The 68,682-nt window shown below is 40.1% G+C and overlaps 2 protein-coding genes and 2 long non-coding RNA genes across 11 annotated transcripts; 3 read left to right on the top strand and 1 right to left on the bottom strand.

Moving 5' to 3' along the window:
- The first annotated feature begins 10,637 nt into the window (after positions 1-10,637).
- LOC307032609 lies at positions 10,638-27,496 on the top strand. The gene is made up of 3 exons (XR_013806319.1): positions 10,638-10,835; positions 24,482-24,549; positions 25,677-27,496. It is a non-coding gene; the product is annotated as an uncharacterized lncRNA (long non-coding RNA).
- Positions 27,497-39,042: 11,546 nt separating this feature from the next.
- LOC307033583 lies at positions 39,043-40,641 on the top strand. The gene is made up of 2 exons (XR_013806566.1): positions 39,043-39,985; positions 40,387-40,641. It is a non-coding gene; the product is annotated as an uncharacterized lncRNA (long non-coding RNA).
- A 1,388-nt stretch (positions 40,642-42,029) lies between these two features.
- LOC307031957 (uncharacterized protein) lies at positions 42,030-49,233 on the bottom strand. Of its 3 annotated transcripts, none has more exons than XM_079669572.1 (12): positions 48,945-49,233; positions 48,468-48,569; positions 48,096-48,328; positions 47,802-47,980; positions 47,627-47,720; positions 47,155-47,499; positions 46,964-47,081; positions 46,789-46,880; positions 46,565-46,677; positions 43,057-43,332; positions 42,799-42,972; positions 42,030-42,702 (listed from the first exon to the last, which is right to left on the bottom strand). In XM_079669572.1, exons 4-8 carry the CDS (start codon positions 47,858-47,860, stop codon positions 46,792-46,794), a joined length of 705 nt encoding a protein of 234 aa, XP_079525698.1. In that variant the 5' UTR covers positions 47,861-47,980; positions 48,096-48,328; positions 48,468-48,569; positions 48,945-49,233; the 3' UTR covers positions 42,030-42,702; positions 42,799-42,972; positions 43,057-43,332; positions 46,565-46,677; positions 46,789-46,791. The 3 variants fall into 3 exon arrangements, with proteins under 3 accessions (XP_079525698.1, XP_079525700.1, XP_079525699.1); XM_079669574.1 differs by having other exon boundaries at positions 42,814-42,972; XM_079669573.1 differs by lacking the exon at positions 48,096-48,328.
- Positions 49,234-49,424: 191 nt separating this feature from the next.
- Positions 49,425-53,256, top strand: LOC307031955 (uncharacterized protein). Of its 6 annotated transcripts, none has more exons than XM_079669570.1 (5): positions 50,729-50,747; positions 51,651-51,760; positions 52,049-52,203; positions 52,340-52,518; positions 52,707-53,256. In XM_079669570.1, the coding sequence occupies exons 2-5, from the start codon at positions 51,739-51,741 to the stop codon at positions 52,939-52,941; spliced, it is 591 nt and encodes a 196-aa protein (XP_079525696.1). In that variant the 5' UTR covers positions 50,729-50,747; positions 51,651-51,738; the 3' UTR covers positions 52,942-53,256. The 6 variants fall into 6 exon arrangements, with proteins under 6 accessions (XP_079525692.1, XP_079525693.1, XP_079525696.1 ...); XM_079669569.1 differs by lacking the exon at positions 50,729-50,747 and adding an exon at positions 51,003-51,019; XM_079669566.1 differs by lacking the exon at positions 50,729-50,747 and adding an exon at positions 49,425-49,721 and having other exon boundaries at positions 51,619-52,203.
- The last annotated feature ends 15,426 nt before the right edge of the window (positions 53,257-68,682 follow it).

Below are 68,682 nucleotides of genomic sequence, written 5' to 3'. Positions count from 1 at the left end.
ATTCCCATCTGCGGCGGGATTTGACACTCATGGAAGCACGTTATTCGTTTGTGTCGGCTGCCCTTAAAGGCAATGTGAGCGTCCATTTCCATTGGATAACGGAGAATTGTACACCCGGAAGTAAGTATTCCACTTACTCTCGATTGATTTTACAGTGATATGTGCACTACTCATCGACTAAAAAACACCAGATTATCCTTGTTAAATACACAACATTGATTGGTTTAAATTGTGTGCAATGCTTTTGTATTTTTCCCCTTCGATTCGGAGAAACAAATATGTTTTCGGAGTAAAGGATGGCAGAAGAAACTACACTACCCAGGATCCCCAGCTATCGTTTAGTACTACACCTTGTGCTCTGTTTGACAAACCCCGTTTTTTTTCACCATTCATTCCAATGGCTGGCGTCTATGTCACGTGATCTTCAAATTTCTCCCTGCAGAAAAAAAACATGGCCGAACTTCTATTTATTCTCGGTGGAAAATGCCTATTTTAAAGTTAGTTTGGCCATTAAAATGCGTTTTGATGTAATTTGATGCGAGAAATATGAGTTGTTATTTCAGATTATGTGTGCAGTGGATGTACATGATCTTTAGTTTGCTAGTTATTACAAAGATTACTTCAGGAAATTGCGTCCATAGAACGTTTTCATTGTTTCCAAGGTGGTTGCTCGGGACGCTGCTATCGATATTATTTCTGTTATGTTGTGTAACTGTTTAATGGTGTTATCTTTATTGCTACCCCCTTCCCCGTCAATAGTGTTGGTCCACAGCGCAAACGTATTAGTTTAACAAAATCCGCATCTAAAGATACGTTATTTTTCCCCTGTGCGGTTCCAGTCTCACATCTCACATCACATCGTCATTAACAAATAGACCGAAAACATTTAAAAAAAAAAATAATACTTTATTCCGAGTGTGCTTGCTTTGCTCTTTGAAAGTCATCACATAACGGCATTGTAATACACGGTTCGGCTGCATTCAATATTACATATCTGCCGTAGTTCTCTATTTATAGAGCCCTGATGAGAAGACTTCTAGACAAATATGAGGAACTGCCGCCAACACTGAAAACGTGACGTGGATCATAAATATATCAGCAATTAAACAACATCTTACATTTCTTTTCACACAATACGTCTCTTTGCAGGATCAACACCAATTCGGCTGACTTTTATATTTGATCCAATTGGTAGATAGGCTGTATTTACACCATAAAGGTACACAGCTGATAGAAAGGGACACCTGGTGGTTAAAGCATGTTATTGAATTTCATTATCTTTATTATTAGATATTAATAGGATCCCTATAAAGTATATTCCTTACTCGTTATTCTCTACTAATAGTTCATTAAAGACTGTATATAATGACTATTTTGCACATCCCTTTCAAGATTTCAAGATTTTCTAAGGTTTATTCACAAACGGTGTAGTTATGCAATGAAGGAAAAACTTGGGTCGCAGGGTCCTCAATAGTGCATTACAAGACATCTATCAATATTTGTGCATACCTCCAGCAATGTTAACTTTGTTTTAGCACTTATTTTAACTGATATTATACATATGTATTATACTCTTATAGGATGTATAGATATTTCATCTCCGGCCTTGTCAGGTATTGAACAATCAATAAATAAAGAACACAGAATTATTAAATATAAAACACAGAATTTGTGTGATTATACTAGATGATTTACAAATAAACACCACTGCATATTTATAACTGTTACACATGCTGATGTAACGCAAATGTTTCCAACTTGGGATCAATATCTTATCTTAAGAAAAAGGCATTTTAAACAGTCATTAAAAAGCAACACAATCTACCTGCATTGCATTACTCTAAACGTGTAATAACGTGCTGTAACCAGTAGGTGGTTTGGGTTAAAAAGCTGTCAAGTTTACAGTGTTAAAAAAATAAAATATACTGCTGTTTCTGGTTTAGTTTACGACAGATATATTTAGTTATTGTTTTGATATTTGTAACACAAAAGCGATAGAAAAAAACCACAGCCACACAGAAAAGATGGTCTTAACATGACGCAGCGGTCTAGTAGTTAATAAAAAACAATAATATCAAAACAAAATATTACTACTAACTTTATTGTGAAATTCAAACTGAACGGTAAAACATAGTTTCCAGTCTATTCTGAGCCCGATCTCTGTAGATACATAAAAATAAAGAGCTACGACAGATGTGTAATATATTTAATGCAGCCGAACCATTTATTACAATGTATTAATGTGATGACTTTCAAAGAGTAAAGCAAGCACTGCTGAATAAAGTATGATTTTATCTTTTACGGAACGTTTTTTTTTCATATGGAATGCAGTTGGAGGTCAACCAATCACAGAGCTTGAGAACTAATCACGGGGTTTGTCAAACAGAGCACATGGTGTAGTCCTAAACGATAGCTGGGGATTCTGGGTAGTGTAGTGTCTTCTGCCATCCTTTACTCCGAAAAAATATTTGTTTCTCCGAATCGAAGGGGAAAAATACAAAAGCATTGCACACAATTTAAACCAATCAATGTTGTGTAATTAACAAGGATAATCTGGTGTTTTTTAGTCGATGAGTAGTGCACATATCACTGTAAAATCAATCGACAGTAGGGGGAATACTTACTTCCGGGTGTACAAATCCCGCCGCAGATGGGAATACATTGCAATCAGTTGAAAGCTATTTGCGTCCCTTTATGAAGCTGAAGGAGCCTAGGAGCGTCACAACTGCACGCCACGGGACCCTGACCAAACGTCGCTCCTGGACGATTATGGAGTGAGAGCGTGTTGTACACACACACACACACACACACACACACACACACACACACACACACACACACACACACACACACACACACACACACACACATATATGAGAAATGCTAATGTTTTTATGCAGTTAACAGAAAATCCACACATTATGTACTACACCAAACCTCTCCGACTTCAATAATCTGACCGCTATTAGTATTCCTTTGAGCTTTAAAAATAAATAAATGAATTGATTGTGTCTCTCTGATATAGATCATGTACCTTGGAGCATCAAATTACAACTGTTCTTCTACTACACTGCATTCTTCAGAGAGTCTGTCCAACAGTTTGGATACCCACTCAGGTACAAATATCTGTCTAAAGTGGAGGTGAGGTAACAGTAGCACCACCTGGTGGCAGAAGAACCCTACATTTAAAGTGACAGATGGTGAACCAAATGCCGTAATCACACAGAACAGGTTACTGATTGAGGTTATGGGGAACTGTATGTCGTATTGTCGAACATTCACCTAACCTGTTATCGTGATTAGTCAGCAATATTAATCTATACTTCCTCTAACAAAATCAAATGGGTGGTTTTTGTAATACCTGCTTTTTAGAATGCTTTTACATGAAATGCTAACTTGTACATGTACATTTCATGAAGATTACTTTTCTTTTGAGTGAGAGCAGACCATGGTGTGGAGAATGTTGGGGTGGTGGAGCTCATGTTGACTGTGCGTGGGCCTAACAGTGGCAGCTTCATTTCAGGCAAAAGTGTGCACAATCAACGGCAGGGCATGTCTTTTGATTTTTGTATACATTGAAATATTTTTATATTTTTGTTCCACATGCTGTGCTGAAAATGTTGAAATCTAAACCCCATTATTTAATTTTTTATACCACTAGTGTTTAACGGTTGTGGAGAGATATCTGGATGGCAGTCACCAGCATCCTCTACATTGTCCTGCACTCACTGGAGGATGAAGGGCATTTGGATCACAGCAACAGTACCCATTTATTCTGTTGCCACTATCAACAAGCCCTCCAACTCATACGACCAAATAGGCCGATTGTTCAGGCCCAATTATTACGACCAAATATGTCGTTTGTTCAAGCGCTTAATACGTCCTATAATTAAGTTTTAAAGTTTTCGCCCTCTAGTGCTCCCGTTGAATGCAAATGTTACCGATGGTCGTTTATTCACAAATAACCCTCTCTGTAAAATCTTAAATTGTAGGATAGTTTGGCCATTAAAAAGCTTTTTGATTAGATTTCTAGCGAGAAGTGTATATTGTACTTTTAGAATCCACGTCCAGTCGATATGTAAGATCTATAGTTTGATAAATATTACCAGTGGCGGCGCCAGAGTATTTTTGTTGGGTAATCTATGGTAGGGCTAACCCAGGGGTCGGCAACCCGCGGCCCACGGGCCGCATGCGGCCCTTTAAGCCCTCTGCTCTGGCTCCCTTGAGCTTAGACAAAAATAAGAAGGAAATAAAATAAAAGTACTTGTAGGACTATTTATATTTTGTTGCACGGTTGAAAATGTTTCGTGTCTTGTATTTTGAGGTGATACTGTGACACATAAATAAAAAACAAAACGGTTTTAATTAGGTCAACTAAAATATGCGTCACATCCTGCTACGGTCCTGCGCGAGCGCCTTTTCTTGGAGGCACTCGCGCGGGGACCCCCGGCTCGATGAGCAAACTATGGATAAATCAAAGAAAAGTACCGGAGGAACACAGGATTTAATTCTGTGTGGACAGAGTTATATGCTTTCACAGCAAACGATGCTGGTTTACCGGTATGTTTGATATGTAGAGAGAAGTTGTCAAAGGTGCTGCAGCCTTTACGTATCGAGGAACAACACGGGAGAGGAAGACAGCTGACGATCTTCAGTCATAATTCAATGGGGTATGTAATTTATTTCAGAAAACACTTTTTGTTATATTCCATGGAATGCTCTTAACGTCCCGATAGCAATGAATATATTAAATGCTTTGACAATAAATACATACAAAAAAATCATCTCTGGAAGCCGTAGCGCTGTAAAAAGCACGACCAATCATTTTAGCCGACCCGGCTAAAATAACTGGATGGCCTACCTGCCTGTCAGCCTTCCATCTCTGTTCCATCTGTGCACAAACTTATCTCGTGGCCTCATTGATGATGCGCGTTCGTATGTGTTGGAGGAGGGACTCTGTAAGAAAGTCTGAAGGAAGAGGCCTATTTTTTCCGGTTGTGTATTTTCAAATTCTAGCGCATTCTAGCTGGTTTCTCCATTCTTACCTACCCTACCTTTATGTCTTTTTAGGGTGCAGCTATATGTTTTATTTATTTCAAAGTGGGCCCATTTTAATAATATTTTTTTTCCCTTCAAATGTTCAGAGGACTCCCAAAGTGCTGTGTTTAATTTATTTTAAAGTAGGCCTGTGTATTATTTGTAATTCTCCTTATAGGAGTTCTTTGTTTCTTATTAGAGGTTAACAGTTGTATATAATGTAATAAATAGCCTAATAAATGCAAAAAAACTGTAGTTTTTGTCTGATATAACAATAAATACAACTTTATTAGCTATCAAGCTATGAAATTTGTTTTGCGGCTCCAGACAAAAACATTTGGGGGAAAAAGGAGCAAAATGGCTCTTTTGGTCAAAAAAGTTGCAGACCTCTGGGCTAACCCATACAGTGGTGGGGCTCAAGTCAGTATTTGTAATGTAATTACATACACGCAGGGCCGTTTCTTCCTATAGGCGGACTATGCGGGGGCATAGGGCCCCCGCGGCCACTAGGGGGCCCCCAAACTGAAAGTATTCTTCTTTTTCTTTTTCTTTTTATTCATCCGAAAAACAAAAAAAGTTTAATTCATACACACAAAGATGAACAAAATTAGTAGAAGCGGGAGGGCTGAAGCATAGCTTGTGGAAAGTAGCCCTCCCGTGCATCATCCTGATACAGCGGCATTATTGCGTCAAAAACGTATAGAAAGGAAGGAGTACAAAGAAATAAAGAAAACAGGAGAAAAAATTAAATAAAAGTTAAGGCAGGAAAACAATAAATGCATATATATATATATATATATATGCATTTATTGTTTTATATATATATATATATATATATAAAAAACTTGGCAAATGAATAATAATAATAATAATAATTAGGGCCGGGACTTTAACGCGTTAATTAAGATGAATTAATTACACAAAAATTAACGCATTTTAATCGCACTTATTTTTGCACCGCGGAACGTTTCTCACTGGATGAGTTTCAGGGGTACCGATTATACTGTAGCACCAACTAACGTTCGTGACTTCAGACAACAACAAACCACAGTGAACAATAGTCAAACATGAACGAAGAAGCTGATGAGACCGCTTTGGTTGGCCCCGTGGATGGGACATTTTGTTTTAAAAAACAGACAGATGGAAGCGTCGATAAGATCACGGTTGTTTGCAAATTATGCAAAAAGCAATTTGCATATCACCGCGGCACATCAAGCCTCAAGTATCACCTCAATGCAAAACATATAGCAGCTAGCGTGGAAGCTAGCGTGGACGTTAGCCCGACTCGGAGTACAAGGACCCACACCCAATTCACGTTGATCAAACAGTGGCTTATGCAACAGAGAGATTTTATTTTTCATCAGGATATTGGAAGAATAGGAGGGATTGAGGTCAATCACTGGCACTTTTTTATTTTATTTTAAATGGTAGACTTTATGTTGAACTATTTATTATGTTGTTGGTGCAACTGGCACTTTATGTTGAACTGTTTATTGTTTTGGCCAAGGTTATTGAGAGAGTTGGACTGAAATGTATTAGATTTTTTAAATCAACTGTTGGTAAATCAACAAAGTCTGTTATGGCCTCTGAAGCAACAAAGAGATGTTTTCTAATAGTCAGGGTTTCCAATGTTCTGAATGTACTTGAAAGTATTGTGTTTTACTTAAAAAACAAAGTGTTATAGTTTACAGAAGGTCTACCTACCTATAGGCTACCTGAATCTCTGAAATGTACTATATTCCTAAATATGCTATTGCTACACTTTATGGCAAAAATTGCACTTTTCTGTTGGTCTTGGTTAAGTACCACCTTGAAAAAAATAAACAATGTTTTGTTGCTTAAGCTTATGTATTCAGTCATTATTCAATGGTAGACTAAAATCCATGTGAAAAAAATTGCTTCTCACTGTTCTCAGGTCAAATATTTATATGTGATTAAAAATGCGATTAATTTCGATTAATTAATTACAAAGCCTCTGATTAATTAGATTATTTTTTTTAATCGAGTCCCGGCCCTAATAATAATATATGCATAATTGCATATACAAATTGTGAACACTTATTTTCAAGTGACTTTTTTTTGCATTCATATGTTCACGCTGTGGTTTGGAACTGCTTTTGAAGGTTATTAGGCATTTTGTTATGGAAAATCTTGTGCATAATCAGTACTGTTTTAAGCTGTACTATCTCAACACATTTGAATAGATTGAAAGTATTAGACTATTCGTAATACTTTTTTTTGGGATGTTATTATTTTTTGTAGATTTGTTGAGTAGGCTACGTGTTACCCCATATTTCGGAGCAGTAGTAAAGGTAAGGGAGAAATAGACTGTTATAAAGAGTATCTTTTCTTCAAGAATGTTCTTAGTACGATACAAAATACCTGTTGTTTTTGACAGTTTAGTCTGTACATAATTGATATGGTGCTTCCAATTGAGTTTTTCATCAACAAGCAGTCCTAAAAATGTACATGAACCAACTTTTTCTATCTCTGTATTGCAAATCCGTATAATGCAGTCATTTCTACTCTCAGACATTGTATTGAATAACATGTAATTTGTTTTGGCCACATTAAGGGATAATTTATTAACTGCAAACCAGTTACATAGTATTTTTTATTCTGTATTCACAATTTGCCACAATCGCCAAGATTATGATGGGAGCACAGAATTCAAAGTTCAGGTTCAGCCTCAATATATTTGGGGAGAATTAAAATGAGCCGTCTTTATTTGTAGACAGCCAAGCCCCCTCCTGTGTTCGCAGTGGCGTTATTATATGTACAAAAGTGGTGGGGCACAAAAAACGTATGTCTATATATAAGCTTCTGCAGTGAGGTTCATGGCTGCTGAGGCACTGACTCTTCAGGTTTACAAATATTACATTTTGACCTAAATCAAAATATAATATTATTTTCAAAAGCTTTTTTTTTTTCTGATGCTTCGATTTATTTCAAACAGACAGTTCAACAGAAGGATACCCAAACAATTTAATTTGATCATTTAAATATTGAATTGTTCTCTCTTAGTAAGATCCCATTTTCAATAAAATGGTGGTCTTACCTTGACTTGAAGATGAAGTCCATTTGCCTATCCTTCTGGACAAAAATCTCTATTACTTTTTTGTAAAAGTCGTCCTTATCTTCTTGTAGTTTCAAAAGTCTATCATCAATCTAATCGATAGATTTATGATTCGAAAATTATAAAAGTAGGGTAGACATGTGGATATTATCCTGCTGAACAAAACGTGCATTTATCTAACAGCTACGTTTCCCACAGATCTTATTTCCAGCTATTTTCTAAAATCCCATGGAGAAATCTCATTGCTTTTTTGTGGAGGGAACCCATGCGCAGCTTACTTCCAGGTTTTAGGACGCGTCTCTCTCCTCCTCTTCACACACCATACTTTTCGCGGCACACGTACTTACAGCCAATCAGCTCTGAATGATGTGAGATGACGTATGGTGGGGATGGCAGCTCACTGCCCCTATGGGCATTATTTGTTTGCCACACACATTAAATAGGACAATACTCTGAGAATGCGCAGTGTAGTTTTTATAGTCACCGTTCACTTAGACAGGGAGAGGGACGGCATGATCAGGTTTTGTCCCACATGGCTCTAAACAGCTCAATAGGCACACACTGTAGACACTAATTAGAAGAACACAGACTAAAACAGCAATGTACAGACGAATCAGATGATTAAACATGATGTTAAAATATATTTTATATATTTTGTTATTTATTTTTTGCATTTTTTTGTAATCATTATTTGTAATACTTTCTGCTGACACTAGGTGGGGCTGTGCCTAATGACCAGTCGCCACTGCCCCTAATGACCAGTCGCCACTGTGGGTTCGGTGAAGCATTAAATGCTTACAAATCCAATGTAGGATATAAACACGACTAAACTGCAATGATAGCAAAGCTGTGGCTTGGGTTTTTGGGGTAATAAAGTCCAAATCATCGTTGGGCTGACATCATTTAATGACATAGAGGAGCCTTATTGTTTACCTTTTAAATATTATTTTTTGTAATTTTCAATTGCTTGGTTTTCGTGAAATTAGCCTGTTTTCCTATTACATTACATTACATTACATTGCATTTAGGTGACGCTTTTATCCAAAGCGACTTACAATAAGTGCATTCGACCAGGAAGATACAACCTTAAAGAAAACAGAATCATATAAGTACATCAGGTTTCATAGAGCCAAACATTTCAAGTGCTACTCAACTGGCTTTAGATAAGCCGTTATTAGTATATAAGTGCTTTGTTAATAATTATATCGCTCGAAGTGGAGTCGAAAGAGATGAGTTTTCAGTCTGCGCCGGAAGATGTGCAAGCTATCTGCTGTCCTGATTTCAATGGGGAGCTCATTCCACCATTTTGGAGCCAGGATAGCAAACCCATGAGTTTTTGCTAATGGGAACTTTGGTCCCCCTCGCAGTGCGGGTGCAGCGAGCTGTTTGGCCGATGCAGAGCGGAGTGCACGTGCTGGGGTGTACGGTTTAACCATGTCCTGGATGTAGGAAGGGCCAGATCCATTCGCAGCATGGTACGCAAGTACCAGTGTCTTGAAGTGGATTCTAGCAGTTACCGGAAGCCAGTGAAGGGAGCGGAGGAGCGGCGTGGTGTGGGAGAATTTTGGAAGGTTGAAGACCAGACGAGCCGCTGCTTTCTGGATGAGCTGCAGAGGTCGGATGGCACATGCAGGTAGACCAGCCAGGAGGGAGTTGCAGTAGTCTAGGCGTGAGATGACGAGAGCCTGGACCAGAACCTGCGCTGATTTCTGGGTCAGCTGGGGACGTATACCCTCCTGATGTTGTAAAGTGTAACAGATTGATGCATCTCCACAGATCATCTTAAAGGCTTCGCAATCCCCCCCATTGTAGTTAAAAAAACAGTCAAAACTAGGGCCCCCAAACAGCATCTTGCAGAGGGCCCCCAAAAAGCTAGAAACGGCCCTGCATACATGCTATATCGCACCCCTTGACAGTGAAACGCCACGCGTGAGGCTTTTATTAGCTTTTATTAGTATCCTTTTATCAGCTAAATTACATCGAGAGCAACAGGTGTGAGTTAAACAATACAATAGCCTATTCTGCTAATTCAACGTTAGACGCTTACGTTCTATTGTTACAACATGCTACGCAGCGGCAGAAACAAGAAAAGTTGGCGTATAGAATTGACACGGAGAGGGAGAGAGAGAGGGAGAGAGACAGAGAGAGAGAGACACAGACACAGGTAAACAGAGAGAGACAGACAAAGCACACAACAGGTGCCTGTGTCTCTATTGTCATACAAAACACTTTTTCAAATGACCAATTTTTACAAAATATATTCAAAACTCACTATTCACTCTTCAGGTGGGTCGAGTGACTCTGGCACCTGTTCGACTTGTACCTCAATGCGAGGGCGTTTAAGAACAAATATATCCATCCGAAATATTCAATTAATCCCAGATGTTCTGCTGTCTGTCCGCTTTGAAGCGGCAACGCACGCCGCTGTGTGTAGGAGCCGTTAGTGTATAAAACTCCCCCACTACTTAGACTATTCCTTGCACCCCTCTAGCATAAGCCCGAATGGTCACAACCATATTGCGTCAGTAACGTGCACTTGTTGTTACAGCAGGATCAGTTTGTGTGTTGTGTCCACGACCGGTAGATTTTCGCAATCCGTGTTCTCAACATGCTTACTTTAACATACTTTTTCATGGTCGGGATAAGGTAGGGCTAAGCCATTTCTTGGTATGGCTGTAGCCTACCCCAGCGCCGCCACTGGATATTACAAAGATGATTTGAGGTATGCGGCAGCCTCCATGTAAAGCTACGGGTTGAAAACAGTATTTCCGGTCTCTACGTTTTCATAATAAAACCAATCGAGTGGTGAGAACCAGAGGGGCGTAAGTGACATTTGACCAACTTTACAGGAGAGCCAAAACAAAAAATGACCATACTTTGTCCTGACTTTGTTTATTAAATTCAATCTTTAATATGAAAACTTCATAAACATGTGGATGACAATATAGTTAATGAACAATATTTTGACTTTCATTGAAAAAAATATTCTTCTTTTTTCTTTTTTCAGAATAAAGTCACATGCGCCTTTTTGGAACTAAAAGTTTATCTCATATGAGGGCGTATCTGATAAAAATAGGAAAAAGGCTTTACATTAATGAGTTCAAAAGTAACAGTAATCAATTGTTATAATAACTCTATTGTATGAAAATATCCTTATATCATATTAGTTAATTGAATGTAATTATTTAAAAAAAACTAAAAACATTAATAACCATTTTGCCAAATAGTTAATTATTTAGCCATTTCCCCAAATAACCAATTGAAAATAGGCTACAGAGTCCATTGTGATCATATAAAATATCAATATCACATTAGTTCACTGAATAACAATAAATTACATTAACCTCTTAACCCCGAGGGTCCCCCCAGTGGACCCCCCCCCACCGTTTTTTTACGAGACTATGTCTCAGGGCTTCTTAACATTTATGAAACTATTAATGTTCCATACCCTTTTAACGATAAGAAACTCAGCTAACTAACAATATGAACATTTTTTTAGCTAAAAGAAACACAAGAGTAATACCAAGCCTTTGAATTAGCATGGAGCGAAGAAATGCTAACTAATGCTAACGGACTTTTGCACAGCACTCACGGTAGCAATGCGCTTATTACTTATCGTCACTGCACAAACAAGATATCCGATTAAAGCTGAGACTCCACAGATTCTACACATGTAATGTCGTCACTGTAGGACCCCGAATTGCGGAGCTATCAGCCAGAAAATAGAAAGTAAACAACATCCGGTTTCAAAAATATTACAATAATTACGTCTTACCTTTTTTGATTTGTGATCAAAAGTTGTGTTCACCGGAATAAAAACGCCGCTCAAGGTTAATCCAATGTCTTTGTGTCACGTAGAATTTTTTACTGATAATCCACCATCATATTTATGGCAATATACTGGGTATAAAGTTTTGCCGTCCAGGCTTGTACTTACGATCATAAACGATGTGTTGGATGTGCAGCTGGGTTAAGTAATAAGGGATGAGTGATTTCCGGTGCAGTAATAGGTTAGCATTTTTCGCTCGGGGCTAATCCAGAGGCTTACTGTTAGCATTGTGGGGCCTAAGAGGATAACAGAGTATGTTTTTTTAATTTTTAAATTTTTAATTTTTTCACAACAGTTGTATTTGGATGGAATGAATACCTATAGTGATAATTCAAAGTAATACAATTATTTTTACAGTGAAAAAGGTCAAATAGAAACGATGGTTCCCAAATTACCCAGAGGTACACCCATTTGTGTGAGTACGTCTTTCTTTTTCACAGCAGTGAACCCAGGTGGACCTGTGTGCATCTTCTTTGGTACAATTGCATTTGCACCTCTGGTCTCCTGCTTTCCAACTTGCAGTTTGGTCGGACAGCTCATATTTGAACTAGGGCCGGGACCTTAACGTGTTAATTAAGATTAATTAATTACACAAACATTAACGCGTTAAAAAAATTAACGCATTTTAATCGCACTTATTTTTGCCCTGCGGAACGTTTCTCACTGGATGAGTTTCAGGCGTACCGATTATACTGGAGCACCAACTAACGTTCATGACTTCAGACAACAACAAACCACAGTGAACAATAGTCAAACATGAACGAAGAAGCTGATGAGACCGCTTTGGTTGGCCCCGTGGATAGGACATTTTGTTTTAAAAAACAGACGGATGGAAGCGTCGATAAGAGCACGGTTGTATGCAAAAAAAGGAATTTGCATATCACCGCAGCACATCAAGCCTCAAGTATCACCTCAATGCAAAACATATAGCAGCTAGCGTGGAAGCTTGCGTGGACGTTAGCCCGACTCGGAGTACAAGGACCCACACCATACTTGCCCTCAGAAATTGGGAGCAAAATTGGGGGGGGGGGGGGGGTTGCTAGTGGATCGCCGGAGCTGTTAGATTAACATTAACATGCTTATTGTAGTTGTAAGTGCACTGCCTTGCGGCCTGTAGCACCGTCCTTGGTGGAGCATATGTGTGGATTGGACCTGCATTTTACAGGAAAGGAGTGAGCAGAGTTGTTCAATTGTTGTTCTTTTTTCTGTGAATATCTGCCTCACCCTCTCAGACTTTTGAGTTGCGCGCGCTACTAAAGAGACGTGTTACCATGGAAACCAATCAATGGTGTAGCTGTATTAAAGTCCGAGTGGAAACAGTCGTGTGTAAATCTGATTTTGTCAGAAATCGGGAGAAATGCGGGAGAAATATGACCCCGGGAGGAAACCGGGAGAGGGCAATGAAATCGGGAGTCTCCCGCGAAAATCGGGAGGGTTGACAAGTATGACCCACCCCCAACCCACACTCAACCAGATGACTGGTTTCAGGGCCAGGATAACTAAGTCCACGTCTGAAAAAATAACCAGCTCACTGGATTGCACTCGACTGTAGACCACTTGGAGTGGTAGAAGATAAGGGCCTGCAAAAGGTACTACAGATTGCATCGTCTGACACAACATATGAGCTGCCATGCAGAAAGACAGTGAGAAAAATTATCCAGCAGCTTTATGACAATGAAAAGGAAGATAAAGAGAATTTATTGGAGAAAGCCAAATGTGTTGCCCTGACTGGGGATCATTGGACCTCGGTAAGCAATTCAATTTACCTCTGTGTGACGGCACACTTTATTGACATCTTCTCACTGTTCTCAGGTCAAATATTTATATGTGATTCAAAATGCGATTAATTTCGATTAATTAATTACAAAACCTCTAATTAATTAGATTAATTTTTTTAATCGAGTCCCGGCCCTAATTTGAACTGAATCCTTTTCGGATCCTCTTTTGTGTAGCATAGCCATTTCATTTTCTGCCAACGAACTGTTTGTCCCTCTGTGTCTTTGGTTCTGTTTCGGACCGTGTGTTGTAGGGCTGTGCAATTAATCGGATATTAATCTCGATTACGATTTTGGCTTGCAACGAGGTCCACAGTTTCCCCGCAGCGAGGCCCGCCCGCCCCCCTGTTGACAGTTCACGAGCGTGCCCCCTCGACTTCATCCACCACATCACAGCCATCAATTAAGGACGCGCTTTATAGTGCAACGGCCTACTCAAGCAGCTCGCAAGGACACACAGATATAACACATGCCATCACATTCTACATAGCTAAAGACATGTGCCCGGTTAGCACGGTTAGCAACCAGGGGTTTAAGCAACTGGGTAACACTATGGAAAAGCGTTACGCCATCTCGGTATCATTTCACCAGATCTGCACTGCCTGCCCTATATGACAAATGTCGTGGGGAAGTTAAAAAAGATGTGGCTTTAGCTGAATACTTTGCAGTTGAGTTATACTTAAAGTTCAGGGTAATCAACTGTTAAAAAGATACTGCTCAAATTATTATTTATTTTTTTAAGTTCAATAAATGGATGTTTTCAAAGTCAATGAATAATCGTATTTAATAATCGTGATATCAATATTGACCAAAATAATCGTGATTATGATTTTTGCCATAATTGAGCCGCCCTAGTATGTTGTGAGAAGGACTTGAAATCCAGAAAGTCACTGTACCCAAGCTCAATCACCTTCTATGGCCTGTTCCTCCTTGCCATCCTCACAAGAGTGTGCAGTAGTACCCCTCCGAACTGTACAAAGGCCCTTTTTTTCTGTCGCTCTCAATGGCTGCATGAACACTGTCACATTCCATCTTGCTGTGTCCAGACTCCATGAATGTATGGTCAATAATGGAGATGGGCAAGGTTTTAACTGCATGGAGACACATGGCACTAAAACCAGCATTCCTGTTCTGCCCACCACATGTGTCAGAGTACAGCGCCACATGCTCAGTACCTGAAAGAGTTGACAGATACTGGAACATGCATGTGCAGATCTCTGATGAGTTGAATTCTCTGTTGAAGATGGATCTGTAAAAACTATGTTTCCTTTGTCACTCAGCATTGACTTTGAATCCTGGATTATTTCATTCTCTTCATCAAGCTCTTCTGCATCTTGAAATAAGCTTAGTAACACTTCTTCAGCAGTGAAAAGCTTTCTTCTCATGGTTGACCTAGCTTGCTTACATATGGTGTCAGCCATTTTGACTCAAGTGGCAAAAAGCACTTTCTTTCAAGATAAGATCCAATCTTCCTATTCCAATCCCCAAAAACTATTTTCTATCTTCTCCACCCTCTTGGACCCCCCAAAGCCCCTCCCCCTCCTCCCTTCTGTCAAGCGACTTTGTTAACCACTTTGAAAAAAAGGTTGATGATATTCGCTCTTCTTTTTCTGACTCACCTTTACTCACCGCTGGGTCACCAGACCCACCTTTCACCCACACACTGACCTCCTTCTCCCCTCTCTCTCCAAGTGAAGTTCTTACCCTCATTACCTCTGCCCGTCCTACCACCTGTCCTCTGGACCCTATCCCCTCAAACCTCCTTCAGACTATCGCTCCTGATATTCTACCATTTCTCACCCATTTCATCAACACTTCTCTAACTTCTGGTCACTTTCCAAACAGTCTCAAGGAGGCAAGAGTAAACCCTCTCCTAAAGAAACCCACTCTCAACCCGTCTGATGTTATAAACTACAGGCCTGTCTCTCTCCTCCCGTTCCTGTCTAAAACACTTGAACGCGCTGTCTTTAGACAACTCTCCTGTTATCTCCATCAGAACAACCGTCTGGATCTGCACCAGTCTGGTTTCAAGGCAGGTCACTCAACAGAAACTGCTCTCCTTGCTGTCTCTGAGGAACTGCACACTGCTAAAGCAGCCTCCCTCTCCTTTGTCATCATCCTTCTGGACCTGTCTGCTGCATTCGACACGGTGAACCATCAGATCCTCATTCGCACTCTCCAAGACTGTGGAGTTTCAGGCACTGCACTTTCCCTCCTCACCTCATACCTCAAAGACCGCACCTACAGGGTTACTTGGAGAGGGTCCGAGTCCGACCTTTGTCAATTAACTACAGGGGTCCCTCAGGGCTCTGTTCTTGGTCCCCTCCTCTTCTCCTTATACACAAACTTGCTCGGGTCTGTCATTAGCCCGCATGGTTTTTCATACCACTGCTACGCTGACGACACCCAACTAATTCTGTCCTTTCCCCGCTCAGAGACCCAGGTCGTCGCACGCATCTCTGCTTGCCTAGCAGACATCTCTCGGTGGATGTCTCCTTATCACATCAAGCTCAACCTTGACAAGACTGAACTGCTTTTCCTTCCGGGAAAAGATTATCCCACTCTTGACCTAACAATCAACATCGGCACCTCTGTTGTTTCCCCGACTCAGACTGCAAGGAATCTGGGTGTGATCCTAGATAACAAACTGTCCTTCACTGCAAACATTGCTGCTACAACCCGCTGCTGCAGATACACGCTTTACAACATCAGGAGGATACGTCCCCAGCTGACCCAGAAATCAGCGCAGGTTCTGGTCCAGGCTCTCGTCATCTCACGCCTAGACTACTGCAACTCCCTCCTGGCTGGTTTACCTGCATGTGCCATCCGACCTCTGCAGCTCATCCAGAATGCAGTGGCTCGTCTGGTCTTCAACCTTCCAAAGTTCTCCCACACCACGCCGCTCCTCCGCTCCCTTCACTGGCTTCCAGTAACTGCTAGAATCCACTTCAAGACACTGGTACTTGCGTACCATGCTGCGAATGGATCTGGCCCTTCCTACATCCAGGACATGGTTAAACCGTACACCCCAGCACGTGCACTCCGCTGTGCATCAGCCAAACAGCTCGCTGCACCCGTACTGCGAGGGGGACCCAAGTTCCCATCAGCAAAAACTTGTGGGTTTGCTATCCTGGCTCCAAAATGGTGGAATGAGCTCCGCATTGAAATCAGGACAGCAGAAAGCTTACACATCTTCCGGCGCAGACTGAAAACTCATCTCTTTAGACTCCACTTCGAGCGATTGAATTACTAACAAAGCACTTATATACTAATAAAGGGCTGGCTTTTCTAAAGCCAGTTGAGTAGCACTTGAAATGTTTGGCTCTATGAAACCTGATGTACTTATATGATTCTGTTTTCTTCAAGGTTGTATCTTCCTGGTCGAATGCACTTATTATAAGTCGCTTTGGATAAAAGCGTCAGCTAAATGCAATGTAATGTAATGTAATGTAAAAGTGCTATCCAAAGGCTTTACCCATAATACATTTCTCAGGGCCAAAAGGGCGTAAGTGCACTTACGTCCTTTTGGCCCCAAATAGTTCAGTGTGTTCTGTGTTAGGTCTTTTGGTTTTTGATGAATAACTCTGGATTGGTTTAGAATTCACATGCACCCTTTTGGCAGTAGAAAGAGCTCATCGAGCAGGGCCGTGGGAAGTAGGGGTGCTCAGGGTGCTGCAGCACCCCCTGGTGGAGGACAGGGGATCTGCACTTCCACAAGATTAAATACAAATATAATACAAAAAAAATGAATTTTCAGCCTTGATGTAACAACATTCATAATTAAGTGAAGATATCACCCTTTTCACCCCGGTTACATTTTCCATTTGCCCTGTACGATGGGCGCTGTAAGTGATGAAAGTGGGGAATGTTGGCTTATCAGGCGCCCGCAGCCCACAGCCAGCGTGAGAGAGAGAGAGATAGATATATAGAGAGAGGGGGTGCACCGGTACCGTCGGGGATTGTTGTTGCGCTAACAGATATAAAAAGCTGTTTCAATAATGTGGAGGGAGAGCTCTCCTGTCAGACTGAGAGGCTCAGTGAGGTAAAGGAGTGTTTAGATAGTTCACTTTAGTCTAAGTTGTCTCAGTGGGTCTCAAACGTTTTGATCACAATTTATGTAAACAAATATTTCCAAGGCACTCCTTTACAATTATTAGGATAAATAAAAACAGGTTTGAAATCATTCCAATGTATACTATATAGTAGAGGACCTGGGTTAGATATGTATGCACTTAATTTAGGAGAGAATATCTCAACTGTTCTAGACTAATATGACCCCACTGAACAACTTGGGATGTGTGCCAAAATCTCTATCCGGGACGAAAAGCCCCAAAATTACCACGCCCTTTTTTTAAAGACCACGCCCCTTTTCATCGGAAGTGCTACTTCCGATATAGCTGTATCTTCTAAACCGTTTGAGCTACATATTTTCTGAGGTGCTCAAAATGTTCAGAATGGTAATATCTAGGGGGAGGGGGTATTCACGAGAACATTCGGTCCACTTATTACCATACAACTACCCAAGTACTGGAAATTGAGTTATCCTCTCATGAATTATGTGCATACATGCCTATCTTAACTTAGGTCTTCTACTAATTCATATAACCATTGAATTATATAAAACTAACTGCAAGCGCTGCTTGTGCTAAATTTATCGCTGAGCGACTCAGAAATAGGTCGATATCGATACACTCAACTATTAGCAAAATCAAGTTTACATCCCCTAAGACCACCTTGAATTTGGCTCCCAAAGTAGACATCAAAGATGAGACGAACAAAGCTCTCATGTTTATTGAGTATGGGTGTCACCGGGGTTTCACTGTTGAGGAGCTACTCCAGCATGAGATCACCAACTCTGCGTTCTTCTTGGTTGACAAAGATGGTTACTTGAGGAAGAGTGCCAAATCACAACTTGGGACTGAGCTGCTGAAGTTGTGCCCACTAATAGATAAAAAAGGTCCAGAAACATCCCCACAAACCCACGCCATCATTATCGACTTCATGGCCTTGGTGAGAAAGGTCCCCTTAAAGAAGCTTGATCCGCCCGTCAAAACATTCCATGACTTTGCTATTGCCTTGACATCTATGGTCACCAAAGCTGGACACAACTGTGATGAGATCCACATCGTTTTCGACACTTACAGAGAGGATAGCATCAAGAATGGAGAGAGGGAGAGAAGAGGGAAGTCAAAGGAAATGGTTGTCCTTGATGTGATATCACCGAACCAAAATGTCCCAGTGGTGTTAGAGAACTTCTGGTCGTCTTCCATCAGCAAAACTGCTTTTCAGGCATTCTATGTTGAGTGGCTCACCACCAATTACCAAGGTACCAAACCTCTATACCTTGGTATATCACCACAGGCATGGACGGTGTCAGCTGGGTGTGCTTTTCCATTCCCTCGGCTCAACTGCACACACGAGGAAGCTGACGACAGGATGATGTTCCATGTGCAGGACATTCTAAGCCACCGGTCAGGACCTACATCCATTACGCTGTCATCAGGTGACACAGATGTCTTTGTGTGCCTGTTATACCACATCACAGTCAATTGGAGAGATCTTGGTCTCAAAGAGCTCTGGCTCGTCCGCAACTCAGGAGTGAGAAGATCAATATTACCACTCCATGATATCTGCTTAGCGCTGGGAGACGAGCTCACAAAGTGTCTCCCAGCACTCCATGCGCTGACTGGGTGCGATACAACCAGCAAGATATCAACTAAACTTGCAGCCCTGAATGCTGTCCGCAAACCAGAAAATTCCTCTCTGATCCTGAATTTCGACAGTCCACAGCTAACAGAAAATGCAATACAGCTGGCAGAGACATTCTTGGTCAAGTGTCTCAAACCATCAACATACCTGAAGACATTTGACGACCTGCGACTCGCTGCATTTGATAGCAATGCCCTCAAGATGGACTTAGAGAGAACCACTTGCACATCAACTAATGCAAGAAAACATATCCATAGAGGGTATCACCAACAGCAGCTGTGGGTCCAAGCCCCATTTAGAGATGCCACCTCGATTATGAATGCCGAGAATTATGGTTTTGTAAGATTGGGTAGTTCATTAGTCCCTGAGTTTGTGATCTCAAAACCCGAAGGCCTGCCAGATCCATGCACATGTGGCAAGTGTGCTTGCAAGAATGGGTGTCCCTGCAGGGTAGCTGGGATCAAGTGTTGCAAGTACTGCAAATGCAAGGGAGGTGATTGTTGTAAAAACCCTATCACTGAATGAGCACTGCTCATCATCCTCATACGGGGACCTGGACTCTGTTGTCTTACTCTTCATGTTCCTCACCCTGGTTTACGTGACACATAAACAGTACTAATGTGGTGTTAAATAAGTATTGTTGGCTGTTGGGTAATTTATTTAAGCTCTCTACATGACACAAATGTTCTAACTTTGCTCTAAGTCCAGAAAGTTTAAATTAATAAATATAATGGCCATTCCAGTGTGTATAGGTAGTTGTATGTAAGTTGACCTATTAACGGTTTTTAGCCATTTCTAGTAAAATATGAACATTTTGAGGGCCTCTAAAGCAGTCTTGTTAGTTTATAATTCAATGGTTATATTAATTAGTAGAAGACCTAAGTTAAGATAGGCATGTATGCACATAATTCATGAGAGGATAACTCAATTTCCAGTACTTGGGTAGTTGTATGGTAATAAGTGGACCGAATGTTCTCGTGAAATATCAAATTAGAAATTCTAATACCCCCTCCCCCTAGATATGGCCATTCTGAACATTTTGAGCACCTCAGAAAATCTGTAGCTCAAACTGTTTAGAAGATACAGCTATATCGGAAGTAGCACTTCCGATGAAAAGGGGCGTGGTCTTTAAAAAAAGGGCGTGGTAATTTTGGGGCTTTTCGTCCCGGATAGAGATTTTGGCACACATCCCAAGTTGTTCAGTGGGGTCATATTAGTCTAGAACAGTTGAGATATTCTCTCCTAAATTAAGTGCATACATATCTAACCCAGGTCCTAGACTAATAGGACAGTAAACCAAAAATATTGTTTAAAACTGGAGAGATTTAAAAAAAATGCATAAATAAATAAATTTTAAGTGGTAAAATAAGATATAAATGAACCACAAAAATAAAACAAGTTAGCCTACATTTATTTGTTATTGGCTATGGTAGGTTATCGGTTATGTTCACATACTTATTTGATTATTAAAATGCAAACCGATCTTTTTCACATGGGTGTTTTAGAGTTGTACCCCCTAGATCAGTCTCTAGTAATTGGGCGCTCAAAGTGCACCAGATTGAAGCATTTTACTTTAAAATGATAAAAAAAATCTTCCCGGCGGGCTGCCACCGGACCCCCCAAGAGGATGTAAAGCCCACCCCCCCCCCCCCCCCCCCCCCCCCCCAATGAAAACATGTTCATGCAATACTAAATACATTTGAAGTCATTTTATATAAGCTGTCCACCATATCAATATGTTTCTCTGTTTGTAGTGTATTGGTCTTTTGTAGAGGTTTTTCATTGCCGGCTAAAATCTTGCCTAGGTCAGCAAATTGGTCAAAACCGGCCCTGGTGTCATCCCCACAGCACCCCCCATTTGAAACATGTTCCCACGGCTATGTCATCGAGAGCTTTTATTTGATATATATAACTCATTTTTGACCAAAATGTCACTTACTATGTCACTGGTTCTCACCCCTCGCAATGATCAAATGATTTAATAGTGATATCTGCAGTACTCATCAACTAAAAATCAGTTTATCCTTGTTAATTATACGACATTTACATTGCTATTTTAATTCCATAACATGTTTTCTTTCAGGCTTTTGGAAGGAAAACGTACAAAATACACATTTAAGTGTTTATTTTACTATAGTTTCTCTATTTGCGTCTGTAGATATCTCCTAAATTCACCAAAAGTTAGCATTCTAACGTAACATAAAGTACCGCGACCGCTGTTTGCACCATGTCATGGTCTCCTGCACAATCTCATCGGATCCAAACATGGTCATTTCCTTTGTATCAGCAACCAATCGTGAATGTACAAAGGGGTCTTAAAACAAGAAACGAAATCTCATTGGCTGGTGTAAATTTCTGACAACGTGATTTGTTCAGGTGCGTCACGTGGTGTGCTAAAACACTTCCTGGTTAGCTTTCCGCTAGAAATTTAAATCTCAAAAAGGCAAAAGAAAGGCGGAAAAAACGTCCACATAGAAGATGACAACAATTGTCACTTGCACAAAGCAACGTTATACAAAAAACAAATGACCCCGAACATGAAATACCTTCACGGAGTGCGTCGATGCGCAAGCTATCATCCAAATAACAGGAGGGTTTAGCTAGCGCCTCACAGCAATCTTTAAAGGTCGTTTTCTCAAAATGAGTTTTTTCTCCTGCTCTGAGTTCTTAATTTCCACTTCAGTAGCACGTACATACACCAAGCCTTCCAGTTATATTCCTATTAATATTATTTTACAGAAGGGTTTGTTCATATCATTCATTTTATACCTAAAAACATGTCGAAAATTGATATTTTAGGGCTGTTGACAGTATTTTCTGATTTATGGAGTGATACAAAGAGATATCCAAAATCCCTTCATTAAAAGCCTTAGATACTAATATGACTACAAAATGAAACAAAAATGTTGAGCCTGGCTTTATCCAAAGTTCAGATTTCGGTTCCTGAAATGTGTTAAAATATAAGCATATTTCATGAGATAATGGATCATTTGCATATTTAAACATGCTATTTCAGAAAACTTGTAATACAAAAAACAATTGCCTTATTGTAAGTAATTAACTGGAGAAATGTCTAGCTGATATCTTTAAGTAAAAAAAAAGTACCCTATTCACCTGGGGTGTCTCGCCTTAAATTGTGTACAATGCTTTTGTGTTTTTCCCATAGGTTTTTCTCTTTCGATTCTGAGAGACACCTTTCTTTTTCAGAGGTTTTGATAGGCTAAAACATCGCAGCAATGCATGTCGGGATATGGTGTTTATCTGATATGAAATTGAAAAAATAAAAATAAAAAAAATAATTATTATTATTGAATTATTATTGTTGAATACGTTTTATTTGATGAAAACATTTAAATATTAAGAGTAGCCTACAGATGTAGCACCTCATTTTGGACAGTTTTAAACGCGAGGGCCTTGATTGGTACATGATCTGCCCTCGCTCAAGGGAAAACCTCCAGCTTGACTTGAGACCGCCCCCATGATAGATAAATGTAATTATAATGAAGCCAGCTGCAATGGAACATTGATCCACCAGGGGATGCAGTGGGGTTCCACACTGGAGCTCATGTGAAATAAAGTCAGATACAGTACGCTGGATGTACAGCGGAACTTTGTTAAGATCCATATGTCACGGATATCATACTCTGTGCTAAATAAGAGACATGTAATCATTTACAAAACATCACCATGTTTTTATTTAACAAAATAATGTTGTTTAGTCGAAAAAAACGAACGGGAGGAAATGCAGCCCGGCTCTAGATTTTTAATCCAAATTTAATCATCATCTTCACCACGATTATTTATGTTTAACATCTTATCTTAATAAAATCTTCATATTAGTAATAATAATAAATCATACAGTATGTGTCCGAAAGGGAGTTCTAGTGGAGTTCATTGCTATCGGGATGTTAAGAGCAAGTGTTGCTGAAGTGAATTACCTACCCCACCTTTAAGTATATACAGTATATATCAATTAAAAAACCCACATACATTGGACAACCTTTTTTTATTTGAACAAAAACTGTAATTAAACCTGCATTACAGAGAGCTCCACTGCCCATCAACCTGCATCTGAAACTCCCACAGCCGAGCAACCACAGACCCTTATCAGAGAGCAGCAAGAGAGTCCAGCTTCCGAGCAACAACCACAGACCCTTATCAGAGAGCAGCAAGAGAGTCCAGCTTCTGAGCAACAACTACAGACCATTAGCAGAGAGCAGCAAGAGAGACCAACTCCCGAACAACAATATCAGACCCTTAGCAGAGAGCAGCATGAGAGTCATTTCATTCTTAATCTGGTGCCATGTTCAACCTCTCTCTCCTCTTCTTCCTCACAATCCGGTATTCTTTCTCCTTATGCCATCTCCCAGTCTTCTCTGAATGAACAGCCAAAAAAGAAGATGAAAACAGATGGGAAGTTTTGAGTTCACACACTAATAATACATTTGATACCAGGCACATTTCACTTAAATCAATTATTGGGTATAAGCCAGGTTTCATTCAGGTAACCAGACCAGTGCACAGCATGTTATTGTTAATACATTGTTTAGCTGAGTTTTGGTGGCTTATGAAAGGGTCATGGTTGATATTGATGCCTGGCTAACCTAAGAGGGTTTTGTGAAGCCTGCCCAGGACATTTTGCTGGATTACATGAAATAGGAACAAACATCTTTGCGACAAATAGACAAGTCTGCAGATCATTTTGCAATGTTTGATTTACTTCACAATGATATAGTTAATCTCATGGGGACAGGGTTGTATTCTCAAGAGAGACCTGATGAAAACACAACAGCTATATGGAATACATTTTCAGATAGACTAGACATGTATACAAAGCCAAATAGAACAAGTTAAAGCTAAAATAGGTTTATTAGACAAAGGATAATTAAATGAAGTGATCATCATAAAATTGATTACAAGAGCAACCTCCACGGATACACTCACATGAAGTGGAACAACGGATAACTCCACTTTGTGAACAAAACGTTGAACATATATTTCATTCAGCTGTAAAGCATGGTTGACTAAACGTTTTCTTCTCTTTGTATATTTAAGGTTGCCACAAATGTAGAAGACAGAAGGTCTTCAAGTTTGACAAAATAACTGGGAGAAGGATAAATAAGGTAAGTTGCAGAAGCCATACTTTTACCTTTTTTTCATTTGGTTGCTTGTCTGACTCATTCAGTCGTTTTTAAAGATACTAAAAAAAATGCCTTCAAATACAATTATTGTGTGTGTGTGTGTGTGTGTGTGTGTGTGTGTGTGTGTGTGTGTGTGTGTGTGTGTGTGTGTGTGTGTGTGTGTGTGTGTGTGTGTGTGTGTGTGTGTGTGTGTGTGTGTGTGTGTGTGTGTGCGGGGAAAGCAGAATGTAAAGTATGCTGGTTGCCTTGCTCAATGTGGTAAGACGTAGTTAATATTTCATTCATACACTATTAAATCTTTTCCACTTTTAACCCTTTCAGAGTGGTATTTCCCTTCTCTCGTTAATCTGTACTGTTTAAAGTAATAACCAAAGTATTTAAGAAAGTAGTCAAACGATCACGCTTTCAATAAGGTATCATAACACAAGTAATACAAAGAAAGGTATATGTTAGCTTCACCTCCTGTCTGAAGTTGGATGGTAGTTAAGAGTGCTCCTTAAAATCTTTTGGAAAAAGCTCTATTGCCTGAGGTAAATACGATAGTGTTGTCTTATATTCCATGAAGACTTGCAGTGAGGATAAGGGCAATGATAATAATAAAACCCATGGTCACAGTTCAGACCAGCGAGGAATCAGAGGAGAGCAGAATTGAACTGCGATGGGAAGAGTCACTCTCTTTATTACATTACATTTCATTTAGCTGACGCTTTTATCCAAAGCGACTTACAATGACCAATTAGAGGGACATTCTCCCTGGAGTAACTAAGGACTAAGTGCCTTACTCAAGGGCACACTTTGGTGGTGTTCAAGGCGGGATTTGAATTCACAACCTTCCGATCTTCAGCCCACTATCCATTTGATCACCACTACCCACTTTATCCCTGTGTGTTTATAACGGCCAGGTCTCCTTGGAACATAACACCGTAACCAGGTTTAAGTTACATAGTTACATAGTGCCACGTTAACAAAGATCAAAAAATGTCAATTACCTATGTTTTAAATGAATCCCTCTTAAAAATGTGTTGGTAAATTAATCTTGTGTTTGTTTTTCTTTAACAATGATCGGAAGGTTTGCTCTTTGTTCTAACGACACGTTGTCCACTCTACAGTTGCAGAACTTGGGAAGAAACATGGGAGCCTGCCAGTGAATTTGAACACCACACTGCCACACTCGACTCTTCACCTCCCTCTGGCTTAGCCAGCCACGTATAGCGTATCAGCCTTAATCCACCTGGACTGCATGCATTTCTTTAAATTCGAACATGTTTGGCATCAAGACCAATTGCTTCTTAAATGTAGTTTGAACTTAAGTCAAGTTTTTGCACTCTGTATGTATCTAGGTGGTTGTGTGTTTCTTTCAGGAAGTTGTCACTTTAAAACACCTTTTGTATTTCTCCTGAAACAGGTTATTGTTATTGTATTTCTATGTAAAGACTAGTATAAAAAGTATGTCTGCATATAGCCTATGTATTTGTTTATGATTATTGAAATAAAAATAAATAACTGGCAGTTATTATGGCTATACATTTGCTAGCTACATTATTTGATGTTAAAAAATTCCCATGCTTTCTTAAAATGATATTCAACACATAGGCTACAAACACTTAAGCGTCCTTGATCACTCAAAATATGTTATGTTCACCTGTTACTGCACATAACATGATATTTTTTCTCTAGACATCTTTATGTATTTCCTATGCATTTATTTAAATAATGCTGAAGTTAACACATTTTTACACTTTTGATAACATTTCCATCCAAAAAATTTGTACATTTAATTTGCATAGGCCTACTCCATTGTTACTATCGCTGCTATGGACGCTGCTAACGCCAATATAGCTTCCATGTTGTTTTAATCTTCTTTTTTTGCTTCGTGTCACCCCATTTCTCAACAGAAAAACACTGAGGAGTGATGATAGCAAAACAATGGGAACATGTTTTATTAACCTTTCCTTACGTTACTAGGAAACTTTATTTGCCGGTTAGGGATAGCGGAAAACATCCAACCGCTCTGCAAAACCCATAGCTGCAGAACCGCAATTTTTTTTTAGAACTGATTACGTGCCCTCACACAACATCTTTTCTTTTCATTACGAAATATCATAAGTAAGTATTGTAATGACTCGTTCGGCTGTAGTAGATATCATATAAAGTCATTTTACGATCCTAACTTTTACAATCCTACAACTCTTTTGCAAACCGGAAGTAATACAAAAAAACACATTTTCATAATAGGCCTACTAGCTTAAATATCTATGAAATAAACAAACAAGCTAACTTTTTCATATCACATGCTTAATTTCAACAGTACAATAAGGAATTAGTCTGTAATATATATATGTTATATATAGTAGTAAACTAATATGATTTGCACATCCTACATTTGGGCAAACCTAAAGATTTGCCAAAAAACAAAAATCTGATTACAGGAAGCTGGAGAGTAAATCGTGTGTGTGTTTTTGTGTGATGTACGGTCAGTAGGCTACTAACACACACACCTATAATATATAGGCCTACACCGTTTACTCTGTGTAAAGCATGGCTGCAGTGGAGTTTCTGCAGAGCTCCGTTCATAAAGCAACACTTATTTACACACAGGGTTGGGTTGTAACGGAATACATGTAACAGTGTTACGTAATCAGAATACAAAAATCAAGTAGCCTAACTGTATTCAGCTCGCGTTACATTTGAAAAACGAGTAATCTGATTACAGTTACTTTCGTAAACCTGAAGTGAATACATTTTGGAATACTTATTGGAATTATTGGTTGAAAGATTTCCTCAAAACATTTAATATTCATTACTAAAGGTACATATCATTCATATGGAGTGGGGCCAGACTAATGTGGAAGAGCAAATGAAATGGCAGGACAGAAGGCGACACGCCCGTTCTAAGCCCTGTCCCTCACTCCTCACATCCCAAGCTGCATCCCCAAAAAGTTTATTATGTTGTTACATTGTTTCAGATGTGATGTTTCAGTTGTGCTATTGATACACCATTAAAACAGTAAAAACACATTCAGTTTCCTTTTGCTTTTTGTGTCTCCTGTTCACCAAAACATACCCATCTGTGATGGAAAAAGAAAGTAATCCAAAAGTAATCTGAATACTTTTTTAAGACACGTAACTGTAACTGTATTCGGATTACTTTCAGAGCCATGTATTCAGTAATCAGTAACTGATTACATTTACAAAGTAACCCTCCCAACCCTGTACATATACATATATGTGTACTTTATAAAATTAGTACACAGGACCCACAGACCCTTAGCTGGAGTGCATTCAGCAGCTCATACTCATATGTATACATATACATGTAGGCTATATACTGTAAACAGAGGTGGAGTGTACTCAGTACTGAACTGGAGTACAATGTTCAGGTACTTTAGTTTACTCTCTCTGATACTGACCTGTACTGTATAAAACAAATGTGTACTATATTTTCCCATATTTAACAATGCCAAACCTTTTGGTTATACACCCAGGATAGCTGAGGTCAAGAGCTCTCTATAACAGTTGGCCCCATGTCTGTACTCCCTTTTGTTGCTGAATTATTGGCCATCAAACATGTACTGAGGTCAAGGTTTAAAGGTACATTTTTTAAAGCAGGAGGCATGGACAACCTTCATACTGACATATGCCACTCTGCAGATCAAGGCCTTTCCAATTATGTATTTGGCTCTGCCCTAACAAAAAGCTTTAATTGTCTTATTTCATGGGCACATGCCAAGGTGTAGTTTTGCAGAGCGCTTTGAAGGCTTTTTTACTTTTTCAATGAAGATAGTTACAAGAACTGGGGTGTTTGATCCCAAAAAATAATAATAGGAAGGAAATTAACAAGGTAATATTACAATACAATTCAAGTTCAAAAGGATATTTACATAATGGACTAGTTAATGTACTCATAGCCGTGGGAACATGTTTCAAATGGGGGGTGCTGTGGGGATGACACCAGGGCCGGTTTTGACCAATTTGCTGACCTAGGCAAGATTTTAGCCGGCAATGAAAAACCTCTACAAAAGACCAATACACTACAAACAGAGAAACATATTGATATGGTGGACAGCTTATAAAATAAAATGACTTCAAATGTATTTAGTATTGCATGAACATGTTTTCATTGGGGGGGGGGGGGGCTTTACATCCTCTTGGGCGGTCCGGTGGCAGCCCGCCGGGAAGATTTTTTTAATCATTTTAAAGTAAAATGCTTCAATCTGGTGCACTTTGAGCGCCCAATTACTAGAGACTGATCTAGGGGGTACAACTCTAAAACACCCATGTGAAAAAGATCGGTTTGCATTTTAATAATCAAATAAGTATGTGAACATAACCGATAACCTACCATAGCCAATAACAAATAAATGTAGGCTAACTTGTTTTATTTTTGTGGTTCATTTATATCTTATTTTACCACTTAACATTTATTTATTTATGCATTTTTTTAAATCTCTCCAGTTTTAAACAATATTTTTGGTTTACTGTCCTATTAGTCTAGGACAGTGGTCGCCAACCAGTCGATCGCGATCGACCGGTCGATCGCGAGTGTGGTGCGGGTAGATCGCAGACCGTTAAAAAAAAAAGTAACAAAAGAAAGAAAAATTAAATTAAAATAATGTTTGAAAAATACGTTTTAGATGTAAACCTATCATCCACCACCCCGTTAGCAGGTGCCACTTGATTAACGTATATTTGAGACACCTCAATAATATAATACATTAACCGTGCTTTACGTGAACCTCATCATGACACAAGAGACAACGGCAGGACTGTAATTTGCCGTGTTCACTGAACGCAACAGAGGCAAGACACCACACCAATCAGAGAGTTGCATGGAAATACATGTGTGCTTGTGTCATTCAAGCTCGGCTCTGTGTGTGTGGCAATAGCGCATTTAGTGTGATAGAGAGAGGGAGAGAGGGACGGAGAGAGGGAGAGAGAGGGACCGGTGCTAGCGGGGACCGTGATGTTAGCATCTGGTTAGCTAGCTGCACTAACTAACTAACGGGCATAAGGAGCTGTTACCACAACAAGCTGGAGGAGAATCGTCTCCTGTCAGACTGAGGGGCTCAGGTGAGCTAAAGGACTCTCTCAGTGTTTAGAACGGTTTTGTCACAAATTATTCAAAAGATTATTTCCGCGGCACACCTTCATATGATCATTATAGTTATACAAACAATAAGAGAATACATGAAAAACAGGTATGAAATAGCCTACTATACAGTATGTCAGTAAAACAAGAATGCAGTTTAAAAGGGGAGTGATTTGTAAAATATCCATAAAGAAAAAGAAAATCTGTTTACAGTTCTGTTTCATATGGGTGCTGAGAGAGGTATCCATAGAACTCTTCATGTTGCTCTCAAAGTGCACCAGATTGATGCTTTCAACTTCAATATTTAAAAAAAAATCTTCCCGGGGGAGCATCCCCCCGGACCCCCCTAGAAGAGGTGAGGTCCGCCCCCCAATAGCACTTTACCCCTGCCTATATGCCGTGAGCTGATTATGGAGCCTTCATTGTAACAGTAATTCAGATGCAATTAGCCTATATAAAAGGCCTCAAATTGGAAGCATTGCCTGGGCCGTCTTTTCACTCAATTCTGCAATAGGTAGATCTCGCCTTTCACCTAGGCCGAGGTCTGCGATCTTGGGCTTAAAAAGGTTGGTGACCACTGGTCTAGGACCTGGGTTAGATATGTATGCACTTAATTTAGGAGAGAATATCTCAACTGTTCTAGACTAATATGACCCCACTGAACAACTTGGGATGTGTGCCAAAATCTCTATCCGGGACGAAAAGCCCCAAAATTACCACGCCCTTTTTTTAAAGACCACGCCCCTTTTCATCGGAAGTGCTACTTCCGATATAGCTGTATCTTCTAAACAGTTTGAGCTACAGATTTTCTGAGGTGCTCAAAATGTTCAGAATGGCCATATCTAGGGGGAGGGGGTATTAGAATTTCTAATTTGATATTTCACGAGAACATTCGGTCCACTTATTACCATACAACTACCCAAGTACTGGAAATTGAGTTATCCTCTCATGAATTATGTGCATACATGCCTCTCTTAACTTAGGTCTTCTACTAATTAATATAACCATTGAATTATAAACTAACAAGACTGCTTTAGAGGCCCTCAAAATGTTCATATTTTACTAGAAATGGCTAAAAACCGTTAATAGGTCAACTTACATACAACTACCTATACACACTGGAATGGCCATTATATTTATTAATTTAAACTTTCTGGACTTAGAGCAAAGTTAGAACATTTGTGTCATGTAGAGAGCTTAAATAAATTACCCAACAGCCAACAATACTTATTTAACACCACATTAGTACTGTTTATGTGTCACGTAAACCAGGGTGAGGAACATGAAGAGTAAGACAACAGAGTCCAGGTCCCCGTATGAGGATGATGAGCAGTGCTCATTCAGTGATAGGGTTTTTACAACAATCACCTCCCTTGCATTTGCAGTACTTGCAACACTTGATCCCAGCTACCCTGCAGGGACACCCATTCTTGCAAGCACACTTGCCACATGTGCATGGATCTGGCAGGCCTTCGGGTTTTGAGATCACAAACTCAGGGACTAATGAACTACCCAATCTTACAAAACCATAATTCTCGGCATTCATAATCGAGGTGGCGTCTCTAAATGGGGCTTGGACCCACAGCTGCTGTTGGTGATACCCTCTATGGATATGTTTTCTTGCATTAGTTGATGTGCAAGTGGTTCTCTCGAAGTCCATCTTGAGGGCATTGCTATCAAATGCAGCGAGTCGCAGGTCGTCAAATGTCTTCAGGTATGTTGATGGTTTGAGACACTTGACCAAGAATGTCTCTGCCAGCTGTATTGCATTTTCTGTTAGCTGTGGACTGTCGAAATTCAGGATCAGAGAGGAATTTTCTGGTTTGCGGACAGCATTCAGGGCTGCAAGTTTAGTTGATATCTTGCTGGTTGTATCGCACCCAGTCAGCGCATGGAGTGCTGGGAGACACTTTGTGAGCTCGTCTCCCAGCGCTAAGCAGATATCATGGAGTGGTAATATTGATCTTCTCACTCCTGAGTTGCGGACGAGCCAGAGCTCTTTGAGACCAAGATCTCTCCAATTGACTGTGATGTGGTATAACAGGCACACAAAGACATCTGTGTCACCTGATGACAGCGTAATGGATGTAGGTCCTGACCGGTGGCTTAGAATGTCCTGCACATGGAACATCATCCTGTCGTCAGCTTCCTCGTGTGTGCAGTTGAGCCGAGGGAATGGAGAAGCACACCCAGCTGACACCGTCCATGCCTGTGGTGATATACCAAGGTATAGAGGTTTGGTACCTTGGTAATTGGTGGTGAGCCACTCAACATAGAATGCCTGAAAAGCAGTTTTGCTGATGGAAGACGACCAGAAGTTCTCTAACACCACTGGGACATTTTGGTTCGGTGATATCACATCAAGGACAACCATTTCCTTTGACTTCCCTCTTCTCACCCTCTCTCCATTCTTGATGCTATCCTCTCTGTAAGTGTCGAAAACGATGTGGATCTCATCACAGTTGTGTCCAGCTTTGGTGACCATAGATGTCAAGGCAATAGCAAAGTCATGGAATGTTTTGACGGGCGGATCAAGCTTCTTTAAGGGGACCTTTCTCACCAAGGCCATGAAGTCAATAATGATGGCGTGGGTTTGTGGGGATGTTTCTGGATCTTTTTTATCTATTAGTGGGCACAACTTCAGCAGCTCAGTCCCAAGTTGTGATTTGGCACTCTTCCTCAAGTAACCATCTTTGTCAACCAAGAAGAACGCAGAGTTGGTGATCTCATGCTGGAGTAGCTCCTCAACAGTGAAACCCCGGTGACACCCATACTCAATAAACATGAGAGCTTTGTTTGTCTCATCTTTGATGTCTACTTTGGGAGCCAAATTCAAGGTGGTCTTAGGGGATGTAAACTTGATTTTGCTAATAGTTGAGTGTATCGATATCGACCTATTTCTGAGTCGCTCATCGATAAATTTAGCACAAGCAGCGCTTGCAGTTAGTTTTATATAATTCAATGGTTATATTAATTAGTAGAAGACCTAAGTTAAGATAGGCATGTATGCACATAATTCATGAGAGGATAACTCAATTTCCAGTACTTGGGTAGTTGTATGGTAATAAGTGGACCGAATGTTCTCGTGAATACCCCCTCCCCCTAGATATTACCATTCTGAACATTTTGAGCACCTCAGAAAATATGTAGCTCAAACGGTTTAGAAGATACAGCTATATCGGAAGTAGCACTTCCGATGAAAAGGGGCGTGGTCTTTAAAAAAAGGGCGTGGTAATTTTGGGGCTTTTCGTCCCGGATAGAGATTTTGGCACACATCCCAAGTTGTTTAGTGGGGTCATATTAGTCTAGAACAGTTGAGATATTATACTCCTTTACCTCACTGAGCCTCTCAGTCTGACAGGAGAGCTCTCCCTCCACATTATTGAAACAGCTTTTTATATCTGTTAGCGCAACAACAATCCCCGACGGTACCGGTGCACCCCCTCTCTCTATCTATCTATCTCTCTCTCTCTCACGCTGGCTGTGGGCTGCGGGCGCCTGATAAGCCAACATTCCCCACTTTCATCACTTACAGCGCCCATCGTACAGGGCAAATGGAAAATGTAACCGGGGTGAAAAGGGTGATATCTTCACTTAATTATGAATGTTGTTACATCAAGGCTGAAAATTCATTTTTTTTGTATTATATTTGTATTTAATCTTGTGGAAGTGCAGATCCCCTGTCCTCCACCAGGAGGTGCTGCAGCACCCTGAGCACCCCTACTTCCCACGGCCCTGAATGTACTAGTTAAGAGAATAGTTAAATCTATCAATCAATCAAATGGTATTTATATAGCCCATAATCACTAAATATACATTTGTGTCAGGGGGCTTTACAGTTTGTATAGAATATGACACCCTTTATCCTTAGACCCTCACATCAAACAAGGAAAAACTCCCAAAGAAACGATGAATGTCCTCTCCCAGGACGGACAGGCTAGCAACAGGTGTCAAATGTGTATACATTCAAAATACATTTGCATCATAGACACTCCTGATATCAACAAATGTAATATATCTATATAGTTATATATAAATTAGGGATTTATTTAAGAAAATGTTCCCTATTTTAAAGTGAAGTCTTGTTCATAGCCAATAAGCTAGTAGTTTGACTCTAATTGAACTGATCAGGTTCCCTATTCTAAAGCTGCCTCCTCTTCACACTTTGTAAATACATTATTGCACACAAATACTGAAATTAACCTCAACAGGAAATGAACAAAGTAGGCACATGTTCAAATATCTGTTTTATTAATGAACCACTAAAGAGAGGTTCAGAAACCCATACCAAAACATGTCAAGTTTCTCCAAGGCTGAGAACACATCGGCCTATGCCGCCTGTACTTTTTAATAAAACAGATTGTATGTATTTGTGATCATACTGTGTGACCTGCTTGTATGTATTTACACAATAGGTGTACTGTTCTCTCTCTGTGTTGTACTTTCTCAGTATGAACATATATTAAACAGCCAGCCAAACTCTTTTGAGAGCCAGGGAATGAGCAGCCATGCTCCTTTATTGACTTATTTGCAGTCCACTGACATTCAAACGGAGTGAAACTATACAAAAAGAAGTTGCAAGGCACTTAATGATCTCATACATGCAAGTGTAACATACACAGATGAACACATAGGACCACGAAGTGTAAACAAGGTCAATATAGCTAATGCTAGATGTGCAATAGACCCTTTTTGTGTTTGTATACAATGATGACGTAGAACGTATGCGCGCGCATGGTGGCAACAGAAGGATGGCAGAGATAAAAAGCTTGTCAAGCTACGCAAGGGGATTATCAACTAAAGATCGTGAATGTTACCTTAACAAGTTGACTTTGACAAATGGTGTCCGACTTCCAGATCCGTGTTCTATTGATGAGTGGGTTGAAGACGTTAGCAAGTGGCCGAATATACAGTGGCCAGATATACCTATTTAATTGAGAAACCGAGCGTGTACACCAGAGAGAAATTACGAGCCTATAAATCAGTGGATGCTTACGAATATGTTGTCTGTGGTCATGTACAGAACGTCAAATACCATGACTTGGACTCAGAGTTTTGTATTTTGGGATCAGAAATTCTCCCTAGTCAAAGACAAGGACACAAGACAACGATGTATGAGGCTTGGGTCATAATCAACCAACGAGAAAACTACGTCCTCACAGCGAATTGCACCTGTATGGCGGGGTAAGTAGCCTATTATTTGGTGTTGTGGGCTTGTAGGTAACAGTTCAGGGGTGTGTTACTGTCCTTTCAGCTGGCTATTACTCTCCTTTCCATATCAAAAAATGTATGCCTTGCCCTGTAACTTTCTCATCATAACCAGGGTTTGAAACGAACATTTTCATGAACAACAACACAGCGACAACAGGGTTCAAAATGTCAGCAGCCAATATCATTCAGTTACATTCAAAACCTGATTAAGCTTAGGATACTCACATGTCTAGTAAGTTAGATGTTTACCTACTTCATAGCCAGAGCCGAGATTTGTCTGAGAGCAAATGTTACTTTCAAGCCCAGTATGTTTATTATGATTTTGTGAAATTTCAGGCTTGGTCATGCTGCAGCTGCAATATTATTCAAAGTTGAGCTCTATGTTAGGATGGGAAGGACAGAGAAAGCAGCGGTTACTTCTGGAGTGTGCATGTGGAAAGACATCAGCAGGAAAGAAGTCAGACCAGCTCCATTGAGGGAAATCAGCTTCCACAAACCAAAGAGGCTTGGCAGGCAACTTCCAGCAGCTTCAACATCTGCTAGGAAGAATAGTATCACACCCAGAGGCATGTAATAGTTGACAGAGCCTAGATAAGTTTCCTTTTGCCATAGTGCATTTAATTAATTCTCAGGATTTCTCCTCAGTGTTTTGACACCATAATGTAGCCTGAGAAAGGTGTTACTTGGTGATGCAGAGATGAAAAGGCCTACAGACCAACGTGGCATCATGACTTTTTGTAAACATACACGCTCAGTTTGAATAGTTTCAGTATCATTTGTTATGTTAGTTTGAATATGTCTGTCCTTTTGTCTTCAGATTACTGATTCTAGAAATTCGATTGTTTGTTATCTACAGCTTAACTGGTCTGGTTTTAGAATAAGTCAGTCATTATTCTTAAAATGTGAACATTATGCAGCACACTAATTGTGTCTTTTTTGTTGCTCTATTATCAGTGTTGACAGATGATGACATCCGGGAACTGCGGGATGTGAACCCAGGTGCTGCAGTGCTGACGAGCCTGGAAAACAGTGACACGGATATGGCCAGATATGGTGTTAGATGTCGGTTATGGATTGTCTTTCCCTGGTTGTTAAAGTTGCATTACAGTTGAAACAATGAATTCATCATCAGCCTTTTCTTTACATTTGATGTTGTTATTGACAGCTGTGTCTAGATGCACTTCAGTGCAACAAGATATTTTAAGTTTTATTCTGTAATGCTATATATGTATCCATAGAGATAATTTGCGACCTAAAATTATTATTTACTGTTTACAACATACAGAACCAGTTTGATTCTAATATATTGTACATACTCCTACTTTTTATGTTGTTAATGTTTAGTGGCACTTTAATGGCACCTGAATGGAATGAAACTCTGTTAATAACAACATTACAAATAAATGTGATACTGCACTCTGAATTGTTGAGATAATCTGGGGGGGAAAGGACCATTAGACACACCAGTGGCAGCCAATGTGGGGAGGTTTATTAAAATGCATTCAGTTTTAAGTACAGTAGGCCTATATACATGTTTTACAAATGTAAAATCAATTTATAAGTCATACATGGTTATGTGTAACTCATTTGGGAACAACACTCTTACAGAGGTTTGTGAGGGCACCACATACAATAACAACATCATCTAGTATGTCAACCTGCGACAAAGGAATAACTGTTTGTAAAATCTTAAAGTTTTTCCACCGACTCTAGATGGATCCTCACACGAGAAAGTTGTCTAGATGTGTCCACTTCCTGTGCAGAAAGCTGCTTCTTTCCTTTTGTGAAATGAGGGATACGAAGGGTTGCACCATAGGCCGCAAGCTCATCTCTGATGAGAAATCCTCTGTCTGCTAAAACCTCATCCCTAGGCTCCAAAGGTTTGAGGAAACCTGACTCCTTAGTGATCTGTTTGTCTGAAACCCGTCCACCCCACCCAGGAGACAGAAAGGAAATTGCACCAGCTGGAGTGATGCCGATCAAATATTTAATGGTGTTGTTGTGTTTATAGTTTGACCATGTCTGGGCCCTGGAAGTCAGATTACTGGGTCTAGCGATGAACATTTCTGTGCAATCTATTATGCACCGGCATCTTCTAAAGTTGCACTTGAATATTTTTGGCATATTTTTAAGTACTGCACCCTTACTTGGCCATTTAATGAGTGGCGCGAGGACCAAGGCCATAGCAGGGACCCAGCTCCGCAAAATATTTGATAAGGTGGTTTTTGATACCTGAAATCTATAAGCCAAGTCAGTATTACATAGGCCCAACCTTCATTTCATCAATATAATCAATAGGTGGTCCTCTACTGTAAGTTTGTTGTGAATTCTTTCTACGCTGCCCATCATTTTTGTAATCAGCCACTCAAAGACCACAGAGGTCAGTCCTGTGAGAAAAATCAATTGTCCAATGTTGCACTTAACAGTGGTGTAGGAGAATGTAGATTTTTGCAGCTCCTCTTTCAGCTTTACATTTTCTGCTCGTAGTGTGTCAAACTCCTGTCGCAGGTTGACATATTCCTCCTGAAGTTGACTGTATCTCAGGTTCAGATCATCGTACTCTCTCTTTGGAACTGGGATATCCTCTTCAGCTTTAATATTGAAAAGTGAAAAATTAGCATGTGCTGCAACCAATGCAAACAAGTTCACAATTCAGGGGTTCTCACACATTTTTACCAATGAATTTTCAAAACTTTTCCATGACAGAAGAGAAAATACATTATCGATCCCAGGGGGAGATTTTTCCTCTGCATTTGACCCATCCAGGGGCCAGTGTACACGTCACACACAGACATACATAGCAATTGGAGCAGTGGGCCTGGCAGGAGCACACACACACTAGGAGCACACTGACTCTTTCAGTGAGGGTGGCAACCCTGACAATCAATCAGTTAATTGTAAGATGATATATTCATATATTCATAAATATATTCATACCAGGACAATGATCCATGCTGCATTCTTGTTCTGGATCCATGCTGCATTCTTGTTCTGGAGTTTCAGAAGTAACACGTTGATTTGCTGCAGTGTCAGCTCTCCTCCTTTTCCTATGGTACCTACAGTAACAGCAGAAATTCATAGTTAGACTAATCCATATCTCAAAACAGCAGCTGTAGGCACCAAAGCTTATGCAAGAGAGGTAAACAAAACAAAAAACGACTGAGAGGATGTCAACTCTAATCTTACCTGTCCATCTTTGAATTTGGGTTCTGGCTTTGTTTTGTGTACACGAACACAGATGGCACAAAATCAGGACTACTAGATTCTCATCATTGGACTCAATGATGCCTCGCCTGCAAAAATAAAACACAAACACGTTTGTTTAGCCTAGCAAGCTACGAGGCAAATCTAACGCCAGCTTATCAAACTTTAGCTGCATTTGATTATTATTCTACATCATACAGACAATCACTAATGTAAACAAGGCTCTCCCGTAAAATCAAAGAGTAGGCTAGATAACCTCATTACCTGATATAAAGTGGGCGCTGCAGACGCGGCCATTTTTGATTATGTCCTCATTCCAGTCCACACGTTTAATCGCCTGCAGCCACAGACGCCGCCGGTTGCTCTGAAATGGTCGTGGTCCTCTCGGAATCCTATAAAACTTTAGTCCGCCGGTGGAATAGCTATTCGTACAACCGTATACGCAACAATCAGACATGTTGATGCTGGGTACAGTTTGTAAATGCTTGCTAACCAGTTGCTACCTCGTCTTTGTCATTCAGAACTGCTTGAAAACAACACCACTTCCGTTGCCCACAGGTGCGCGCAACTTTTTGATGACGTCGGCTGTAAAAAGGTCTATAAGCATGTGTACAGGCTAGTATGGCTAACGCTAGCATGTATGCTAACGCTAGCGCGAATGCTAACGGAAATGCTAGCATATTAAGACCAAAACTTATGTACAACAACTTCCTTACTTGCAATAAATATATACTACTTCGAGGGTTATTGAGGAAAAAGTCTCAACTAATGGCTTATTACTTGTAGAATATGGTCATGTAGAACAGGGGTTCCCAAAGTGGGGGGGTCACGAGATGATTACAAAATGAAAAGAAAAAAAAAAAAGAAATTAGAAAAGAAAATTGATTAATTGATTAATTTTTTTAATATTTAATTATTTTTTTTGTTATTAATAATAACGTTTGCATAGACATTTTCAGGGGCGGACTAGCCATCTGTATAATTTCCCTGCAACGAGGCTCCCCCTATGACAATCCACTAGCGCAGTGTTTCTCAAACTTTTTCATACCAAGGACCAATAAAACCAATAAAAATCACTCATGGACCACCTAACTCCACAAATATCCAAAATCAATAGGCCTGCTTACCCATTACAACAGTATATAACAAATTACAGCCTAATAATGACAGTAGTGATAGTAATAGTAGTAGTGATAGTAGTGAGACAATAATGACACACCCCGCGAGAGTGCGGAAAACTGAAATTAATTCACTAGCACCCCCACCCCCCGTCGACAGGGGATCGCCAGTCTCTGGCACTGTTATTTTGGGGGTCGCGGGCTGAAAAGTTTGGGAACCCCTGATGTAGAATAACAGCATTCTAAGTGTTTTATAAAGACTAATAAAGAGCCAAAAGGCTATAGGCCTACTGCTAATATGCATGTTAATTAACAACTAGTTGATGGTTATGGGATTAGTTTTGTATCATAAAGATAGAGCAACACTTTCTCAGAATAAAGCAAAACTATGAGTTTAAAAGAAAAAAAACTGAGTCAAGCTAAATAAAATTAATTTAAAAAATAAAACTATAAGTTGCAAACAAATCATTTGTGTAATAATGTAAACTATAAGTCTTTTTTCTTTGTTTTAACATAGGTTTTTGTTTGCAGTTCTTGTTTCTTCTTTCTCAATGATCAGACTTTTGCTCTCGCTGCAGCTCTTCTCGTTTGCGCTCCTTCACTTTTTGTTTTAGACTCTGACACAAACCTCCCAGGTGGGCGGGACTTTTAGGGGTGCGTCCCCATTGGCTACTCAGTTTTTGAGTGATAGCCCAGTCCTCCAGCGATTGTACAGTGCAGGCAGATGCAGTGCGGCAGCTGAGCGTGGATAGAAGAACCAGCATTTCAATTATTAATACTACAAGTGAAAATATATGTAAGTATTGATCATTTTTGTTGTTTGTGCTGTACTATACGGCCTGTTTCTTTATTGTGTTAAGTGAGAAGTAAAGCTGTGCTATGAAAGTTCGCTTTTGCTACCTTTAGATCCACAACAATGCAAGCTAAGTAGCCTAACAGTTAGCCACATAGCCAGTAGTGAGTAAGCGTTCAGACACCGGCGCTGCGCACACACTCAAACGGACTCGTGTGCCTCTACCAACAGGCTTTCATGATTCTGTTTAGATATGCAAGTATAAGCCATGATAGCTTATTTTATTAACACGCTAATTTGATATGAAAATCAACTTAACTACCGTCCATGACTGCCCCTGTGCTGTGTTTTATTTGTTAACTTCATATTTTTCCTAAAACATTGTTTTCCTCTCATATTAACAGTGTGGACCATTGAGACAGCGTGGTGTGGTGTTTTCCCACTTCCTCTGAGGGGACAGCACGGAGGGGCGGCATGAAGAAAGACCTGGAGCTTCATCCACGTGTTGTTATCGCTAGCTCAGTTCATTTGACCAAATGTCTTTACATTTAATATATTGTATTATTATCCACCTTTTTGTTTTATGTCCTTTTATTTAAAACATTCTCTGAGACTTCATCTTCTGGTTCAAGTTTCAATAAATGTAATTTGTATAATCACTCTTTTGTCTTTATTCTACATGAAAATGTTAGAGATTCCATTCAAATCTGTTGATTATTCAGATCTTCCTCAGGAAGTAAATAGGAATAGGAATAGTATGTCGAGTTTTTAATGCTAAATGTATATCATTTTCTCACAGGATATAGAATGAGACAACACAGTTGTGTATGAATGCTTCAGCTCTTCAGATCAACATAGTAAGATGTGAGCATGTTCCATGTGTTGGTATGCAGCCTAGGTCTGCTCTGTTTAGCAAATCTGCCACTTTATATTGTAGAATTTGTTAAATTAAAGCAGTCTTTAATTGTTTGTCCTAAAAATAGCAATATATGCTTTTGAAATGTAACATGTCTTTGAAAAAATAATAGCATACAGTTTATATTGTGTATCACCTTTAGCTTGAAAATACATGGATATGTTTTTTTTTATCTATAAAATAAATAAATAGACAGACACTTTTTCAATCCCAAATTGGGAAATTATTTAACAGCAGCAGTGTGCTCAGGTATTAAAATATTTAAAGTTGGAATAAAGTATAAACTACACAACACAAGTATAATGCACAGCAATCCATAAGATAAGTCTGATATGTTCTTGAAAACTCCCCAGGAGACAACAACACTAACGTGGCCGAGTGGACTCCGGAGTTTGCTGCATGAGCTGCACTGTATGATCTGTGGTGTAGAGGGCTGTCACTCAAAAACTGAGTAGCCAATGGGGACGCACCCCTGAAAGGGCCGCCCACCTGGGACGTTTGTTTCAAAATCAAAAACAAAAAATGAGGGAGCACAAACGAGAAGTGCTGCAGCGAGAGCAAAAGTCTGATCATTGAGAAAGAAGAAACAAGAACTGCAAACAAAAACCTATGTTAAAACAAAGAAAAAAGACTTACAGTTTACATGATTACACAAATGATTTGTTTGCAACTTATAGTTTTATTTTTGAAATGTATTTTAGTTTGCTTGACTCAATTTCTTTTTCTTTTAAACTCATAGTTTTGATTTATTCTGAGAAAGTGTTGCTTTATCTTTATGATACAAAACTAATCCCATAGGTGGTGAGTTTGTGTACCTTAATATAAAGTGTTAGCAAGATTCTATATTTTATAGCAGATGGTTGACTTTCTGCCATCCAAAACTAGCGAAATCAAACAATAAATAAGTTATTTGTTTTTGCCCTAAAGCCTTACAAAGCTATTAACATTTTTTATGCGAGACTCGGTTGCAACAATCCACTTTATTTACAAATTATGTGTAGGCCTACACATAGAAATATTGCTTTTTCATTGCTCTCAGTATAATAATACAGAAATAGATATAGCTTATATATAATTTGTTTATATAACTGAATAAATACAAATTATATCTACAAATTCTAAGTGTTACAATACAACTTTGAGTGTTTACATTAGTTCTTAACATTACAACTTGTAACAAGGATTTACAGATTGAATGGATATACATGGAGTACATTATTAGGTACGGTATGAATACAGTATGCAGGATTTATATTGACAGGCATTATGATTTGTGTATTTGAAAAACAAACATGTGCATTTAACCTTAAAAATGTAATCTATAATCAAATTAAGTGGTATTTTGGTTTTAAGAGGCTATTCACAATGTTTGAAGATGTGTCAGGAGTGTTCTTCTGAGCCTTTTTGATGACTGATTATGATGGTTACGGTTGGTTGGATGCCCATTTTGGATCCTAGGAAATAGTTGATCTCAGAAAGCTGTTTGGTTTCATAGCAGTAACTTGGCTGTTTAGATCCTGAGTGCAGGAAGGGGTGGTTACACAGGGAGGAACGGAAGGGTTGAAGGAGCATATTCATAATCGTCCAGTTGAAGGGGTCAGTTTCTAATCCATGTCAGAATCAGAGTCACTGTCATAGTCATCAGCTGAAGCCCTGTGCAAGAAATTCACATTTTCTGCTCCAGACAAAACTTGAAGGTAACAGGCTCTCGCTTGCAACTTCCTCTCTGTGATGTTCTGCCGCTTTCTGAGGATGGTGCTCTGCAGACCTCTCAACCCCTCTTCACTTAGGACCCAAGGCAAATCTTAAAAGTAAAACACAATTAGATAAAGCCAGTGTTGGAATAACATAATTGTAATAATGTTTTTCTGTTTATGACATTTATAATTTAAATACATACTTTGCATTGTCTCACTGGAAAGCAGGCAGGACAGCTCTTTCGGGCCTTCACGGGTTTGAAGAGCTCTCCAATGGTGGTCCATTTCAATGAGAACAATCTTCTTCTCCTCTTGGAGCCTCCTTATTGCATTGACAATGTCAAATACCCTTCTCTTGGTCTTTAGATCGACAGAGTCTGGATTGCATTCATGGAAGAGACACAATTGTGTAAAAAATATGTCAGACTTATACAGACTTATATACATACTTATGTACATACCACTGTGTGGTAGCTGCCATGGCCAAGCGTTCTCCTCCAACAGAGTTTACAGAAACAAGATTTTCTGTACTTGGAGCCATTCTGTTGTAACTCTCTACAACCGAGGTTAGGATCTCCTTCTCCTTCCTGATCTTGCACCGGATCCTGGCACGAGCTTTGTTGCCGTCTGTATCTTTATAAAGTCGCTGAGAGCGTCTCTTTATACTTGCAACCAGGACCTCAATTCTGCTGGCCAAGGCATCAGCATCATCGGTAGTGGTTTTTGTTGATGTTGCTGCTTAGAAAGAAGTATCTGGTTTAATACATCATATTAAAACACTTATTAAAGAGCAACTTCCAAGTTAAAGACACCTGTGAATAAATGTGTAGGAAAATGATGAATACACTAGATTTTCAAAAAAATATACAGAAATATACACTACAGTGACATCTGGCGTCGTTTTTGTAAGAAATGTTCACTTCCGCATAAAAAGCCTCGGCACGTGACCTCCCGCGTGTGACGTAACATGGGGGAACAAGAGGGAGATCGGCCGGTGTAACGTATTAATAAACATGGATCCCAATGCTAGTTTCGACACAGAAGAAGTTGAACATGAATATTCAAATGCATATGACGGACCACAACCTTATAATTATGAGCCTGCTAGGCGTCCAAGAGACCAGGAGCAGCCAAGGATTCGAAGAAATAACGGCCATCGGAGAGAAATTGAGCTGTGGTGTGAGGAGAACCAGTGGAGAACTGGGCAGCTATCTTGGTGAGTGACCGGCGTTAGCTACAGAATGTTAGCTAACGTCACATCACAACATTGTGAAGTTAGCTATCATATATCAGGCTATAACTAAAGTAGCATTTATAATATAGTAACGTTACTGGCAGGACTGTTGATACTGATCCATAACAGAAACTAATGCGCAAGTATCAGCCGTATCTCGCGTTACCTAATGCAACTCCACACTACGGTGCTGTGTACCGGAGGAGAGACGCGAGATACGGCTGATACTTGTCGATCTGGCAGAGAAAGGTTGTGGAGCCTCTATTGATATGACGTTGTAAATGGCTTGATGGAAAGCAGGTGTGTAGTCGGGGAGGGTGCACAGCTGATTGCAGCAGGTGAGTGGAGGTTGAGCCGGGAGCCAGGAGTGACAGCCACCACGCACACACAAACAACACAGACAGGGGGAAACGAACAAACACAAAGGAGACGGCTGGAGCAGTACAGCCACCACAGCGTTACCTAATGGAACTCCACACTATGTCTTACGGTGCCGTGTACCGGAGGGGAGAGAAAGAGAGAGCAGCGAAGGTGGGGGGGAGAGAGATGTAATACAGTTTCCTGATAAAGCTGTGGAGAGTATGTGCTGCAGGGAGGTGGATGCACAACGCACCCAGGAACGAACGCTAGCTCCGGTCCTTTTCCCGTGAGGGAAACTGTGGACCCAATGTCCTGACAGGCTGGTATTTGTGCAACCGAGACAAACACAATACTGCACCATGATTACAAATGGTGAAATGCAATGTAAAACTACCGAAAAATACCAGCTCACTAAAATACAACCGCTCAACTCAACGCAACTACTAACTATACCCACGGTCACAGTGTGAGAAAAAGTTTTTTGAGAGTACTTGTCCATGGACAAGTGAGTTTGGCAATTTACTTGTCCGAATCGGTTTTTCACTTGTCCAGAATGGACAAAAACTACCGCTCACGTAAGATTTTACTGCATCACACATAGGGTTGGGTATCGTTTGGATTTTAACGATTCCGGTTCTGCTTATCGATTCCGGTTATTTTCGGTTCTCGATTCCGGTTCTTTGAGAGGGTAATAATAAGTCCCATGACAAACTGTGAGAAAAATATATTTATGAAAACATTAAGTCAAATCTGTATTCCTATTTACAAATCACTTCATACTGTTTAATGTCTTACGGTTATTGAATACAATTATATAAAAATAATCTCTGCATTGTTTAGTTAGTTCTAAGTGGTGCAGTTTGAGAATGTACAATTGGTCCAGTCTCCTCTGAGGTTACACTGCAACCTGCCTGTGAGACACAGTCCAACCACACATCAACACATAGGCCTAATAATAATAATAATAATAATAATACATACATTATATTTATAGCCTAAGGCCTAGCGCTTTTCTACAACTCAAAGACGCTTGCACGCTTACACATGTCCTGCAATACACATGCTGCAGCTGCCCTGTTTGTAAAAGTAAATAAATAGTATTTTCATTTCAATAATGTAGCTACTTTCTATACCCTGCTCCTTAAACAATACTGACATCCCTTTGCTCCTCCGAGTCTGGGGGTCCGGGGATGTGAGGACAGCGCGAGGACACAGACAGGGAGGCTGCTTCCCTTCATAAAAGGAAATGGCGGTCAATATTAACAACACATGAGCTAAAACGCTTAATAACCTTCATCACGTGTTAGAGAAAGAACATAAGAAAGTTTGACAAAAATGAGGGTGTTAAACGGGCAGCGAATCCGCTGTGTGTAGAAAGAGAGGGAGAGACGCTGAGCTGCACCATGCAGCGAACAGCTGATACGGAGCATAGAGAGAGAGCTGCGGTTGTGAGCTTATTAATCCCGGTACCGGACAATTGTTATTTGTTCCTACTCTGAACCTAGTTTTGCTTCCCAACCCCGCCACTGTGCTACACTTCCTGCCCCGCCCCGCCCCCGTCTAACTGTACAGAAAGCGGCGAGATGCATTTCCTTAGGAATCGATACGCAGAACCAAAACTGACATTTCTAAACGAACAATGGCGGACACGTACAATTTGCGAATGAGTTCTGCCTTTTGTAAACTGAATTTATCAATAATTTGACAATAAATCAGGGCGAAAAACGTCACTTGTCCGCCGGACAAGTCAATTGAAAGATCTACTTGTCCGATATTGTAAATAACACGTCCCGGACGGTGGGACGAGTACTTTTTCGCACACTGGGTCAGAGAGCGGAGATGTTTACCCTTTGTGATGTAATATGACGCGTTTGACGTATGACCTTAAAAAAAAGCCGTTTTTAAGAGCAGAGCTCAAAATTGCTCATTTCCCTCTGAATTCCTGCCCTACATTCACTTTTTTTAATTGTAATTTTCAAGCAAGTTTAAGCATAAATGTAGAAAAAAACAAAACCTGCAAGATGCTCTGTAAATAGCTTCACTACAACATAACCAGTCTAGACACATACAGTAGCTTAATTACAATTTGAACTACAGTAAGATATAGCCTAATTGGGATAAAGTAATATTGTACTATTCTTATTTAATTTGTAGTTACATTTGAACAGCATTTCAAACGATAAATTAAATTATGTGAATAGCGAAGCTGTACGTTTAATTTCTTTATAAATATCAGTTAGATGGCAATCTGCATTAAAATAAATAGAAAAATCAGTAATACTATAATAATCATCCACTTGTATTGATCATTTTGAGCTGGAAAGACGTGGTCACTTTAAGACATTTCCGCTGAACCAGTAATCATTTCCTCCCCTTCTGCACACTCCTTTACATCATTAACCCAGTCTTGCAGTTGGCTCTCAGTCACTGCCAATTGGGCTTTCATGGTCTCCAAAGCATGCATCTGGCTTTGCAGAGCTTTGGTGGCCTACAATATCAAACAACCAGAGATAACAAGAAACAAAGGTTCAGGCCACAGCTTTGAGTAATGCTCACACAGAACACTAAGTATCTTAAAAGATATTTTTTATGTCATCACCTTCTAATATCGATGGGACAGTGAGGTGTCCAAATTGTTGATTTTCTGCTGGTTCCAGCGCATGGCCAGTAGAGTCAGCATGTCTGTGCGTCCTGAAAAGACAGAAAATATGATGTTACTACACCCCTAACTCATTTACCTATGATCGAACTAGTTGAGTATTTGGTCATCTCACCTGCTTTGGACATGTGTTTTGTTGTTACTGCAATCCTTGAGAGGAAGGCATTGCACTGTTCAACTTCCTCCCCAATTGTTAAGCCAGCCCCATCCTGATACGCCCCACTCCATTTCACCTGGTAAATAAATAAAGTAAAACATAAAAAAAAAGCTGAAAAAAAGAGATAATTTCACATGATGCTTCCTCACCTCGCATTTGAAATCATGGGTTTTGGCATGAAATACCGAGAGGAAGGGCCTCATCTGGAGAAGGTGCTGGAGCTCTGGGCAGCTCTTTGTAACTTTTTGAAGGTAGGGCCAACATTTACATGTGACATCCATACAAAAAAAAGTTATATTCCTGCTGGCCAGCTTTTCTTGCAAGTACAAGGGATAGGCAAAGATTTCTCCCCTGTACATATTCAGTGCACAGAGCAGCACTCCATGGCGACACACCGCAAGCTCCAGGCCCTCCTCGTCTAACTTGCTGGTGGATCTTTTGGAGGTCTCTCTGGCTGCTGACCACTCCCCTCCACAAACACCTCTTCCAGAAACCTAACATATGGATGATGGTTGATGAAATTGATCCAAATACTTACCTATACCAACTCTTCAGTATAAGTTTATAGTGTATATAGTTAGTTTTTTTTTTTAATATAATAATTGTAGTCTTTAATTTTACATGTTTGGTTGTGCTGTGAATGTAGTCCACAAATCTTGCTACATCTTCATCCTTGGATATGAAGACCCCTTCAAAGATTGCCTGTTCCTCCGATCTAAATAGAAAAAGGTTAGAGTATCTTAGAGTGTAGTGTACTTGTTAATAAAAACAATGAAAATATAGAAATGTTTTGTACCTAGCTGAATTCTTGAACCGGTAATGCTTGCGGTTTCCATCCACTGAAACTGCAAGCATATCCGGGCTGCAGGCAGGACAGATGAAGCGCTCTTCCTTAACGATGTTGTCCACCTCAAACCGCACAGCTTCTCACTCCAAAAAACTTTTATGAAAGCTGTCTGCTGAGATCTTTCCAGCCTATTTCAAAACAAATAAGTCAGCAGCGAATAATCATTACCAGTAACACACAGCTTTTAAATCCACAAAACAAACGGATGAACAATACTGTGGGATAAATCATTTTAATTCTCACACGGCCAAAGCGCAAAGTTCTCTGATCAAGCATTCTTAAAAATGCTTGGCAGGACAGTCCTGGCGCTGCCATCTTCATTTCTTCAAATGAATGAAAGATATCCGTGTCATAAATTGTGGCAAATTGCAGTGTAGCAGGCCAGTATCCACTCCGGATGAGATTGTCCACTCCAGCAGCCCAAGTGGCATGACATGCGTCACAACTAAACTCAGGCATGCTAAGATCATGTCTTCCTAGAAAAAACAAAACACATCCCCTCTAATTTAAAATGTAGACAAAAGTCATATGTAAATGTAAATATGTCACATACACATCTATTGAAACGAGACATCGTTTTAAAAAATAAATAAATACAATTCTTTGCATTCTTACCATTAACTGTCACCACAGCAACAGCCTTTCCTGGGTTAACCCTCAATGAAACTGGCGAACAACTCCAGATTTCTGCAGGCATTTCCACAGGCACAAGTCGAACTAAAAAAGATTGTTCAAGTAAAATGAGATCATTTGTATCGACTTAGAAAATGTGACACAGATGTATCAAACCACTTAAAGAGCATGAGCCTACATTTCAGTAAATTCAATAAAGGCTCAATAGCCATGAAGTACATTGCTGCAAAAGTATTAATAATAATAATAATAAATCGTAATTTTATAGCGCTTTTCAAAACTCAAAGACGCTTTTAGTACTGAAGAGATGCTCAGGAAGCTTACTGGCATTGAGCTCAATGTAAAACATAAATGCATAATAAAGAAATAAGAAACAAAAATGCATTGAATAAATTGTCAAATAAATGAGCTGGGTCCAAATATATGATATATCGTGTACATTCACTAACTAGGACTTACCACAACGGGAAAGGGCTTTATCCACAACAATAGTTGATGGAGGCAGTGGTTGGAAGAATCCCGCTGTCATGGCATCTCTGTTGTGTAGGACATGTCTGGTGTGCATGCCTACATCACATTCATTGCAGAAGAAGGGGCTTGGTCAGTCACGGCAACGAACAGCAGCTGGGTTGCTCCCACACTGTTGGCAGATGTGGTTTGCCACATTTTCTTGTTCCACTGTTTTGTTCACCAGACGGGGCCTCTCTGTCTTCCACCTTTCTGAAAATAGACTTTTTCTAGTTGCCCAATCCCAGGAAGCCATGAGAGGAGCAGTTCGGGCTGGTGCTTCCTGGACATCCTCTGAGGTATCGCTCAATGAGTGCTGGAGATCTCGTAGAAAACACTCTGTTAAAAAACATAGAATGATAAATCAATTCATGGGTACCAAGTACGTCATTTCCGGAATGCCCGCCGCCATCTTTGTGACCGACTGAGAGTTTGTTTACACTCGTCATGGCAGCAAACACAGCGCATTTAAACGGGAAAGAGAGAGAGAGATATTTGTTAAAGACGGCGATTATTGGATGCGATCCCTATGTGTTACCCCCAACTGTATTTTGTTGATTGAATTCGGCTAAGTGTCTTCCCCAACTAACTTTTCCCGACATATATATTTATCTTGTTCACAATCCATCTCCATTCACCAGCCTGAAGGCTTTTAAGAGCACATATGCATATCAATACGCCGTTGCCGGGTGGGTGAACGACACCAAGATATGGCATGTGGAGAAGGAGGTAAGTAATTTAACAACAATCATAAACCGTGTTATTATAGTTGTATTTATGTCTAAAGTGATGATGTTAGCTTGCTAGCCAGTTGCTAGCAAATGGTATTTCTAGCTAACATCATAACTCCAGCTGGCAGCTAGCTATATTGTTTTAAAGCAACATACTCTTCTTTCAATGACAAATTAATTCTTATTTTTTTCTACATAAGAAAGAGATCCATGTTTATTTCACGATTCTCTGTCACTTGCACTATTGTTATATTTTGTGTTGCTCTATCTTTACTTGTTTTTTTATGTCTTAAGGATATTGTATGTTGTAACCTGCTTTTGGAGCAGCCTGGGACTTCAGATATTAAATGCCAATCTGCGCTGTAGCTATTGTATTTGACAATAAACCTTTGAATCTTAGATTTGTACAAGCTTTTATATGACAAAATTAATGTTCTGCATTTTTCACTTAAAGAGCATCTTGCAGGTTTTTATTTTTTCTACATTTATGCTTAAACTTGCTTGAAAATTACAATTAAAAAAGTGAATGCAGGATTTGATATGTTTTACGAGACATAAGGGCAGGAATTCAGAGGGAAAGGAGCAATTTTGAGCTCTGCTCTTAAAAACTGCTTTTTTTTTAAGGTCATACGTCAAACGCGTCATATTACATCACACAGGGGACACAGCTCCGCTCTCTGACCGCGGGTATAGTGGAGTTGCGTTGAGTTGAGCGGTTGTGTTTTAAGGAGCTGTTATTTTTCGGTAGTTTTACATTGTATTTCACCATTTGTAATCATGGTGCAGTGTTGTGTTTGTGCAGGTTGCACAAATACCAGCCTGTCAGGACATCGAGTCCACAGTAAAAAGGACCGGAGCTAGCGTTCGTTCCTGGGTGCGTTGTGCATCCACCTCCCTGCAGCACATACTCTCCACAGCTTTATCAGGAAATCGTATTACTTCTCTCTCCCCCCCCCTTCGCTGCTCTCTCTCTCTCTCCCCTCCGGTACATGGCACCGTAAGAAATAGTGTGGAGTTGCATTAGGTAAGCCGTCTCCTTTTTGTTTGTTTGTTTCCCCCTGTCTGTGTTGTTTGTGTGTGAGTGGTGGCTGTCACTCCTGGCTCCCGGCTCAACCTCCACTCACCTGCTGTAATCAGCTGTGCACCCTCCCCGACTACACACCTGCTTTCCATCAAGCCATTTACAACGACATATCAACGGAGGCTCCATAACCTTTCTCCGCCAGATCGTCAAGTATCAGCCGTATCTCGCGTCTCTCCTCCGGTACATAGCACTGTAGTGTGGAGTTGCATTAGGTAACGCGAGATACGGCTGATACTTGCGCATTAGTTTCTGTTATGGATCAGTATCAACAGTCCTGCCAGTAACGTTACTATATTATCAATGCTACGTTCGTTATAGCCTGATATATGATAGCTAACTTTACAATGTTGTGATGTGACGTTAGCTAACATTCTGTAGCTAACGCCGGTCACTCACCAAGATAGCTGCCCAGTTCTCCACTGGTTCTCCTCACACCACAGCTCAATTTCTCTCCGATGGCCGTTATTTCTTCTAATCCTTGGCTGCTCCTGGTCTCTTGGACGCCTAGCAGGCTCATAGTTATAAGGTTGTGGTCCGTCATATGCATTTGAATATTCATGTTCAACTTCTTCTGTGTCTTCTGTGTCGAAACTAGCATTGGGATCCATGTTTATGAATACGTTACACCGGCCGCTCTCCCCCTTGTGTCCCCCATGTTACGTCACACGCGGGAGGTCACGTGCCGAGGCTTTTTTATGCGGAAGTGAACATTTCTTACAAAAACGACGCGAGATGTCACTGTACTGTATATTTCTGTATATTTAAAAAAACATCTAGTGTATTCATCATTTTCCTACACATTTATTCACAGGTGTCTTTAACCTGGAAGTTGCTCTTTAACAGGTCAAACATTCCAGGCTTTGAACAGCAAACCAACATCTCCATGGATTGTGGTGCATGAGGATGGGACAGTGGTGATGGCGCATTGTACATGCATGGCAGGGTTAGGAGAGGTTTGTTCCCACGCAGCAGCACTTATGTTTACAGTTTTGGCTGCTGTTGAGAAGAGAAAAAAACATGCACAGAGAAGCCATGCACATGGACACAGCCTAGCACTAAAATGGTGAAGTACGATGAGGTGTCTAACATCTTCGCCATTAAAGTACAAGTTCAAACCAAAGACCTGTTTCAGCACATGAGACCATCTGGTGATGATTTCAAGTTATTCTGTGAACAACTCCACCAAAGTGAAGAACAAGAGACAAAGCCCAAGATAAGTGCTATCCTGTCGGTCATTGAAGGCCATTCCCACAGATACACGCCAAAGACTGTACAACTGGATCTGCCAACACCCCTTACCAGTCTGTATCAAAGCAGCAGACTTGTACTGGATGTGCCTGCACTGCTAGAGGAGGGTGCCAAAGTATTTGAGGAGCTGGATCTCACACCAGAGCAGGTAAGAAGTAGAAATGGCTTACGGTAAAATAAAAGCGTGTCACAATGCTAAATCCTAAACATCACTATATTCATTAAGAATAACTTCACTGCTTTCTGATAATTACAGCTCTTTTGATAGTTCAATTCTTTTTGAGTGTTTGTTAGTTGAGGAGAAGACCAGGAAACAGAGTAGGTCGAGGGTCTGGTTTGAGCAGAGAGCAGGGAGAGTTACTGCGTCATCCTTCCATGAGGCAGCCAAGACAGAGAGCTCTTCGTCTTTGATTAAAAGCGTTTGCTATCCTCGCTCCTCTCAGTTTTCCACTGAAGCGACCAGGTATATATACATTTAGGCAGCAAGACTAAATCATACATTTTTTCCACTACTTCATCATGAATAAATACAATAATTGAGTAACTAGATATTATGAGGGTAAAAAAAGATATTAACATTCTAATAACAGTATTTTAGGGACTTTTTAAAGTGATGAGTTTTTTTCCAAAATAACATGTTCTTTTCCTCAGATGGGGTTTACAAAACGAGGCCAAAAAGTCTTACCTGGTGGCTATGCAAGATCACCATGAAGACATCAATGTTGCAGCATCAGGGCTCATCCTCAACCCAGAGCTGCCATGGATTGGTGCATCCCCAGATGGTGTCGTGACCTGTGCTTGCCATGAGCCTGGCATTTTAGAAATGAAGTGTCCTTTCAGCGCTAAAGTCTACTTGAATGCACCAAAGACTTGCGGTTCTGCCTGACTGTCCCTGAGGGAGGGGTGATAAGCCTAAAGCTGAATCACAGCTATATGTTTCAAGTGCAGGCACAAATGCGTGTTGAAGAGGTAATGTTCTGTGATTTTGTTGTGTGGACACCTCAAGAACTTTTTAAACAGCGCATCATGTTTGATGGCGCATTTTTTGATGTTGCCCATTCAAAGGTGGTAAACCTCATTAGAACGGGGATACTACCAGAGTTGTTGGGTAAATGGTTTACTGTGCCACGCTTCTCCCCCACTGCAACCTCTGACAAAACATCTGAGGGAAATTAAGAAGCTGACAATAAATAAGCTCTTCTTGTCAGACACTGGTCTTTTTCTTTTGTCTTCATGGTCAGGTTTTTGTTTACCCATTAAGCTTACATATTCATACACTGTAGATTGTGCAATAAATAACTGTATCTAATACTTGCAGATGCATTGTAGTATAATTAGGAGTATTTAAAAAACCTCAAGGAACAAATACTTGGAAAAAGTGATGTTTATTAGTTAAAAACTGGACATTTTAATGTATTCATTGTAAAGATAATAGAGGGAAGATCCAACATACATAGAAAAGGGAATACACAAAATAGTATCTATCTATTCTGTGGGTACCACAGATGGGCAGACATTACAAAGAGCACAGCAAATTGTTACCATTTTGTCAAGGGAAGTAGGTTGTCCTTGAGTGGCTGCTTGGCAAAGAGACAGCGGGATGGTGCTCTGAAGGATGGTATATTTGTTCCTGACCAGGCCAATGACTCTTTCCACATGGATCCTGACGGCAGCGAGTCCCCTTGTGGATTCAAGTTCCAGTGGATGCAGTTGCTGCTTGCCTTTGGTGAATGCTGGTATTTTCAACTGTGCATTATACAACCCCACAGTGTCTTTCACATTGAAGCCTCTATCAGCAAGAACAACATCTCCTGGTGATAATTTCTCAAGATATGAGCAGTTTTCTGTAATGTACTTGTCGCTTGTGCGTCCCCCCCAGCCCTTTGACACAAAGGATGTAACACCCTGTGGTGTTAGAAATTAGATATTTTACAGTGTTGTGGTGCTTGTAATGGGAGTATGTTTGTGCACGTGCCCTTAAATTCTTTGGCTTCTCTACAAAAATTTAAAAACAGTCAATGATGGAAGTGCAGTTGCTAAAATTATCCCTGAAACACATGGGCAGACTAACCTGAATTTGATCTTTTGAGGGCCAAAATATAAGTGGTGACAGTCTGACATACATGACATCTAAAGTATTGTTGAACATTCTGACAACACTGCTCTTAGACGTATGAAAAAGATAAACAAAAAAATATAAAGGTAAGTTAAGCCTCATTCTCATCAGTGTTAATAACAAGCTATGAAAGGGAGTCAGTCTTGGACCGGCTTTCACAAACCCAGACAGGAAGCCAAAAACAACCATAATTTTAGCATAGCTTGGTAGGCCTGTTATTTCCTGTACCATCTCATCATTTCCTTTGAAGGCTTCTTCATTGAAAGACAGCACATTAACTTTGTCCTTAAGACAATTAACCTCAGCTCTTAATCGTGCACACTCGTTTGTCAATGCCTTGACTGTAGTTTGGCAGGCTGCATTTGAGCATGGTTCCACAATACCTGAGCTAAGAATGGCTGGAGAGTAACTTTGGTCATCTTTCACACATTCTACCTGTTCAACTAAGGTGATGTCAAGCTCAGTGGCATCACTGGTGCTGGAAGGTGCCACAGTCTCATGGTCACTATCAGAAACCAAAGTCTCAGTCCGTTTCCTTTTCATCTGCTGAGTATGCTCAAATCTGCTGGTGGCATAGATGCTTCTCTGCCGCTGTCCAGCTGACGTGTGCGCAAACAGGCTGGGGATGTAGTCAGGACTCATGGGGTTGTCATTTTTTCTTCCTAAGCAGACAGAGGCAAACATGGTAGAATATTAATGTGTGTATAAGGCCTCCTAATAAGATAATGATATTACGATCCAACTTAGGTAAAAGTAGCAATAATACATGTAATATAAATACACAAGTAATTTAAGGCATGCATTCAATAATATTGAGAACGGCAATTTCTTTCTCAGTTTTCTGCCAGAAATGTGTCTTTTATTCAAATGCAGTCGCTTTCAAGCGTAAAGGAACACAGAGCAAAACTAATGCAGTCCTTTCAAAACTGGGAATATCGAGTGCTATGTTACCATTACACTGCTAACGGTAATTATTATTTAGCAACTTAATTATCTATGTTGAAGTATTTAGAAAACTTATTTCTGACAAAAGAAGCTAAAAGATAACAATAAGTGAAGAGCTTACCGGAAACTAAGTGTTGACTACACAATCTGGAGTTAGATGTCGGCTGCCAGTGATCCCTTCTGATGGCAGCCAGCCATTTATTACGACGGTCTAAGTCTTTGGGGATCGATACAAACTGTAGTCCGGGGTTCCTCTGGCGACTATTGTCACAGCCCACAGCACAACAAATCCCAGGCATATCCACAAACTTTATTATTCACGATCTGTCTTTCTCTGTTGTTGTAATGACTTGCTGTGACCAGACACCAAAATGGCGGCGCTAGAATACAGTGACGTCACGTGGTACCCATGAATATTATTTTATAAAATATCAAAGTGTACTGAGTGGCTATGGCTTTGAGAGGTGTAACAGCTTTGCCCATTATTATTATTATTACAAAATGAATATATTATGATTACAAACATTACATTTCCGATTCAGTATCAGATACAAATATATAAATATTCTGTTTAGGGCCTACGTAGACACAAAATACATACCAACAGTCTCTGGAGCAAAGGCCAACTCATGGCTAGTGTCAGGCGCATCCAAGGGAGGATCAATTCTCCGACAAGGACCAGCTGTACCAAAAACAAATCAACAAGATTCAAATTAAATTGTCCCTGTTACCCATAACTGCACAATGCACAAGCAGTCATATATTTTCAGTTCAGGCCCCATAGTCATAATGAATTGACTTTGATTGTCAAAAATGGTTATCGTTGGTTTTAGTTTGATGTTGATACCTAAACATCAAGGTATACATATATTCCTTTATCTGATAAACTCACAGGTGACTAAATAATCTAGATTTCCTAAATATCTTCAATAATAAACAATACTGACACTTATTGGACTGGTTCCTGCTTGATCTTGGCCTTGAATATATTATGTTTCCATCGATGTCTCTCTTTGTCCACCTTATGGTTGGTTCAGGTGTCTGGACTGGGGCTGCTACTTCCCCATCCTGAAGCTCACCAATCAAGTCATCAAGACTTTCCATCTCATTTTTGAGTTCTTCATTATCAAGAAAATCATCAAGGCTCTTAAATGGATCTTGGTGCTCTGAATCACTTATGGTGACAAAAACAAAAACACAGAAAGGGACTAACAACAGAAAGATGGACAGATAAGACACATACACAGGTACACAGACAGATATACACAGACAACAACAGAGACAGGACAATTTCACAACAGCAAGGACAGGGAAACGAAGGGGACGGGGCTCTTAAAAGTGCCTTTGTTTTGATGCTATTATAGCTTGTAATGGAGTTTGGCTTTCAGAATAACTTAGAAGAATCTGTTGAGAGAAGAAAAAACTATTAGGAATTGAACACCTTACATTTTAAAGTGGCGTTATATTTGTCAAAGAATGAACAATATCAACATAGCATGATTACAAAAAGACAGTCTTGAGCTATGGTAACATAGGTAACTGGAAATACATTATGAATGGAAACCATACAATTCCCTATGACTGTAACCTGTAAGATCTTATCTGACAAATACAGGTCACCTAATATTTAAGGGGCTTGGCATTAGTGAACTTTTATGATTATTACATTTTTGTTATTGTTGTGTCATTCATTTAATAAATAAGCCCATTAAAAACACATAACTGACACATAATAACTACATTAATAAACAATCACAAATATTATTTCATGCAATAACAGGTGTCAGACGTTTGCCACCTCTTGAATAAAGTTAAACTTCAAAGGCAACATATTCTGTGCTAGCTAATAGCTAGTAGCAGCTAGCTAGCATTCTGCACATTAGTAAGTTATACTTTATTTTTTTAATGTCTTAAAATGATTTACAGGCAAAAAAGACGACTACCCTGCACTTGCAAATGTTCCAACAATGACTTATTGGGCCGACATATGGCCAAACATATGGTTTGTGCTGAATATTGAATGATTTTCTTGATTTCTGTCACATGTTTGTGGTGCTTCTTACCTGCTGGAAATCGCGATGTGCTTTAAAATCGTCGCATAGATGACGTCACACGTGCGCGCCAAAAAAATACCCGGGGAGCGTTCTCATGGCGTCTATTATCAACGCTATGGGATGTCTATGAAGGTATATGGGACACCCTGCCCGTTGAAAACTGACGCTCAAGGGGTACCCTGTGCGTAATGGTGTGATGGGTAGGGGTGTACGGATCGATCCCAAAATATTGATACTTCGGATATTACGTTACGTTTCAAAATATCGATACTAGATCCAATAAGATCGATACTTTTATACTTTTTTCCCGTCTCCTCTACTCGTCAATTTCTTCGAAAAACTAGGTGCAGACGAATACAAGTATAATGCTCTTTTCTTCTCTCTCCACTGCTGTCCTCCTCTCCTCGAGGCTCGCGCACGCGTCCTGCCTGAACGCCGATTATCAAGCTGACTGACAGCAGCCGGCAGGGCAGGACAGCAGCAGCCAGCGACTCGCGAGTGCAACACACACACGCGCATGATGGCTGAGAGAAAGAGCAGCGTTGTGTGGAGCAATTTCACAACTGACAATTAAAACTTAGCGAACTGTGATGTGTGCAAGAAGACAGTTCGCTACTCTGGCCACTTTGTATTGTTATTTTTCATGTTTGCACTTTACATTTGCAAAAGTAAAACGGTCATTTGTCTATAAAAACTGTCCTGTCTTTATTCATGAAAATGAATTCAGATTTAGTCTATTTGTGATGCTTTCAGCTCAAAAATCATGTCATCCGTATATGCAAGTACATAAGACGCTTTTCATTTAAAAAAGTATCGGTATCGATATCGGTATCGGCGATACTGGCCCTGAAATACTTGGTATCGGATCGAATCCAGATTTTGTGGTATCGCCCACCCCTAGTGACAGGGAGGGGCCCTGACCGTCCGTCAATATGGGACGAGTTGGGAGTGAGAACGTGTTGGAGTAGAACATGACTCCAAATCCGATGTCGGCAATGGGAGAACTGCATTATCCCATTCATGATCCTGATTATGTTGAGGTAATAACATCATCATTTGTATGGGATATGCGCATGGAGGAATACATGTATAGTGTAGTGATACTTATTTATTCTTCTTTTGTATACAATTATAACGGTACATAACAGCAAAATAAAAGTATACATATTTTTAAAAAACGATTTTGTTTTTTATGACACAGAGATTACAGATCCCCTACATTGACTGGGAGGCCAGTGGTCATCTCCGTGAGGAACACTCAGGAATAGTTGTTCCTGTCACCCGGAGTCCTAAGTGATCAACAGATGGAACACCTTAATGCTAATATTGACCCAATGTTACCATCAGATTCATTTGGAAAGGACATAATTGTGAAATGTGTGGAAACAAGTATAAACACAACAACATTAAATTCAAATGAAAGCAATAGACAGGAATGTATGCATATACAGTAGAAAGGACACGATGAATATTATAACATTTAATGTAGCCTTACTATGAAGGCTGACCTATATACGGTGCTTTTCCGCAGATTACTTTATTACTGCACTGGTAAGGTAAAATTAGGCCGATTAATAAGATGTGAAGTGCTTTGTAACTTTGACCCGCTTGACTGAATACACAAAAAACAATGAAGAAAGAGTTATCTCTGGGCTGCTTCGCTCACAGCTGCTCCCCCCGTGACCCGAAAAGTGGTGTATAGCCTGTACTTCAACATCAATGTGCTCAATGTATGCTGTATTGAACCAATAAACTAACACAAACTAACTGTATCACTATAACATGATGATGATGGTGATAAAGAATGCATCTAACGTTCCGCTGTTCATTATAATAAAAAAACAGAGCCTTAAACAAACCATCATGCTCTTATTTTGAAATCATGCGGAAATGTCTTCATCAGCCGGCCATCACGTGGTTTCCGAAAATAACCGAGTGACACGAGTAGATTTTAGCCGTGACCAGCGGAAAATATGTCTCAAAACTCCGTGTGTGTAAAAAGACGATCCACAAGCAGAAATGTGAGATCCACGAGCAGTGATTTGAGATCCGATTCGATTTTTGGTCGACAAATACAAAAAGGATTCACAAATGCCTGATCGAAAGTTGTAAATGTTAAAGAGATATTCAAAGATCTTTTTTTTATTTGTGAAAATATTTAGCGTATTTGCAGATCTGTTTTACATTTGTAAATGTATTTGTGAGTTTGTAAATCTTTTAAATGCATTTGTGGATGGTGTTTTACATTTCCAAATCACATACGTATTTACACACAAATAATTGTTCTGTTCACACAAATAATTATGAGACATATCTATGTCCATAGTATGAACAACAGAATTGTGCCAAAACTCCGCCAACTCACTGCAGTGGGAGACTACCCTGTGCACATTATGTGCCCGCGAACACACTGGAGAACTGCGCAAAATCAGCTGATCACAACGGCTCTTTGGTCAAGCTGCTGCAGTTTTATTTACAACAAAGTAAAGAGTAAAACACACAGTTGCAAACTTACTCAGGGCGTGAATGGAATAGTTTGAAATCAGACAGAGGTAAGTACTCAGATCTTGTGTAGGAATACTCTGTTACAGTAAAAGTCCTGCATTCAAAATGTTACTCAAGTAAAATGTGAAAAGTGTCATCAAAATATAGTTAAAGTACCAAAAGTAAAATTATTCATTGTGCAGATTGGTCCATTTCAGAATAATATATATGATATGTGTAGCAGTGGCCACAGAATAAATGTATTAATTTAACAGTAGTTTGGTTAAACCACTAAGTCCGACAACGTCACCCCGGGAATTTCACCCAGGAAAATGTGACAAGTTTTGAGTCACTAGGACACACAGGTTCGGTTACTCATGGAACAAGAGACGTGGTTCAATTATCAAAAATAGAACAGTTTATTTGTGTACAATAGTAAAAATACAATTAAAAAAAAACAGTCACACAGGGCTATACCCAAAAGGGAGAACGAACAAGGGTCTGAGGCCATGGGCGGCGCCAGGATTTGTTTGCTGCAGTAGCTTAGCAGTTGGTATGACAGCATGGCGTTGCTAGTTAATTTTCTAAATAAATAAAGAAACAATATCAGTGGGCCAAGCACGAGCCTGTTCATATTGTAGCGTTCACCGCTATTCAAAATCACAGATCACTCGAGCCTTCAATGTCGAAAACGTTCTCTTTATTTTCTGGTATTGAAAGCCACGCCTTACAGAACCAATCAATAGTATAACACTCATTATGTCTTTTCCCCACACTCGAACACAACTCCTACCGTCTCGTACTCCCTCCACACACACACCGAAAACACACACACACACACACACCTGGAAGGGGCGGTCTCTCCCTAACTCCCACCAACAACATTGCCTAATTAACTTTGCAAATGTACTAAACTGTGCACATCTGATAACTGACATAACTATTAATCTGGACACGCTACAATATTATCATTAATATTTTTAAGCTGACTATTTTTAAGCTGACTTGTGAGAAATCTTTCCATTTTCGATCTGTGTTCACATACAGATGGAGCACTGAATTTCAGACTCCAGCTTACAGCTTCCTGCCTACCACCTGCCAAAGACCAGTATAGAGGAATGTTAAGCCCTCCCACTATTTTTCAAGAGGGCGTTGCCAGATTTTCCATTTCAGGTTTTAACCAGGAGATGGCGCTTCATTCACAAATACAGAAAGACAAGTTTCATGGACTTTAAGTTGTGTTTTGAAGACCATTTGAACACATCAATATTTTAGATCAATTAAAGTATATCTAATCTTGTAATTCAATAATATATAGTCTTTATATATTAAATAATCATAATTATAATGTAAATGTTTACATTACACTTCTTTATTTGTTATGCTCATACTATAACCTTTACAATCGTTTGCTTTAATATGCAGTATATTTTTGTGTTTGCTTCCTCCTGCTCCCTTTCGGACACATACTGTATGATTTATTATTATTATTAATATGAAGATATTATTAAGATAAGATAAGATGTTACTTTATTGATTGAACATTTTAGTTTAGAATGTGCTGTCCCACAGTAATTCAGAAGGCTCACAGGTCACATTCCGACCATTATTTAAAACAATAGGTGCTTTCACACCGTCTACAGTTTGATTTGTATAGAGGGAGCTGTGTCAGTTTTCGAATTACCCATTTGCTTTCGGGGAGCCCTATTTTTCAGAGCACATCCTGCTACTAAATATGTCACACGCACGCTCTGTTGACTGGCGCAGCAGCGCGGATGCGATCAATTGCTATAAAAACACTCTTCTACTAATACAGACGGTGTCACTATACCGGCGGATGTGGCCGTTGTTGAAGCCTCTTCAGGCTCCGCATCGGCAGGCCTCTCCCTCGGTGTGGAGCTGTCAAGCTCGACCCTAACGCCGCTTACAGCCGGCTAACTAAAAGTTGTTTTCCGTTCACGTTGTCATTTTTAGACTCCTTCGCTTCTTTGCTTGTGAATCCAAAAGCTGTGACGCTTGGCTGTTTTCGTTTTGCCAATTTTTTTTATTACAAAGCCAGAGTTAAAAAAATATCAATATGAACATTTCAAATACCGCGCCGGCCTCGCCGCCATAACCATAGCAACGTAAGTAAGAATGCAGCGCCGCCACGTACAGATGGCAACACCCGACATATTCACAAATATAAAACAAATATTCAGAAACTGTAATGAACAATAACTATTATTTATTTCAAGAACTGTTATTTACAGAAACTCAACATTTCTAATCTGTGTGACACAAATATGCACGATTGTTTTGGGCTCCCCCTATTTATCTCAAAGTCAGCCTTCAAGGGAGCTCCCTCCCTCTTCGGGGGAGCCAAGCTCCCCCTAGCTCCCCCCCATTTCGAACAGTGTCTGTGGCTGAATGGCCAGCGATTAGGTGCGGCGCATTTATCATAGGTGATCAGAGCTAACTGCCTGCCGTCAGATTTCATTTAAAAAACAGATCTGAATTTAAGATCATTTCTGCGCTCATAAAGAATGATAAGAATAAGAATAATGCGTATTGAAGTGGTTTCATTAATTAGTGAGTTTATTTAACACTAGAAATGCCAATCGGGTCAATTTGTGTGATGTGTGTTGTGTGTGTGCAATGTAACTTTTTTTCAATAAAATGTTAAAGTCTCCCAGTCCGTGACTTTTCCTGAAAGTGTGTTATGTAGCACCCTATGTTGTTAAAAATTGCATTCTAATAGCGGGATTTGACGGGTTTAGGTAGGCCTATACAAAAACCTCTGGCGGTTCTAGTGTTAAGGTAATTAGGTACAGTAGAAGCCCTTTTTTATCAGTAACGAATTTAGCAGTTGAACATAAAAGTCAACTAACTGAGGGTCACTTGCAATGACAGTGTTGTGTCTAACTGTAAGCTTGTCACTCAGAGTAACCTACCGTTAATTTAGCTGCTGGAGAAGACAGATCAAGTCATGTGTGTGTAGAGGTGTGTGTGGTTAAAACACTTTCATGAAGTGAAGGAATTTCCTTCTATAAAACAGCTGTGGGCAGCAGTGAGTGTCACGGACATGAATTCATAGATCAAGGCAGACTGGTCCACACACTCTCCTGTCCTGCCAGGCGACACGCCCGTTCTAAGCCGTGTCCCTCACTCACATCCCAAGCATCCCCGAAAAGTGTATTATGTTGTTACATCTCAGATGTTATGTTTCAGTTGTGCTCTGTCTATGTTCAGTGATGCAAACTTGTCACCTTTCGGCGAAATTCGCCGTTTTGAATCCAAAATAAGTCGCTTGTGTGATTCATGTAGATCTGCAATACAAATATTTTTGGGGTATGGAGGGGGCTGGGACCCGGAGTAATCTGCGGCCGTGAGCTGTTATGTGCCATCATGACACGCATGGTGTTCTTTTTTTATATATTATAATGAAGTACGAGCTGTGTGCTCAAGTCTTCCTGCCTGTCGGCTCTGCTCATGGATGTATAATAAGACTCTGCTGCTCCGAGATGATGGTCTAGCTTCAGCAGCTACATTACCTACGGGCGCGTTCGTTAATATTAACTGTGCGTCCGGAGTCACTGTGGCACAGACTAGACCGCTGGTGAACAGCTGTTAGAACGGGCCTTTCAGGTGTTCAGAGCAGAGCTCCCTGTCGGAGCGGCAGAGCGTGATGTGAACTGAAAGGTTTTTCTGTGGCAATATTATTTAAGGAATCGTTGAGCTAGCTAGCTAGCATACATTGTCACTATCTGCTAACGTTAGCTTTAGCCTTCTATTTCTAATAGTTTTTTTAGGCTATAAACAGAGGTGGTATATATATATTGTACTTGAGTAAAAGTAGAAGTACTCAGATCTTGTACTTGAGTAAAAGTAGAAGTACTCAGGTCTTGTACTTGAGTAAAAGTAGAAGTACTCAGATCTTGTACTTGAGTAAAAGTAGAAGCACATAGATCTTGTACTAGAGTAAAAGTAGAAGTACTCAAATCTTGTACTTGAGTAAAAGTAGAAGCACACAGATCTTGTACTAGAGTAAAAGTAGAAGTACTCAAATCTTGTACTTGAGTAAAAGTAGAAGCACTCAGGTCTTGTACTTGAGTAAAAGTAGAAGCACAAAGATCTTGTACTAGAGTAAAAGTAGAAGTACTCAGGTCTTGTACTTGAGTAAAAGTAGAAGTACTCAGATCTTGTACTTGAGTAAAAATAGAAGTACTCAGATCTTGTACTTGAGTGAAAGTAATAGTCCCAGAGTGTAGGAATACTCTGTTACAGTAAAAGTCCTGCATTCAAAATGTTCCTCAAGTAAAAGTAGAAAAGTATTCTCATCAAAAATATAGTGAAAGTAGCGACAGTAAAAGTAGTCATTGTGCAGATTGGTCCATTTCAGAATAATAGATATGATATGTTTTATAATGATTGATCATGAAAGTGTTCTCAAAGCTGGTAAAGGTGCAGCTAGTTTGAATGACTTTGTATACTGCAGGGTAGCTTGTGGATTTACTCCAGGTGGAACTAAAGTCGGAATTAACACTTGATTATATTTCACATCATTAATCCACATCTGTAAAGTAACTAAAGGTATTAAATACATGTAGTGGAGTCAAAGTACACCATGTACCTCTGAACTGTAGTGGAGTAGAAGAACAAAGTAGCAAAACATTGAAATACTTAAATAAAGTACAAGTATCTCAAAATTGTGCCCAAGTATAGTACTTATAGTAGTTTATGAACTTAGTTACTTTACACCATGTGGCTATAAAGATAAAAAGACTTAAGCCTTGCACAGAGGCATGAAAATACATTTTCAAAATGCTCAACAGTGCTGCCAAAATTATAAACTGACTGCTACACGATTTAAAATAAATGCTTTTATATATTTCTATTAGATGTGACTCTTTGGCGTTTCTGTTATTATTAACACTGCTGCTTTAGTTATTCTGACTGCTAAAATCCTCTGTCATTCCGTGGGGTGGGGGAGCCGGGGGCTCGGATCCTTGTCACCTTTTTCATACCTGATGAGTTTGCATCCCTGTATGTTAAAAAGCCTCAGTCACCTTAATTCATGTAATAAAAACATCTCAGGTCAGTAACACTCAAAGCTAAATGTGCAATACCATGTTCAGCTATCTTACTATTTATAATTGTATTGTTGTTACATCAGAAGATGTACATATTGAAATGATGTATTAAATTACAATGAATATTGTCATTGTTGAAGGCTTTTAGAGAAGGGTGAACTATAAGCCTGAATTACATAACATTTTATACCTAAAAACATAAAAGCCACAATAAATAAATCACAATTATTCTAGTTATTTTTACCTCCCGTATTGCTTTCAACCCATCAGCTTTTATGGTGTTGTTACGTCACTAACTGTAAGCTTGTCACATACAGTCTATGGTCACTCAGAGTAACCTACTGTTAATTTAGCTGCTGGAGAAGAAAGATCAGGGGAGGAGGGGGGGAGAGAGCTGTGGTGGATGGGCCATTAGTTGTGTAAATACACAGCTGAGAGCTGCCGTTTCATTCAGACTGTTAAAAAAACGGTAACAACGGACTATTTTTCTTAGCGGATGCATGTCAATTTAAATCAATACATACAACTATTTTTTAAATCAATAAAAACATTTTCTAAATCCATAAAAGCATTTCAATTAATATTGGGAGTCATGTCGTTAATTGTTGAGAATGTGGCCATGTAATAAGCGGGATAATTTGCAGCGACTTGTTCCTTATGGGGAAAATAACACCCTTCATCCAGATGAGGATCCCTCCGCTACACTTTGGGATCCTGATCGACCGACGAAGCTCCATTAAAATATACATATTTTTGGTGAATTACTGAGTTTAGGCACGTTAATAACGTTTTAATGAAGTTGAATACAGTATATTCATATGTGTCAGTGATTTCATGTCAATTCGGCGAACATAAACATAAATGATCGTGGTGAAGATGATTAAATTAGGATTAAAAATCGAGAGCCGGGCTGCATTTCCTCCCGTTCGTTTTTTTCGAATAACAAAATTATTTTGTTAAATAACAACATGGTGATGTTTTGTAAATGATTACATGTCTCTTATTTAGCACAGTAGTATGATATCCGTGACATATGGATCTTAACAAAGTTCCGCTGTACATCCAGCATACTGTATCTCACTTTATTTCACATGAGCTCCAGTGTGGAACCCCACTGCACCCCCTGGTGGATCAATGATCCATTGCAGCTGGCTTCATTATAATTACATTTATCTATCACGGGGGCGGTCTCAAGTCAAGCTGGAGGTTTTCCCTTGAGCGAGGGCAGATAACGTACCAATCACGGCCCTCGCGTTTCAAACTGTCTGAAATGAATCGCTACATCTGTACTGAGAATTATAACAACATTAGCCAAGTAACAGTTTGCGCTTTAACTTACAACGACCCCTGATAGATCTCGCGAGAATGTGTATAAATATATATAGATACATTTTCATAACAAAACAATGGGGTTGCTAAGCCGTTGTTAGGCCAATTGTTGGAGTTGCTATAGCAACTCCAAGCTACCCCCTGGCGCCGCCCCTGGCTGAGGCTTACGAATGAGTCGAGGAATCCCGCAAAAACAAACTTAAGTCACCCCGGTCACACGTGTTCCACACTCACACAATCACAAGGAGAAAAGATCAAAAAAACCCGGGGGAAGCACAGCACACGGAAAGGGGGAAGCCACCACCTCGGACACCAACACCACCACCTTCAGCTCTCAGTAACTAAAACAAGGGAAAACACAATAAGTGGGGGACAAAAGCAGAGAATAACTCAAAATGAAATAAACCAAAATTAGCCCCAGCCATACGGGCAATCATGCGGTATAAACAAAACTATGCAAAAACCAAAGAAAGAAAACAAAAAATGAATTGACCAAAAATATATCGACACTAATTAGATGTTAAATAAGCCAAAAGTAAAGAAAGAAAATAAAGAAAGAAAATAGGAATAAACAAAATAAACTATTAATGAAAGAGAAAGAACAAAGTAAACAAAATAGTTGAAATTGGTGAAGGAAATAATAACTAAACAGAAGGATTTAGCCCACCGGTCCAGTCACTAAAATCCCACTAGGGGAGCGGACCTATAGTACAGAGTAGGAAACGCTAAATCGGCAAAACCACAGTAGCCAAAAGCGAACAACAAGCGTGCAGCTAGTTTTAATGACTTTGTATACTGCAGGGTAGCTTGTGCATTTACTCCAGGTGGAACTAAAGTCTGATTTAACACCTGATTATATTTCACATCATTAATCCAGATTTGTAAAGTAACCAAAGGTATTACATTACACCATTAACCTCTGAACTGTAGTGGAGTAGAAGTACAAAGTAGCATCAAAGTCAAGTAAAGTACAAATATCTCAACATTGTAATAAGTACACTGCTTATACCTATATGCCGTGAGCTGATTATCAAGCCTTCATTGTAACAGTCGCGGGTGTACTGTGTTATGTGTGTGTGGGCAGTGTTGCAGTAGAAAATTCCACTGTAGCGCCCGGTACATTAATGGCAAACCCTACATGTTTGAGCACCCTCTATGAAACGTCAAGCTACCCCACAGCACCTCCAACAGAAAATCTCAGGCACCGCCACTGTGGGCTAAGACCTTAATGTTTCCAGGTCCAGGAAACGCCCCTGGTTTCAACACCCTATCTTTAACATTTTGTGATTTACAAGAGTCCATCCATACCCTATTTTACTGCCTCCGTACCAGAGGCTACTCCGAACGCTTCTTCTGTAAAATCAAAAACCACCCAAACCCAAAACTATGGGTCCATGATGAAAGGGACACAGAAGGTCAAGTGATCCGTCACCACAACCCAATCCGACCCCTCTCTTAACCAGTCTATTGGGGCTGTCTTGCCCAGCCTGCCATCCTCGGGGACCGGCACGCCTGCAGACCCGGCCTTTAATCCTCCAGACGTTCACCCTTACCCGGGATTCCATCGGGTCCGTCTGCGCTGCTTACGGCTGCGCCGCGGTTTTGTTCCGACCTCCTACAGTGTCAAACCCTACCGGGCGCGTTTCAGAAGCGGAGCGTCTTGCGGACCGGCTCGCATTTTTTGTTGATTTGGGCATATACAGTATCCTGGACAAGCTACTTTGTGTTGCTGTATTTTAGTGGTAAAAAATGCATTCATCATCATAATTATTCTATATATATAATTTACACAGAGCCTGTAAACCGGAGGAGAACGCTGGCATTTCTCATCCTATTCGAAAGACTACGGAGGGATAGGGTTTGCAAAATTAGTTTATTTTGGGGATTGAATGGATGCTCTGACCGGTCCACTTCCTGCCCGGCGCTATGCAACGCCTCGCGTCGAAAATAGACCAGCATCCTATTTTTAGCGGAGCCCAGCGCCGAGGCGCTTCTGGGACGCTTCTAGCCGTAACGCGGCGCGTCTGGTGGAATAGCACCCATTGAAAAGAATGGCCACGATCGCTGTGAACGGCCGCAACACGGCCGCAACACGGCCATTACGCGGCGCAGACAGAACTCAAAATCTATCGGGACTCCCCACCCTACCACCCAGCCAAATGTGTCAATTTTTCAATTGGTCTCAACAATAAAAATCAGAAGGAAGTAGCACTGTCCAAACAATCATGCACCACCTTCCTCAATGCAGATGTCTACTTCTCCCCCCCTCCAACTTTTCCCCACATCTCACCTCAATACAGCAACAGACCCTCACAATAATCACCATAGTCAAACGCTTTCCCACACTCAAAGCCATCCCTCAAAATTATTTAAACACAGAACAGGACTGGACCCCTTACAGCCCACCAGATATGTAGGAGCTGGTACGACTAACCCCATGACATTCAAATTCACACACAGTCCCACCCATAGATCTTCCGGCCAGTGCAAACCATTCCCAAACCCTACCCTGTCCCTAATCCTAACCCTCCCTCTTCCCAGAGAGTACCCCTTCTCAATACGCTCTCCCTGCAACCAGTCCCTAACCTTCACTCTACTCGTAACTGTAACTCCGACTACATTCTTCA

The sequence above is a fragment of the Notothenia rossii genome (genome assembly GCF_949606895.1).
Source record: "Notothenia rossii genome assembly, chromosome: 3".
NCBI lineage: Eukaryota > Metazoa > Chordata > Actinopteri > Perciformes > Nototheniidae > Notothenia > Notothenia rossii.
The sequence above is the reverse complement of the archived record's forward strand: the minus strand, read 5'-3'. Positions and strand labels throughout refer to the sequence as shown.

What these genes read in the sequence shown, in the direction of transcription:
- LOC307031955 (XM_079669566.1), top strand. Translation starts at nt 51,868, where the DNA reads ATGGTGAAGTACGATGAGGTGTCTAACATCTTCGCCATTAAAGTACAA. An exon ending in TGGATCTCACACCAGAGCAG is followed by an intron (nt 52,204 to 52,339) that starts GTAAGAAGTAGA and finishes ATTCTTTTTGAG; the next exon opens with TGTTTGTTAGTTGAGGAGAA. An exon ending in TTTTCCACTGAAGCGACCAG is followed by an intron (nt 52,519 to 52,706) that starts GTATATATACAT and finishes TCTTTTCCTCAG; the next exon opens with ATGGGGTTTACAAAACGAGG.
- LOC307031957 (XM_079669572.1), bottom strand. Translation starts at nt 47,860, where the DNA reads ATGCTTGCAGTTTCAGTGGATGGAAACCGCAAGCATTACCGGTTCAAG. An exon ending in TTCACAGCACAACCAAACAT is followed by an intron (nt 47,500 to 47,626) that starts GTAAAATTAAAG and finishes TCCATATGTTAG; the next exon opens with GTTTCTGGAAGAGGTGTTTG. An exon ending in CCCATGATTTCAAATGCGAG is followed by an intron (nt 47,082 to 47,154) that starts GTGAGGAAGCAT and finishes TTTATTTACCAG; the next exon opens with GTGAAATGGAGTGGGGCGTA.